The sequence below is a fragment of the Desmodus rotundus genome, chromosome 3 (assembly GCF_022682495.2).
Source record: "Desmodus rotundus isolate HL8 chromosome 3, HLdesRot8A.1, whole genome shotgun sequence".
NCBI lineage: Eukaryota > Metazoa > Chordata > Mammalia > Chiroptera > Phyllostomidae > Desmodus > Desmodus rotundus.
The window spans coordinates 166612506-166677116 of NC_071389.1; the positions used below are offsets into that span (position 1 = coordinate 166612506).

Genomic DNA, 64611 nt, shown 5'->3' on the forward strand with positions numbered 1-64611 from the left:
CAGCAGGTGAGAAGCAGAGCAATAGTCTCAAACCTTAGCGTGTATCCAAATCGCCTGCGGGACTTGGTAAAACACCGGCTGCTGGGCCCATTCCCAGAGTTGCTGAATCAGTGGACCCTGGATGAGGATTTGTTTCTGACAAGCTCCTAGGCGATGCTGATGTAACATCACACATTGAGAACCACTGTGGGTTTTCATATTTATTTTGATGACTTCTGTTTCCATGTTGGGTTATATTTAAGAAATCAGCTCTGGATGCCTCAGTACTATGTGGTATGTTAGTCTGTTAGAGAAAAGCTAGATTTAGTCCTTCTAACGAGGTATTCCTGTGAACACACATCTTGGAGGGGAAAGCTTTGAGCCTTACACTATTTTGCAAACTTGCATATTCCCAACAACTGTTGCTATGATTTTTAATGACTTATTTTCTATGATATCTTGAATAGGACCTGTTTAATAAATGCTCACTCAAATTGTATCTATGTAAACGCATAAAAATCTGGAGTTAAAGTAAGAGTCAAGCCCTAGGTTGTGGGCCCGAGTGGCCACATTCCTCGTGTGTATGAAAGACTATTAAATACCCCATCAATAATGACATCCCTTTTGTTTTGTTATTCTTTTTAGTCATTTTGCTTACAATAATCACGAAACTAGGACAGTGTTTTAGAATGTCCTTTCTCATGCTCTTGAAATTTTTATTTCTAGTTTGAAGATGTGGTGATATTCTTGAAATGTCCTTGTTTTTTAATCATTAAAAACTTAGTTTGTGGGGACCAAACCCTACAAAATAAGATGTAAAATAAAGCTGAAAAACATTTTTTTCAGAGAACTGACAGCAAGGTAATATTTGGCCCTATATTTTTATGGGACCCATCAGACACCAGCTTCAATATTTCAAATGCCTACTGGGCTGGCCGAGAGTCTTGTGTGTTTTTTTCCTGCAAAATAAGACACATTTTTCATTTTCACCAATAACTTTATTTAGATAATTTTTGAGGATGTCGGCTACCTCCCACATAGTATAATGTTGATTGTTCTCAGTTAATGTCTGGATTTGATCACTATCAACTTCAACTGGTCTATCCAACCGTGGAGCATCATCCAGCAAGGAATCTCCAGCACGAAACTCCGCAAACCACTTTGACACGTTTGATCAGCCACAGCACCTTCTCCACACACTGCACACATCTTTTCTTTCATTTCAGTTGCATTTTTACCTTTCTTAAGAAAGCACAATCTATTTAAAAAGTTGCATATTTTCTTCCATCTTCAATATTAAAATGGCTGCACAAAAATTCACCAATTTTGGTAAGTTTTTTTTAATGCACATTGATAATGACATCTGCCACAATACAATCTAACAAAATTGCTTCGCATGAAGTTAAAGACAACTAAGCGCTACTAGAGCCACGTTATGGAAAAAAACAAACGAACCTCTTGGCCAACCCAATAGTTTGTAAAAATCTTATTTCATACTATTTTAATAGGATAATGTGACAAGTGTTCTGTTGTCAAACCAATTTAAGAAAGGATGATGGAGTAATCAGTTAAATAATTTATGTCTAGGAGGACTTCTCAGGGAGTTTAATATGCTTGCAATCATCATGAATCTGCAGCTATGACTCTTTCAATATGCTATTTAAGGAATTCAGCTTATTTTTAAGTACAGTTGGTATACAACACTATATTAGTTATATTGGTTTCAAGTGTACAATATGGTGATTTGACATTTTTATACCTTACAATGTTATCACCCCACCAATTCTTGTAATCATGAGTCACCATGCCGATTTATCACAAAACATTGTTGACTATATTGCCCTTCACCTTTTTTGCACATCCCCCACCCCCTTCTCCTCGGACAACTGTCCCTTTGGTCTCTGTTTCTAAGAGCCTGGTTTGGCTTTGTTTGTTCATTTGTTTTGGTTTTTTAGATTTCACATATAAGTGAAACCATATGTTATTTGTCTTTGTCTGACTTACTTCACTTAGTATAATACCTTCTAGGTCCATCTATATTGTTGCAAATATCAAGATTTTATTCTTTATTGCAGCATAATATTCCATTGTGTGTGTGTATTGCCTCTTCTTTATCCATTCATCTATTGCTGGACTCCTAGGTTGCTTCCTTATCTTGGCTATTGTAAATAATGTTGCAATGAACATAGAGATGCAAATATCTTTTGCAATTAGTGTTTTCATTTTCTTCAGATAAATACCCAAGAGGGGAATTTCTGGGACATATGGTAGATCTGTTTTTAGTCTTTTAAGGGATTTCCATACTGTTTTCCATAGTGCTTATACCAATTTACAATCTCACCAACAGTGCAGGAGGGCTCCCTTTTCTGCACACCCTCACCAGCACTTGTTGTTTGTAGACTTTTTGATAATATCCGTTCTGACTGGTGTAAGGTGTATCTCATTGTGGTTTTCATTTGCATTTCCCTGTAGTGGAAATGCAAATTAGTGACTTTGGGCACCTTTTCATATGTCTATTGGCCACCTGTATGTCCTCTTTGAAGAAATGTCATTTCATGTCCTCTGCCCATTTTTTTGGTTGGATTGTTTATTGTTTTATTATTGAGTTGTGTGAATTCTTTGTGTATTTTGAATATAAACTCCTTATTGAGTATATCATTTGTGAATATATTCTCCCATTCAGCAGGTTGTCTTTTTTATTTTGATGGTGTCTTTTGCTGTGCAGAAGCATTTTAGTTTGAAGTCCCATGTGCTTATTTTTGCTGGTTTCCTTTGCTCGAGGGGATATATCCAAAAACGTATTACTCAGACCGATGCCAAACAGTTTACTACCTATGTTTTCTTAGGAGTTGTATGGTTTCAGGCCTTATATTAAGTCTTGAATTTACTTAGGTTTAGTGTTATATATGGTTTAAGAGGGTGATCCACTTTCATTTTTGGCATGTATCTGTCCAATTTTTCCAGCACCTCTTGTGGAAGAGACTGTTTCTCCAGTGTATATTTTTGCCTCCCTTGTCATAGATTAGGTGACCGTATAAACAAGGATTTACTTGGGGGCTCTCTACTCTGCTCCACTGATGTATGTGTCAGCGCCATGCTGCTTTGATCACGATAGTTGTGAAGCACAGTTTGGAATCAGCAAGCGTGATACTTACAAAACTCTGTTCTTCCTCAAGGTTGTTTTGACTATCTGTGGTTCCATATAAATTTTAGGATTATTTGTTCTAGCTCAATGAATATAGAATTTCAGTCATGCAAGTTGAAAAAATTCAAGAGCTCTATCACAACAATGTAAATATGGTTAACCCTGCTGAAATGTATTATTGAAATGGTTAAAATAGTAGATTTTGTTCATTTCACAATTTAAAAATATTTTAAAAGAGAATTGGTTTGCATTGAGTTGAGGGGGATTGGAGGGCAGGTATAAAGACTCTGAAAGTAAATCAAAGGGTTTCCCAAAATATGGGGAGAAGAGCACTAGCCTTGGCTGCTCTGGTCTCGATTCTGACCCCCGTTTCTGAGCTGGGAAACAGTCAAGCCATTTAACTGTCCGAATCTCAGTTCTCTTGTGTGTAGAATGGATTAAGACCAGCATTTATCTTCAGGGCTATTAGGAAGCTTAAATTAATACATGCAAACAACTTAGGAAATGTGCCTGCCATAGTAGGACTTTAATACCGGCTATATTTTATTCTTACTCCTCAGAAACTGTCAGCCACTCGAGAGAACACAGATTGGAGCGTTGGATAGATTGTTCCAAGAATAAGTGTATTCTATATACAACAAAAGCATAGAATACTAAACACACCAACACGGTTCCTGAGAGGCTGAGTTGCAACGTAATTGTAATTAATTGACTTAAGTGATCTGTTTGTAGCCTGACATCAAAAAGTTGAAACATTGAAAATCAGAAAAATCCACTACTCATACTATTTTATAGATTTATAAAGAAATATGCATTCTATATTTTAAAAAACTTTTCAGAAAATAAGACAGAAGAAGTATAGGGGAGAAAAGACTTGCTTCTACCCTCAGGTTTTGTGACTGGCCTAAGAATTAAATTGACATACCACAGATCAACAGGTAAAAAGCATACAAACTTACTTTTACGAGTGTGTACACTGGAGTCATCGGAAGGAAAGTGAGGACGTCAAGAAGCCCATAGGCCCCAAAGCTTACATACCTTTTTGCAGAAAGAATGAAAAATGGCGGGGTTGTGGCAAGACACAGGGGCTTGGCTAGGGGCCGTGTAAACTGTTGGACAGTAACTAGGAAATACACGGAAGATCAGCGTTATTTCATAGGTCTGTTTGCACAGGTCCATTTCAGCACCAACTCCTAGTCCCTGTTGATAAGGTTGTTCTTCTCCTCCTGGTACAGGGGTGCACCTCTCTCAGGGGAAATTTCAATCCCTGCTTTTAGGTAAGAAAGGAGAGGGCCAGAGAGCCCTCCCTGCATCTGCTGGTTTTCGAGTGCCTTCGGTTCAAAATAATCAATATGCTAAAGCAGCGTATTTTGGGAAGGCATATTCTGAAGCCTTTAGAAGAAACGGTGATACACTACCACATAATAGAAAGGTCAGTATCAAATATGACATTTAATTGAACAGTTGATCCTGGTAAAAGACTAGACAGCCTTCAATATATTAGAAGTCCCTCCTCAACTACCACCACCACTTTTTTTCCAAACAGGCCCCAGAATAATATAAGAACTAAATAGATGGTAAAGATAACATTTCAACACAGTGGGAAAAGAAAGAACTAGTCACTATATGGCATGGAGTAAGTGGCTAATACTTTGGAAAGAGAAAGCAGACTTCTGTGTCATCATGGACTAACAAAAACTTCCCCCAGATGAAAGCCTTTAGCATAAAATATGAAGCCATGGCACCTAGAAGGAAACACAGGTGTGTATTCATTTGATCGTGGGGTGGGGAATTTTTTCTTCGGAGCATAAAAGATAACAAAATTAAGAAAGGCAGACATATGTAACCCCAGAAAAATTAACTCTGGAAAGAACACTATATGGCAAACTTTCTATATGGCAACTGGACACTTTTGATCTATAACTACACTTCAAGAACTTCATCCTAAACAAAATAGCAAACATATTTGTGGAGAAGGATGTTAACTGACATATTAGCATAATAGTAAAACTTTCCAAACACCCTAAATCTTCCATAAAAGGTGAATATTTAAATAAATCACTGGCTTCCTGTTTTGTACCCATTCTGGGCAAATCAAACAGTGGCAATAGAAACACATTTAGATATATTAGCAGTAACTTGGACTTTTGGGGGGTAATTTTACATCTTTAAATACTATCTGATGCTTAACCAATATGATATGTTACTTTTATCTTTAAATATAGGAACAATAAACTTGTATAAACTTCTTACCTTAAAAAAATACAACAGAATATAAACACCTAGAAAAAAGTAAAGAAATAACCAAATGTTAATTGTGGTTTTTCACTAGGTGGTGAAGTTATAGGTGATTTTTATTTTCTTCTTAGCACTTGCCTATATTCCTGAATTTTCAATGAGAAATATAAAGTTATTATAATCAGAAAACTTAAAATATGCTACAATTAAAAAAATAAAAAGCTTCTTTCTACCATAAATATTGGATTTTATTTTATATATACTCTAACATATCCATTTTTTTCCTCCAAAAATGGAATATTTCAGGCACTATGTGTTTCTTGATCTTTGTTAAATCAGACAGAACACTATGGGCTCCTAAATAATGAACCAATCAGCTAATTTTGTGCTGTTGGTCTAGATGTCAGCTCTGGTAGATGGAAAGCCTTTTGGGATATTGCTCACTCAACTAAGTATTATATGAGATTTCCATGAGTTCTAATAAATGGTAAGTTTATATAATCTAGGCTTCTCATCTTAGTGTCACCCTTTAAAAATGTATTTTATTACAAATTATTTTAATGTATTTACCCCCAAGGTAAAAATGCAACAGATTTCCCCCTGGAGACGAGTACACGTGGGAAATACTGCCTAATGATCAGCCAAGAACTAGGACCACCTAAGAAACTATATATCGAATCCCAGAAACACATAGCTATGCAAGGGTTTAAGGCAACTTTTTTTCTTTTATTGTTGTTCAAGTACAGTTTTTTGCCTTTTCCCACCACCCCAGCCCTCCCACCTCCTTCCCCTGTTTCCACCCTCTCCCCTTGTTATTGTCTATCTGTCCTTTATTATTGTTCCTATAAACCCTTCACCCTTTTCCCCCATTATCCCCTCCCCTCTCCCCTCTGGTCCCTGTCAGCCTGTTCTCAATTTGAATGTCTTTGTCTATACTTTGCTTGCTTGTTCGTTTTGTTGATTAGGTTCCTGTAAAGGGTGACACTTTACTGACTCTTTTACCACACACTTACCTTAAGCGATGGACAGGGTTTTTCAAAGCAACTAGGAGCTGGGTATTACGTAGTAAAGGCGGCCAAGGTTAAACATGTGGGATATATGTTTGCTACTCCTCCCCACCTCCTCCCCAAATAAAACAATCAAAAACAAATAGAGGTTCACATACCTAAGCCCACAGTCCTAGGAAATCATCAGCTCTGATGAGTTACAAGTTTTCCGTTGTCCCTTCTGCATTCGTCCCCATTCCTTCCCCTGGCCCTGGGCTGTAGGGCAGTTGGCCGTCTTTGACACAATTTCCCTTCCTAGGAGGTCTTTAAATCCAGGTTTTGGCATGTGACCAAAGCCTGGCCAGTCTGTTTTCTAGTCTGTTGACCACAGGAAAGTCCATGTGAGCCAAGTTAACCCAGAGGCCCACTCAATGAACATATTCGTGCGAATTACTAGGAAATAAAGCTCTCTTTTCACTGAGATTGCCAGGTACAAGAACAGTTACGTACCAGGAGCTTCTGTGTGTCACTATGGGGAAGAAGGTCCACCAGAGGATTAAACCAGTTTAGGGGAAAGCAAAGCTGAGAGATGGGAAGAGGAAGAGGCAGGGAGGGAGGAGAGATAGACAGACAGCGTTGATTACATTGGACGGTGATGTGAGCAGAAAGGAACCTTTACTGAGTTGAGCCACTGATATGTAGAGTTGTTACAGCAGTAAGCATACCCTGATGAACACAGCCCAAACTGTCTGCAGTGAGGTAGTTCGATGTGCCTCTCTGCCCAGGGTTTGAGGACACTGGGTCTTCTGCCTCGTCTGTTTCCACTTTATACTTTTTTGTAGGGTTGTTTTTTTTAAAGATCTTATTTATTTATTTTAGAGAGAGGAGAAGGGAAGGAGAAAGACAGGGAGGAAAATACAATATGTGGTTGCCTCTTGCATGTCCCCCACCAGGGACCTGGCCCACAACCCAGGCATGTGCCCTGACTGGGAATTGAACCAGCGACCCTTTGGTTCACAGCCTGGTGCTCAATCCACTGAGCCACACCAGCCAGGGCAGGAGGAATTTTAATATATTAAACAAAACTCCAAGCTAGTAATTTTTATAAAACATAGTTTAATTTCACTTTTTTCTTTATTTACCACAAAATTTTAAAAAATACCAATATACAGAAGCATGAGTAAACTGGTAAAAAGCTAAAAATTGTATAAAAGACAAACCTAAGCTCGAACACATGAGCAGTGACGCACATACCATGCACTCTCAAATGAGTCCAGAAGGCATGTTCCAGGTCGGACGGGTTTCTTACTAAGGTCAGCTCTTTACTAGCGCCACATCTGGAAAGCTTCCCAAACCAAAGTTCTCAAGTTATGTGTGCTCTTAAAAAGCATTTCGCATGAAATAACTCATACCAGAAAGGCAGAAGATGAATTGTAGACACAAAAGACATAAATGCCTCTCCTAGGCCCCATGGAACTTGGAAAAAAGTCACCTAATGAAAACAAAGCACTAAAGAAATGGACAAGTGACACCTAGTGGCCACTTGGCAGTTTTTCTTTATGGCTTCTGATGATTCTAGATGTCAGCCTTGCTCTGCCCGCAATACCCTGCTTGGCCAGTCTGTATCTCCAATTCCAGCGCCCAACAATGGCCCACTTGAGTGGTTTATGCCTCATAAGAGCGGGCTCTGAAACTGGACACCACCGAACTTGGTCCGGCAACTAGGTAGTGGCTGTTTTATTTCCCTGTGCCCCTGACTCGACAGACTCCTCAAGGAACGTAACTCCTAAATACAGCCTCTCCCCAAGGAACACTGTAATTAAATACTGGAACACCATTCTGTACTTTCCTGGTTTTTTTTTTACTCAATGGATTTCCAATTAGTTACTTCCGTAGGGTATCAACATATAGCTCAAGATTTATTTGATGTCAACCTATCATCCTATAATAAAATATATGATCAAATTTCAAGTTTACCAGTTCTTTAAAAAAGTTTTAAATTTGATACATGGAAATGGGTTATTTGTACTAAATCAAGAATAAATACACACTGCTTTTTAAACCACAGCATTTGGAGGTAAATGTCATATTCAAGGTATATAACCTTTGGTCTATTTCAATAATAGTCACTTCCTAAAATGTTCTGGAGCAGAGATGCCCAACAGCAATATAATGTCTGCCACGCCTGCAATTCCAAATTTCCTAGTAGCCACATTAGGAAAGTACAAAGCAAAAATTTAATGTTTTGTTTTATTCAGTATATCCAATATTATTTGAACATGGAATTAATAAAAGTGCTAATATATATTATTCTTTTTTTATACTCTTTGAAATATGGTATGAAATTTATATTTACAGCACTTCTCATTTGAATTGGCTGCATTTAAAGTGCCCAACAGCTGTGGGCAGCCAGTGGCCATCACACTGGACAGCATGGCCATATAGCTTGACCCCGAAGCAACAGTCCTACGGATTAGAGTCACAGAATCAGAATAGAAGTAAACTCAGAGACCGAACCTCTTGTTGCAAATGAGGAAACTGAGGTCCAGAGAGCTTTAAGTGACACGCTCGTCATCACACAGCTAAGTTTAGGCTGAGCGGGCTTTTCTGATTCCAGGCACTCCCCCCACCCTGCTACATGACTGTGGGTAATTCTTTGGGTGACAAAAAAAGGGAAGAACACTAGAGTATTCTTTTTACGCTGCTTTCATTCAATGTATGGATATTTTTAACCAAGATGCAAGAAGTTAATTGGTAGGAGAAAAAATAATATTGAGTAAGCCATAAAAATACCTGCCACTCCTAAAAGCAATCCAATGCAAACAGAACACATTTTGAAGAACACACTAAACCTGAGAGAGCTACAGTACCATACAGAGTGGGGGGTGGGTTCTGGGTCCAGGGCAGGAAGCTCTACAAAAAAGTACTAGAGTGGGTTACGAAGGGATCGGAGCATCAGACAGGCTGTCAACCAGTCTGCGGAACAGTTCCTCTGGCAAAGGGAGGAAACTGCTGCTGTGCAGGGCAGCAGTAGCTCGCCTCTAGAAGCTCTGCCTCTCACATCCTTGCATCATGAAGGTTTGTCCCCTCTGGTTTTGAGGCCATCTAGGCGCAATGACCTGTATCATGGGGCCACTGGCATAGGTCAACTCTGCGGGCCAAGCACAACCTGCAGTGGTTCACACCCCGAAAGTGTTAGGCTTGTAAGCAGGCCCCTCTACTGCACTTAGAGAACAGATGTGATTGTGCATGTTTCCTTAGGCTTTACGACCATGCTTGGGCTGCGGCACGCCTGCCTCCCCACATCTTGTAGGGTTTCTTTGGTCTATCCTAAACCTGAATGTCTCAAGTCGTCCAGTGTCAGAACCAGGAGTGGTGCCAACCCTCTGACATTGCTGGAACTTCATGTCGGCTTCAGAGGACAGTGTACCAATACATCCTTGCCCACAGAGCCACCGCAAACATCACACTAGATGGGAACTTCTGCTTTGGTTATTACCTGCTGGCCTGTTTGCCATTAATGCACCTGATGAAAATGCAATCTAGTACTTACAGCCTAAAGTAATATGCAAGATCAAACACGCTTTGTCGTGGTGAGAGGCTCCGAGGACCATCAGCTGGAAAGGTATAGAACCTTCCAGAGAAAGAACTGGATTCGAACCCCACATCTGAGCCTCAGGGTTCCCCCACCAGTTTCCCAGCCGAACTTACTTTCGTTTGGGGGGCACAAAAGAGAATATATGGGAACGTACTTGGTAAACTAGAAAGAGCTATTAACATAAGGTGTGATGGAAATGTGATCTTCGAAATGGTAGATATACACATGGCACTTTAAATGCTCTTAATTCCTGCACTCAGTTTGAGACACCTCTGGATTAATTACTGGTTAAATGCTCTCCAAATTTTTTAATTGTAGTTAGAAAATGGTTTAAAATTTTTTCTCATCGCCTCATGTTTCTAATGTACTTCCCATGAGTATAACAGCCTTTGGTTATAGGCAATAGTAACTGTAGCTGCCTAATGATTTATAAATATAAGGCCAAGATATAAATATAAGGCCGTGCTAGTTCTTGGGCCAGTTGGTTCATCATTTAACCAATGAGACCACTGCTTTCCCAAATGTGTGGAGACAAAGTGGTTAAACCCTAAAAAATCTGAATTTAACTGTGTCTTTACACAAAACATTTAATCTGTCTGGGCCTGTTTCTTCCTCTAAGATAATTGGTTACTACATACTATTTCAGCATCAAAAGCCTGTTCTATCTGTAAGGAAAGCCTTGAGTGGTTATATTACGAGTAAATCTTATATATGCAACAGTTAATCACTAATATCCAGGGCCCCCAATCTCTCCTCTTCTGTAAGCAAAGTTGAAAGTCTCTCAACTTTTCTTTTTCTGAGTTAAATAAAAACCATCTCATTTAAAATCCATCTCAAAGTGCTCAGCTGGGCATAAACGTCCTGGCTCTGTGCTTGCCCAAGCCTACAAAGACCGAATACAGGATTCACTGGGATCGTGACTATAAATTTCACCGTCACTTTAAGAAAATATACAAGAAATGGAAATGATTCAAATTACACAAATCTATTATAAGTCAATTATAAATGAACCTTAGGCACAAGGAAAATGTCAACATATTAAGTTCCCCAAACTCAAAAAAAAACCCTGCATCAAAGAATAAAACAAAACAAGATTATGTGATGCTGTCGGTTAGAAAGACTAGCAAAAATAGCGACTAGTGGGTTTAAAGCCAGTTCACTGAACTAAGGGGTCGTCAGGCAACTCCCAGCAGTTCTGTGTGAAGGAAAATGTCACATTTCCCCAGGCCCCTGTGAGAGTAGGTGCAAGTCTGTAAAAATTGGTGGACCCTTAATAAGAATAAAGGGTAAAAACAGTATCAATAGAGTACGAACGGTTTTTGTTTTTGTTTGTTTTTTGTAAAGGAAATGCTATAAAACTGTTCTCGTTTTTGGAGTTAAAAATCAAATGCTAAAGTGTCCAGCGGATGTCACTGAAGTCCTCGGGGTCCCCCAGGCCCCCTTCTGCTTCTAAGTAATTCATGAAGGCAGCTATGGCTGTGTCATCATTGTCACACAAGGCATCAAAATCCAGCTGGGCACCATCACCTACAGAATTAGAATACAGGCCCATGTAAGTACATTTGAAGGTTCAAAATGATCACCCTCAAAAAGGCAACGCACGGCTAGAATAGCGTACAATGCATTTTTGAGGGCAAACTATTATCTTAAAATGCAAAAACCAGATATAGTTGTAACAATCTGCTGTCAGATAAATTGCGTTTAGCTCACTTGATACACATACATGAGCTAGTCTGAGTTTTCTAATAGCAAAGAACAGCCTGAGAAGGTACAGACTCCCAGACAGTTGGAAAACTGAGGCTGGGGTTTGGTGTGTGAGTGTGTGTGTGTGTGTGTGTGTGTGTGTGTGTGTGTGTTTGTGCGCACGCACGTGTGTGTAGAGCCTGGAGGGAGACATTTAACTTTAATCTGCATTGTAAACAAACAACAAAAAACTCTATTTGTTTAACCCAAAAATGAGAAGGCTGTGACAAAGATTTCTAAAACCTTAGTATTCTTATCAAAGGGAAGTAACCAGATTGTTACTGAAAAAAGGATCTAAGGTGGGACTATGGAAATGAGATTTTAGTTAGAGATAAAGGAGTTCTAGAAATTAAGGGTTAAAAATATAGCTACAGATGAACTAAAGTTTTCTAGATATCTTTCAAAGTACAATAGAAGTTGAGGTGAGTAATAAGTGGTTTTGTGTACAGCTAATACCCAGATTCCTTCAAGTTCTTTGATTTCTTTTTAACATAAATTTCAGTAAATAAATGTTAGTTACAAGAGGTATAAAACTGTCATTTCAATTTACTGATGTGCACTTTGTATAAACATAGTTAAAATGAATGATTACATCTTAAACTTTTTACCATTGGTACCCTTTAAAAATTCTTGAATTCCTGAGAATGGACACTTTTTCCCAGGCAGAAATACCTTAGTTCGATTTAAATTGTACGTACAAACAATACTCATAACTGATTCAGCTGATAACTGAATTTTCAATGACAGGCCCATTAAGTAACACAAGACTATGATCATTGTATTTAGGATTTTGAATGGAAAAGTCTTAGTTTTAAACTTGTTTGCTTCTCTAGAAATCAATGTCTGAAAACACATTAAGAAGTGATTAAGAAGGAGGTTTTGGAAAAATGAAATGGCAGGCAGTTGCCAATGAAAACTTACCTAGGAGTGGTTCCTGACTGTGGGGAGCAACAGTGCTGTGGTCTTGCTGTGTGGCTTCCAGCTTCCCTGTTTCAGGAGGACTTAGTGGAATCAACTCCTTACCTGACGCCTGAAAAGACAATAACAAGTAGTAGGGTTCCTACCTGAATGAAATACTTCTTAGCAGTCACCAGACCTGGGCCTGCTGGCAGCGCCACCCCTCCCATCACCAACATGGCAGCTTGCATGTACTGCATGCTCTGCGTGAGCACTCCACACGCATTATCTCACTTCATCTTAAAACTGTTGTGAGGCCCAGGCTGGTATAGCTCAGTGGATTGAGCGCCAGGCTGTGAACCAAAGAGTTGCTGGTTCGATTCCCAGTCAGGGCATATGCCTGGGTTGTGGGCCAGGTCCTCAATGGGAGGCTCGTGAGAGGCAACCACACATTGATTTTTCTCTCCCTCTTTCTCCTTCCTTTCCCCTCTAGAAATAAATAAATAAAATCTTTAAAAAAACCCAAACTGCTGTGAGCTAGCTGTATTACAGGTCAGGAACCTGAGGTCTCAAGAGGCTAATATCTTGCCCAAAGTGTTAGAGCCATAATTTTAACCCATCTAGTGACTCCAAAGCCCACATTCTTCATAACCATGACTGAGTGTGTATACTCTGAGGAAAAGTTTTGGACGATGAAGGGAAAGTTCTTGACCATAATGCTCTGAGTCAGTTATTTCAGTTTTTAAATAAAGATGGCAAAACTATACCCCATATGAAAGTACAATGGGAAATATGGCTTCGGAGTGGAGAGTGGATAAACCAGAGGCTTTTCCCAAAAAGTTACCATACTGTTACACAGTTACAAGCCAAACAATCTAACATTCAATGTAGTGCATCAAAACAGGAAGTCATTTACCTACCCTAAATTGAGGTACTTTATCTATAGAATCCCTATATAACATACACTACTTGGAGATTTTTGTTACAATGATTTAACCACTGTTTCTAACATAAAGCCTGGTACAAAATGGGTATCCAACAAACATTTGCTATATGTGTGAGTAAGATTTAAATATACTAGCCCAAAAGACAAAATATTTTATGTAAAAATACATTTGCAAGTTCCCTTTTGTGTCTGGTCAGATTTAATTTCTCTTTTCTATTATATTATTCTCTTATACCACTTTGTTTATAGACCTATTTTAGAGCTTTTTGTTGTCTGGGCTACGTTAGAATTATATTGTATGTGAGTCTTCCAGATATTAGCACTACATTTAGTCATTTTTGTATATGAACCAATGCATTTCAATAACCAGTAGTTGTTCCATTGAATTGAATAGCGTGTGATACTTATCTTGTAGCTTACGTTAAACTTTTTTACTGGCCACCAGTACAGTGTACATTCAATCCACTGAATTGGAATAACAACAGTGGTAACAGCTACCCTTTAGCAAGGACATACTGTGCATCAGACACTGTTAAGTTTTTGTTTGTTTTCATATTGAATCACTTAATTCATATACCATTCCAAGAGATTGGTGTTTATGCCTTTATGATTATTCCTGTTTTACAGAAGAGGAAACCGAGGCACCAAGAGTTTAAATAACAAGGCCGGGGTTCAGGACTAGTAAGTGTCAGCCACAACTTGGACCCAGGTGGCATGGTCCCAGCACCTTCACTCTTAACCACTATTCTCCACGGCCTGTTAAAGACCACAGACAGCTGGAAAACTGTTCATGTATTTGTTTATAGGATGGCTTCTTTTCTCAGGGGAAATAATCTACAAGGAGCAAATTTTATTGTTCATTTATTTCATGAATGTTATCACTTACAATCGTACTTACATTCCTGCAGTTGACAGTGTGAATATCTTTCACTGAATCTGTTGGACTGGAACCACCAAGGAATGAAGAAGGCTGTAACCTTTAAAAAGTGATACATAAGACATTTTCTCTACTTATATTGTTAGGAGGAAATGTTCTCCTCTGCATACATCATGACCTGGTAAAACTGCAGTGACGTAACATGAGACTGAGAATCAGGACGGTTCACACAACAGGCCAGCTCGTTAGGTGCAGACTCGCTTCTGACTATGGAGAGCTGAAAAGCACTCAGCAGTACATTGGAACATAAAACTCTGAGGCGTAAGCACATCATGTTACTTATCTTAGTACAGCACCTGCTGACGTATTACAATCATATGTAACACACTTAGTTTAAAACAAGCATTCACATCAAGATCAGTTCCTTATCAAGATAGCAAATAGCAGAACTGAAAGTAAAGAAAGATTTCCTAACCTTCTGCACACTTTAAGTAGAAAATGTCCTATTTTAACTGTGATAGGTCATGCTCAGGGACAAAACCAATGAGACACATAATGACAAACATACCCTTCGATCACTAATTGTTTCTTAAGATTTAAATATGTAAAACTGACAGTACCACATAATATATTATTAAATGCTCAATTATGTGACACGCATAGTGGCATAAACATAAACTTGTCTTTATGTATTTGCAAGATGACAGTTGACAAGAAATAGAGGGAGAAATTAATAATAAATGGAATGAGTTAGGTCAGAAAACAGAAGAAAAGATAAGCAGACAGTCTTGGGGATTTTTTTTATAGGAAAGTCAATGTAAATGTAAATATGGAATCTGCTCCTTAAGCTCTCCACTACTCGACTTCACCTTAAACTCCCCGCTGCTCTCGGCAACCTGACTCCTCTCTCAATCAAGCCTCCTGATTGTTCTCTGAAACCATCATGCTCTCTCCCATCCACCCCCACACCCTGGCTGAAGTGCCTCCACTTACAAATGCCTTTGCCACTGCATCCTGGCCATTCTGAGGGTACCCAGGTGTCAACGTTTGGCTCACTTTCCACTCCTGCTCTTCCAGCATATATGGTCAAATGATTTTCAACAAGGTACCAAGAACGGACAGTCTTTTCAACAAATTGTGCTGGGAAAACTGGATATTCACATGCAGAGGAAGGAAGTTTGGCTATTACCTTATGCCATATACAAAAATTAACTCAAAATGGATCAAAGAGCTAAATGTAAGACCTAAAACTATAAACTCTCAGCAGAAAACATGGAGGAAAGGCTTCATGACATTGTATTTGGCAGAGATTTCTTGGGTGTGATACTAAAAGTGCATGTAACAAAAGAAGAGATACAGTCAAATTTATCGAAATTGAAACCTTCTGTGCATCAAGGGCACTATCACCAAATTGTACAGGTAAGGGGTTAATTTCTAGAATAAAGAACTCCTACAACTCAATAATGACAAAAAAAAAACAAACCCAACTGAAAAATGGGCAAAGGACCTAAATAGACATTTCTCCAAAAAAGACATACAAATGGCCAATAAGCACATGAAAAGATTCAGAACATCACTAATCATGAGGTCAATGCAAACCAAAACTACAACGAGATGCCACTTCAAACCCATTCGGATGACTATTATAAAAATAAAAAATAAAAAAAAAAAACAAGCAATGGTGAGAAACTGGAACCCTCGTGCACTGTTGGTAGAGAATGTGAAACGGAGATATGGGAAACATAATAGCAGTTCCTAAAAATATTACATAGAATAACCATATAATCTAGCAATTCCACTTCTGGGTATATACCGAAAAGAACTGAGAGCAGGGACAAAACTTACATTCATATACCCACGATCACAGCATCATCATTCACAGAAGCCTCAAGGTGGAAGCAACCCAGGTATCCATCAAGACATCACAAATGTCTTATACTGATTTTTGCACATTAAACTATTTTTAATTTAAAAACTTAAAAATTCAAACTGTACAAAAAGAAAGTAAAACAAAAATTTCTTCTCTTTTTACATCTCCCATTCCCCAATCCCTAGTCCTAAACATGGGAGGTAACAAATACTGAAATGTCTGAACAAAATACCTGTATTGTTGTGTATTACATTATGTAGGTATTGTATAAGTTCCTTCCCTGCAATTCCAAAATCCAAAAACACCTTGAAAACTGAAAGATTCTCCATATTTCATTTAACAGCAAAATCTGAATCAATCTGAACTCAGCAAAACCTAACTGGTATGAGGCTAACTTATCTTTTTTATCCTACTCTGTCCTACTCACTATAAGCATTTACTCCAAAATCTCATTCCAAAAATATATTTTTAAGCTTTATTATGGAAAACATCCTTCAAACAGATATCATTAAAAGTATCATTATATACTTTTATAATATAATGAAATCTCATAACACCCACCAAACAGCTTCAATAGTTATTCTTTCCCAATCTTGTTTGAGGCACGTACCCTAAACTCTCTCACCTCCCCTCTCCCCCCAGACACTTTACCATCTCATCTGTAAATGCTTCATTGGGGAAATAATGATTAAATTGCTTATGGAACGCTGCTGGGGGGATTACACATAACTCTCTAAAAAACTGAATTCCAAAATACTCTTTCTAAAATCTAAAGAACTTCTATCTTGTTCAAAACCCATCTTGTTTCAAGAGTTTCATATGGGCAATTATGGGCCTGCACACACACACACACACTCACATATCCACACACCTTTCTTTTTTCTTACACAAGAGGGTTATACACATACTATTTTTTTGTTCTGTTCCTGGTCTTTCTTTCTATTAACTTTAAACATCTTTCCATATTAGCATAAATAGAGCTACCTAATTTTTAACAGTGGTGGACCACTCCATTGTATGGATATGCCATAACAAGTTATGGCTAGGATAAATATTTAAATATTAAAAGCACTGCTATAAAAAAATGCATCAGTGAATAGTCTCATTCACAGATCTTTGCACATCTGTATAAGACTCTCTGCTCCTGGGGTAGAATTGGGAAGTCTGAAGTTATATAAACTTACATTTTTGATAGATATAGTCAAATTGCTTTCTATGGCAGCTGAACTAATTTATATTCCAACAAACAATTTAAGAGTGACTGTTTTCTCACAGTCTCACCAATATTGATTATCAATCGTTTAAATCTCTTGACAACCTCTAAATGAAAATAGGTATCTCATTTAGTTCGTACACATGTTTTTAACTGTGAGTGGGGTTGAGCAATTTTTAGTTTCTTGGCCATTCATATTTTTTCCTGCTCTTTTCCACTGTCAAGCTTCATTATTAAACTATTTTTAAAAATTGGCTAATAACTTTATTGTTTATACTACACAGAGCTTAGTACAGATTAAGATTATAAAGCTATATAGTTTATTATAAATAGTTTAATAACTTTATTCCTTATACTATAAAACTTCACGTATTAAGATAATTAGTCCATTTTATCACATGAAATCATGTTTTTCTGGAGTTTATAATTTATCTTTTAACTTTGTTATAATGGTTATAGTTGTGCTTAAATTTTGAGTTTTTATATAATTTATCAATTTTTTCTTAATGAATTCTGGGTGTTACATGATGATTCTTTTTTAATATATATATTTTAATTGTTTACTGATTGTGCGAGAGAGGAATGGAGGGAGAGACAGAGACAGACAGACAGACAGACACATTAATTTGTTGTTCCATTTATTGATACATTCATTGGTTGCTTCTTCTTGCATGTGCCCTGACTGGAGATCGAACCCACAACCTTGGTGTATCGGGACGACACTCTAGCCTAGCAGTCCCCACCCTTTTTGGCACCAGGGACCGGTTTTGTGGAAGACAATTTTTCCACTGACCAGGGAGGGGAGGACGGGTTCAGGATACACTCATGCCCACCTCCTGCTACATGGCCCGCTTCCCAGCAGGCCTTTACTGGCCAGAAGCCCAAAGGCTGGGGACCCCTGCTCTAACCAACTGAGCTAACCGGCCAGGCCATGGGATGATTCGTGTGTGACTTCCAAACTAAGATTATAAAAATTCGTACCTGTGTTCTTGAAGTAGTTTTATAGGTTTATTTTGAATTATTTGATTTATTTGGAATTTATTTTAGAATAAAGAATAAAGATGGGGTCTAGCTTTATTTTTTTTCCAATTGGTTTTAGAGATACTATAATGCTCTTAACAATTTAATCCATTTTACTGACTTAAAATGCCACTTTCTCCATATAATAAATTTCCACATGTTGAAAATGTTACCTCTCCCAGACAGAAAAAGATGGTAGCAATAATAATAGTCTTAGTAGTAAGTTATTAGTTTGAGTCTTATTCTGAAATCTATTCTTCTTCATTAATCTATGTGTTCATTGTACCAAAATGTTTTAGTGACTGTAGCTTTATAACATAATATCTGAGAGTTTTATTCTCAATCTAATAATTTTGTTTTTTAGAATTTTCCTGGATATCCTTTAATGGTTACTGTGATCACTGGTTGGATTCTAAAACACAAATGCATGATGATATTTTGACCAGATCCACACTGAATTCATAGGTTAGTTCAAGGAACACCGACACCCTCACAATACTGAGACTTGCCATTAAAACACAACTTCTATCTGGAAAGTTACTCACTCATCTTTCACTACCTTTGTAGCATTTTAAAGTTTTTTTCATACAGTTCTGGATACTCCGTGTAAAATTTATATTTAACTACCTTTTTATCTTTTTTGTCCCTACCATAAAGGTGATCTTCCCTTCCATTATATCGTTGAAGTGGTTACTGTTTGCATATAGGAAACTTACTGATTTTTGAATATTGGTTTTTGAAATGTAATAATTTTACTTGTAATTTTGCAAAAATGAAACACTACCTTTGTAAGTCCAGAACTTCATTTGCAATATCTGTTCCGATACTGCCGGCACCAAGTACTGTTCCAGTACCCATTCCAGGCACACTGATACAAGACTTTCTAGAGGATTCTAAATAACAACAAAAAGAAAAATTCAATTGAGGACTTTAAAAAAGTATGTAGCTTTGGTTGATATATTTCTTTCAAATATGTCTATCTTTAAAAGAAACAGGTTAGCCGTATCCTAAAATGTTAGAAACACTCACGCTTGTATTACAAACGTAACCCATGATGGTTTAAGATGTTTGTTCCAGAGTGTATATGAATCAAATGTGTAGAATGTCACTGAGGGTACGACCATGACCCGTAACCCTTGAATACAGACAGCTCCCTCCCACTTTAATATCAATACTAAAGACAGAGCAATACTACTTTATTTTTAATATTTCCTAACATTTTTATTTATGCAAGTGATACATTATGTAAGTCCTGTGGTGGAAAACTGACACATACAAGCAAGGTGCTAGGCACAAAAGGAGCTAAGGGGGAGTTTTTTAATGCGTGCAACAGATACATTTTTGCATGCCACAAAGTACAAGAACTACGCTAGCTGCTAGAGGCAGCGGATGGATAAAACACTGTTCCTGCTCTTAAAGAACTCAGTCTGTGGTGAGCCAGCTGAGTGCACAACTAATGGCAACACAATGTAAGATTATAACAGAAGTGTGACCACAGTTCCGTGGGTAACCCACACAAGTCTTTTCAATTTCACCTTGGAAATGTTACCTCTCCCAGACAGAAAAAGATGGTAGCAATAATAATAGTCTTAGTAAGTTTCTGTCATCTAAAACTAAGCTTACCTTCAAATGAGCGAGCGCTGCAAGAAAGTGATGCTGCTGCTTCTCCAGTCTCACCATGTCCCCTAGAATTTAGAAACACCAGAAGGGACTTTTTTTTAAAAAAAAAGAAGGAAATTGTTAAAGGAACTATATTAAGCTCTGTATATTTCATTTGTCAATTCTTGACCCATTTGTTTTGGGTCAAGAATATATTGTTAATATCACCACCAGAGATCGAGGTATTAATGTGCTAAGTACCAAATGCTCTATTACCCTATAAAGTACATGTTGTCATAGTTACAAACTCTCAGTTCATATACTAATGATAAGAAGGGAAGGGTTATTGGAACAGGTAACCAGATACTGCTGGAGGTACTAAGCTTTGGGGCTTTTTGAAAAAGCTAAATATTGTAGATAAGGAAATAGGTTTGAGGTAACATTGTAGCAATTTCAAAAAAACTTAAAGACTAATATTGGGTTGGCCAAAAAGTTCATTTAGTTTTTTCTGTAAGATGGCTCTAGTAGTGCTTAGTTGTCTTTAACTTCATTCAAAACAATTCTGTCAGATTGTGTTGCGACAGCTGTCATATCAGTGTACATTTAAAAAAACTCAAAATTGGTGAATTTTTGTGTAGCCATTTTAATATTGAAGATGGAAGAAGATAAGCAGTATTTTTGACATATTATGCCTCATTATTTCAAGAAAGGTACAAACGCAACTGAAATGCAATAAAAAGATTTGTGCGGTGCATGGAGAAGGTGCTGTGGCTGATTGAACACGTCAAAATGGTTTGTGAAGTTTCTTGTACTACTGACATTTTGGCCAAATAATTCTTTGCTGTGGGGCTGTCTTACACATTGGAAGATGTTTAGCAGCACCCGTGGCCTTTACCCACTAGAAGCCAACAGCAGGAGATAGCTGACATAGTCAAAATATCCAAAGCAATAAAGTTATTGCTAAAAATTAAAGAGGTGTCTTTTATTTTACAGAAAAAACTAAACAGGCTCTTTGGCCAACCCAATATTTATAACAGAGCTAAGCTATATGTTGAACATATGAGGAAGAGTTGGCTCTTCCTTCAGGCTGACAGCCACAAACCAGGACTTGGCAAGCAGGGCTTGGGCTATACTCTGCTCATCCCTCAGCCAAGTTCTCCTGCACATCACACGTGGTACCCGAGGCCTTGGAAATGTACGTGCAAAACTGATGTGGAAGACAAAACAATTTCTTACAATGACATACAGTTTGAAGCCACATCCCCATCACTTACTGTTGGGACAAGACAAAGCCTAGGAAGGAAATGCTTGAATAAAACCTGTACTATCACATTTTATACTAAGCAAAAGGAATAGACTTTAAAAGAGCAAACTTTTAGCTTAATTCTGAGAACTAAAGCCAAGAGACAGTGAATGAATTGCTCAATATATATCTCAGGTTGTAACATAAAGACAGAGGACCACATAGTTCAAGGGTTCAGCAAGATGAGAAGAGGGAAGCAGGGATATTCATTTGAAATTAATGAAAGGTCTTACCACATAATGAATTACTTACAAAACTAAAGTGTTGACAGACACAATATACTCCAGCTCTTTGGTCCAAGGATTTGTGAAACTAAACCATTGGCTTTTTAAGGTTACAAAAGAGCCATCTTTCACTCTGAATTTGTACGAGTCTGTAAATATTTTCTCTTTACTCTGTAGAACTTAACAAGGGAAAAAAATATCAGTGTCATGGTCTACCACTAGATAAATCAAACTTCTGAAGATTAGTTCAAGTTTTGGATTTCACGGAAATGAGAATTTGAGTTGCAGTCCCAAAACCCTACCCCACTCAGTGCATACCTGCTTTGTGCTTGTCACTCAAGTTACTATGGTCATCTTGATGAAAATATTCATAACACGACGTTCCCAAAAGCTCCTGAGGCAAATATCCTAAAATTGCTGTTGCCCTAGTTATAAAATTAAAAATAAACTTCAGAATTGGTGAACAAATTCCCTTCGAGAATACTCCAGGTCCATACGTGGTCAGGTAGTAGGGAAGTGGACCAAGGGATGAGTCACCCAGGTGCCTCACGGGGCTCCCTTTGGCTGCCCTAGACCGGCTAGAGCTGCAGATCAGAATGGACACCCGCCCAATCCACAGTATGCTTGTTCCACCATTCACCAATAAAACTGTGGCCAGAGACCATGCCCAGTTTCTGCGCCGTTGGCTAAGCAATATTCCAAGTTTACACTTTGGCTTGAACGAATTTACTGATATATCCAGAATGTTATTTCACTTAGATTTTATTTCCTGTTCTAAAGCCTTAAAAGAATAAGTCCAGCAGTGCTAAGCCACATTTTAATAGCCTTAAACATCCCATTGCGTTCTGACCATTAAGGCATATAACTGTTACCTTTGGTCCACGTAGACAAATTTTCCATTCACTGCAAAACGGGTTATAAATTCAGTGGGTTTCACTTTAATCTCCCCACGGTTCTGTGGGACAATACGTGGATACAATCTCCCGATGGCAACAAGGCAGGTGAAATTACTGTCTTTCTTATGGTCCCTTTCTTCTTCCATTCCAACAACACCGGGGGGCCAGTCTCTCAAGTAACCCGTGCAGTGGATAGTACAGAATTTTCGGTGATCTATTTCAAAAGTTTTTAAAAAACAGCATTTGTCAATTTTATCTCAGTAAAACGAGAAATAAAGATAAAACAGCATTTGAGTCACTATGAATAAATTCCTAAATTTCTTACATTGACATTCATAAGTTATATAACAACTGTGCTAGGAAATATTCTCTCCATATGTGAAAATATGAAAGGAGAATAGTATTCCATTGAAAAAAATCATCAATTATGTTTAACAACTTTATTCTTAACGGGTTATATTTCTCAGGAAGTAAACTATATTAAAAAATAAGGAGATTGCTTCAATTTAATTTTAAATTACTCTGTTACTAAGTCAATTTTTAAAAACAGTAATTTATATGTTAGAAAAAGTCAAACTTCATGCCCTCTTGCTCTTAGACACAGATACTGTTTCCACATCATTAAAATTTTGATACATTATATTCAAAAGTTTAAGGATAATTATTCATTTATTTTTAATTCCTTTTTTTATTATCATCAACCCTTAAATTTCTTATGTTAGTACTTATAATGGTTAAAATAGATTATAAAATCATTTTAGAGAACATTTGGAGAAATTTATAATAAAAGGCATAAAAATACATTTGACTCAAATTTCCCTTTCTAGAAAAAAATTCCAAGCAATTAACTCATAGCGAAAAGGTTGTCGAACAGGTCCAACCAGGAAAATAAAAAGCTGGAAAAATCCATATGCTCAAATATCAGGAAATGCTTAAGAAAACAATGAAATGCAACACAAGCATAAAAGACAGGCGGTATATAGATTATGGCCAACCAAAAAAAAAAGTGACTTAAAGGTTAAATAGAAGAAAAAAAGGGCTGGTAAAAATTACTTAAACAGTTTGTGAAGACATTTAGAAAAGGCCAGAACAGTCACCGTTTTAAATCGGCACTAGTTGGTAAGACTAATTACAGCAATTCTTTTAAAAACATTTTTAAAATACATGATATGGACTGTCTTATAAAACAGCAACTAATAGTAATAGCAAAGATTTATAGAACACTTTCTGTGCTATCCTCTGTTTTAAGTGCCTTAACTGTATAATGCATTTAATCTTTTTAATAGTCCTGTGGGGTATTCTGATATTATCCTCATTGGGGTAGGAACCTGCCAGTTAATGCCAAGGTCACGGCAGGGAGGGGTGGGGCCAAGGTTCACTTCCAGATGGGCTGGCTCCAGGGCTCCCTTTCTGGGCCACGAATGCCCTGCTATTTGATGACAGTGAGTGCTCTGTCACAGGTGTTCAAACAGGAGTTGCCTGGATAATGGAGGGGGCGGGGTACAAAAAACTATTCCAGTTACAGGGAATAGCCACTGCAAATCAAGAGTCAAGAGACAGCAGTCAGATGTGGCTGAAGCATAGTCTGCGATGGGGAAGTGGAGAACAAAGCAGGCAAGAGAATTTGACCTCTATAAGCCATGCACAGGACTTCGTATTCAGTGCATAACCCAAAGCGCCCCCTCCGTGATCCACAGATACCTTAAATTACTAGTCATTATCCTTCCAACCCCAAACCAAGTGTACCACTTATTCCCTATTCTGTTTAATGTCACCATAAGCAACCTGGGTAAGCAGAGCTGTATCCAGAGACAAGAGGTCAAGCAGAGAGTCACAGGTGTCAGACTTTGGAAACCAGACGGCGTGTCCTTGAAGTAGCACATGCTGAGAGGCTATGTCATGTGGTACTACAGCATCTGCCACAGTCGCACCAGAAACCAATGGATTCTGGGTGCATTACTGAGTTACTGATTATCTTACCAAGATAAACTTAAGAAATACCTGAGATGTTTGGAAGTAGTCATCCATCCTTCCTCAGCCTTTGATTTCACAAGTTGAGATATGGGAGTAATTTTATCCTATCTTAGAAGCTTTTTTAAAGTCTGAATCTATGGCATTACTGTTTTCTAACAGGGTAGAAAAAATGTTTTTAATGTCAATCTTATTTTTTTTTTAAAACTTATTATGGAAAATATCAAACATATACAAAATCAGAGAGAATAGTAGTACAGTTGACCCCGGAACAATGCGGAAGCAGGGAGTTAGGGTCACTAATCCCTCAGCAGTCGAAAATTGGTGTGTAACTTCTGATGCCCCCCAAACTTTACTAATAGCCTATTGTTGACCAGAAGCCTTACCAATGACAAGTCAATTAACACATATTTTGTACATTATATGCATTAAAGCTAGAGAAAAAATGTTAAGAAAATCATAAGAGGGAATATATTTACAGTATTTACCAAAAATAATCAACATGTCCATGTAGTTCAAACCCACATTGTTGTGGGTGACTCATGGCTGATTTTGGAAAAAGCCTTTCCATAAATCTCAAATGCAGTTTCAATTGGTATTGAAAGGACTGCTTTCTACTCTCTTCTGTTATATTTAATGGAACTAAGGCAAAACTGTGGAGACACAAGATTAGTGTCTGCAGGGGTGGTGGAGGGGAGAGATGAATAAGCAGAGCATAGAATTTTTATGAAGATAAATGAAGATAATTTGGATAATGATGGAGCTATGTCATCATATGTTGGTATTTGTCCAAACCCACAAAATGTACACCACCAGGAGAGAGCCCTAAGGTACACGAACTATGGACTCTGGGTGGTTAGGATGTGTCAACGTAGGTTCATTCCATCCTTGGCAAAAAATACACCCTTCTGGCAGAAGACGTTGACAATGGGGAGGCTATACATGCGTGGGGGTCAAGAATATATGGGAAATCTCTCTACCTCCTTCCCAATTTTGTTGTAAACCTAAAACTTCTCTAAAAATAGTCTTAAAAATAACAAAAATTTCATGTAACATGTCATGGTTAAAAGGGAAGAAAAACACCTTTATTAAATTTCATCATTAATAGGGAGTGGTCTTAAAACAGTCAATTGCATTGGTTTATAGCTACTGGAAAGGACAACTTAACAGCAACTCCATGGAAAATACAATATCTCACTGACAGGCATTCCGCTTGGTTAAAGTACAACAAAATGATCTCACGCACATCATCCATGTGGCATCTCAGCGTTCCTTTCTGCAGTGACCTTATCCTGGTCCTGGCCTCTGTCTACGTGTCTGTCTGCAGGCAGTTCTCAAACACCAGGCTTTGCACGGAAAGGCCTTACTGATTGTTAACACACGCCCTCACCATTCCTTAGGCCGAGTCGGCCTCGTGCCTTTGGCACTCAGCTCTGGAGTGTCATGTGAATGCTTGGGTCAAGTGCTTTGAGCAGATTAAAAAGTCCTTTTTTGAGAAGACATTTGGCTCTCATCACAGGCATGTATGTAGCCCAGCCTGATGTGGAAGCAAACCTCTGTGTGTGGGCAGGAATACAGTCCTCCAAGAGAAGCCAACCCACTGGTGTGTGTCTTCTGCAGAAACCACCTACAGTGGATCTCTTTCACTAACAACTTGGGCATCTAGGAAGCTACTGAAGTGCGTGACGTGGCATAGTGGAAAGAACAGCTGTTAATGCTAGGTTCTGATTCTGCCACTTCCTATGTGACTTTAGACACATCCCATAATCTTTTTAGGCTTCAGTTTCTTCATCTGCAAGATGGGGGTGGTTTGCATGGTGTTGTTATGCAGATTAAATTAAGACTGATGCAAAGTGCTTGGCATATGGATTTTAAATAATTACTAATTTTCTTCCTGCTTTTTTTATTTTCCTTCTTTTTTTTTCTTCTGAGTCACAAATAATGCCTTTCATTCCTGGAGTGCTTACGAGGAGCCAAGCACTGCCTCGGCCGCATGTAACACTGACGGTACTCCTACGTATTGTACCCGCTTTACCAGTCGGCTAGGACTGCCGTCACAGCATACCACCGACTGGGTCACTGAACCTACAGGAATGTAATTTGCTTATAGTTCTGGAGGCAAGAGGTCCAAGTTCAAGGTGTTCGCAGTTGGGTTCCTCCTGAGGCCTCTCTCTTTGACTTGTACACAGGAGACTTCTCACTGGGCCCTCACATGGCTCCTTCTCTGTGCCTGTGTGTCCCAGGGGTCTCACCCTCCTCTTCTGAGACATCAGTCACGCTGGATTAGGGCCCCGCTCTTATAACCTCATTCAACCTTAATCACCTCTTTAAAGGCCCCACCTCCAGGTACCATCGCACTGGGAACAAGGGCCCAGCGTGTGAATTTGGGGGCAACAACTGAGTCCAGAACCCCACGTTTCCATGTGTTGAAAGGAGCTTGCCTGAAGTTGCACAGCTGTTAAGCAGGAGCCCTGCCATTAAAACCCTAATGAAGTCGGGGCCCAGGCCCTTTCTACCCTGTCCCAGCACCTGACCACTCACGTGGCTGTCCCAAGGCAGAGCTTGATGAGGACCTGGAACACTTAAAAATGCCAGTTCCTTTGGTTCATCACTGAATTCAACTATAAATCAGTCTTAATTGACCATTTGCCAGATATTCTTAAGATATCTACATTTTTCCAGTGAGATTATCGATATTTATTTCAAAGGAATTTTCCCTGCCTCCCCTATAAATCTCTGAAATTTATAATAAAAAAATCCTTTTAGAAATCACATGGATAAACAAGTTTGATTATTACATTCTTCAAGAATGATGTTTAGACTTTTTTAACCTATGACTATATACATCTGTTTCTGCTTAAGATTTAATATTCACGAGACTGCTTCCAAATACTGTCATAGAACCATGCAGTTGCCTAAAGCACATGTCACTTTTCTTTTTGTATCTTTGCAAAGGGTTAGAAGACCACACATAGAAAGTATTCTACTTCCAAGATTATCATCAGTGACTGACCTGGGCTCCCATATTTAATAAAAATCCTCCAAGATGCATGTATGCAGTCCTGTGCTCTGCTAGAATTTCACAAAAATGGAAATGAGAGACCTAAGATGACAGAGAGAAGGAGCCCAGACAAGGTCCTACCACCAGTTTGTGACTTGTAGCTCCACATTTCAAGCCCAACTGTAAAATGCCCATTTAATAAACATGTTTGATTTCAGTAAGGCCCAGATGGCTTTGGTTCCCACTACAGAGCCTCTCCAGATTTACTTCTGAGAATTATGGTAGAGAAAATGATCCCAGCTGTTTGCTGCCTTAGCCACGAGTCCTGTAACAAAGTACCACAGACTGGGGCGGCTTAACCAACAGGTATTTATTTCTTCACAGTTGTGGAGGCTGGAATTCTGAGATCAGGCTGGCAGTGTAGCTGAGTTCTGGCGACAGCTCTTGTCCTGGTTGGAGGCAGTTACCATCTAGCTCTGGGCTCCTGGGTAGCAAGCTCTCTGTGTCCCTTCTCCCAAGGGCACTGATCACCTCAGGGGGGCCCCACTCCCATGCCTTCACCTAAACCTCATTATCTTCCAAAGACCCCCATCTCTCATTTCTCTCATTTCTCAAGCAATGGCCTTCAAATATTTTTTTTTGCATGCCAGAAAAAAAAATGTTAAGCCTTTACATGTATAAATTACATGTATCTACTTTTGTACTATATGTCTATACTAAAACAAAACTAAAATTAAAAATATGAAGAGATAAAAAATGTTTTAAGAACAAATTTTATTAAAATTTGAAAATTAAAAAAATTAAACTTTAAAAATTATAATACACATTATTTAATAAGGCAATAAAATTATGCTTTAAATTTTTTTATTACAGCTGTCATACAATATTATATTAGTTTCAGGTATACAACATAGTGACCACCATAATAAGTCTGGTCACTATCTGTCACTGTATGAAGTTATTACGATATTATTGACTGTGGTCCCTGTTCCGTACATTACACCTCCATGGCTGATTTTATAAGTGGAAGTGTATACCTCTCATTTCCCATCACCTTTTAAACCTATCCCCCTCCTATCTCACAACTACCAGCGTGTTCTCTGTGTCCTGATAAATTTGAAAGACATCTCCTTAGGTGCTTTTGACCTCAATTATTTGCCTTAACCATATACCTTGTTTTTTTCTGTCCATAAAATACTTAGGACATTAATTTTATATCCATGCCTTCAAAATGACACTACCTTTCCTCGTCGCGTCAGGCAAGCACTCACGCTCTCCCCTGACGGAGACCTTACAGCTCCTCATCCGACAGAAGAAGGACCGCCTGGAGCCAGAGCATGCGTGCATCCTTCCCGCACGGAAGCCGCTGTGAACTTGCAAACCAGCTTTCACAGGAGGCGGCGGCAAGAGAATAGGCAGAAAAGAGTATTTTCAAATAATTTTGAAATGTGTCTCCTAACATTTTTTCTAATCATCTATCACATTTTTATAAATGAAAAAAGAGAAATGGTTATTTAAAACGGTACCATTGTACAGCCAGCCAGGAAGTGAAACACACCAAAAATCGTATTTGTCAAGCAATTGTATTTTTGACAACTTATAAACTTGCAACTTACCTTTATTTTTTCCCCAAGGGGTGGAGCATAAAGGTTATTCAAATGAAATGAAATAAAAATTAAATAAAAAGAAACCCCCTCAATTGTAGTACTAATCAATGGCATAAAGCATCATTATTTTTTATATTATAAATGATCACTTGGTACTAACCATTTTCAGAGAAGGTAAGTATTTTTAGAGAAAATAAAGAATACTTACAGCTCTCAAGCAAAATTATACAAGGTGTTTCACCCATATAAGAGAATAATTATCTCAGCATATAGCTGAATAATAAAAATTTCACCAATTTTTTATCCTGAAAGATACTTTCTTGTAAAGATTTTGTTAGCATATGAAAAATAGCAAATATGAAGCAATCACATTTTCCTCAAAGCAACTTCACATAAATATATTTTTATATGCGTGTGTGAATACAGGAATTCCTATATAGTTATGTTGTTTTGTTAAACTTTTAGGCTGATGATTGTAAAGTTTACTACATAATTCTCTAATTAGCTAACTTTTCAGAAACACTGTCTAGCTGGACTTTTAAGTAATAATTACATTTACATTAAATGGTAAGCACACTGACATGAACACTTACTTTTGGCATCTATTAGCTTCTCTCTTGGTGAAATATCAGAAGAAGACAGTTGTTCCTTTACTTTGGCAACATCTTTTGGATGTAAGAAGTCAAATAAGCTTTGTCCAGTCAAATTAGCCTATTTATAAAGTAGACGTTCATTTAAAGTCAGTACTTTTTCTACATTTCCTCATACAGACATAGGATGAATACTTTCTTTTGTTAATCTCAGAAATACATCTGTGTGACATTAACCAAGTGTTAAAAGCAGGGTCATACCTGTAGATAGAGAAATCATGCATACAGATGGAAGCATAACTGGGTACACACACACTACACAGAAGCACCTAACCGCTAATATTCTACTTACTCTTATTCCTCTTGTTAACACTCCCCAATTCCCATACGTTACTTCTAAATCATATTATGATTTACTTTAAACTTTATCTTTGGTAAAAGTAAAGCAATTATAGTATCATATGGAAGTCACGGAACAGCTGTGATTATATGGTATAACAGAGGTTTATCATACTGTTTTAAAAAATCACCATGCTGTTGAAAAACAGAATCCAACCTGGGTCCCCTCGCACTTCCCATTCCACTTCTCCCAACAGGCAGAGCATTCCTAGGTCTGTGCCTTGGATGCTCTGTGGTCTCATCACCTGGAATTCATTATTCCTTCTCTGCAAACTCAGCTCCCTGGCCAATCCAGCCAATTGCCCTAGATTCCCTCTCTCAACCAAAAATCTCTTCCTCACTTCTCTGCACATCTTAATGCTTCACAGACAACTCCACTTTGCATGAGAGGCCCTCCGTGAGCCACAGTGACTGCCCTCCTCCTGACCTCCTTTATTACCCAAGCAGACATTCCTACGGAAGATAGAGCAAATGGACCAGAGGGTACAAGTAGCCTGGATTGCTTGGCAGTTAGATACCTCATTTAATAAAGCTAGCAATCTGATTTATGCATCAGTCTATTGTGTGATTGGGTACTATAAGTCTACACCCAGAACTCTGCTTTAGCAAATCAGTTTTCTGAGTCTGAAAAGCTGGACTAGACCTTGCTCTCTGGGGATCCCAAAGTCCTCGTCAGTGGTCAGTGAGTCTCTGGATCAGTCTGTGAAATGCAGAGGCAGTGCCCAGTGGGACTGGACGCCATGTCCCTCTTTGGAACTTCAATACGACCTTGAACTGTCAATTAACTTAGTGTGTGTGATATGCTCTATTTCCAAGTAGAAGGCAGTATAATCAGGTATTGCCACTTTTGTGCCCCCAGCTGTCTCTCGCTGCATGGTCCCCTTGGTTCTCACTCCTTCTGAATGTAGGCTCATAATATCTCTCCTTGTTATTTAGTTTATTATCTGTGAATGCCATGAATGCCTTCTCTCCCCAAATTTCCAAATTTGAGGGGGAAGATGGGCTGAAATTAATAAGAGTTATTTCAGAGGAAATCTTTCAGCTACGTGGTTTCTAAAAGGAGACCCAGGTGCTAGTTGCCTCGCTCTGCTGCGTTATTTTCAGTGCTATAGCTTTGGATAACTGGTTTAAATTAAATGGTTTTCAGTGATGAGGACGTAAAGCAATTACACAGCTATTTAAATAAAATATGCATTTCAGAGTTTGTTGCCAGAGCTTAGATCAAAAGCTGTTATGCAATGCATACAACTTAGTAATAAATAATAATGCTCTCTCTTGAAGAAAACAGAGAAGGGTGACTAATCATTTTCAGACACTCTAACACATGACAGCTTATTTAGTCTTTACATCCCGAGAGACAGGTATAGTCATCATGTCTACTCTTTACATTAAGTGGAGCTGAGGTTCAGGAAAGTGAAGTAAGTCGCTGAAGGTCAGAAGTTAACACTGTTGTCCGTAAGGGCAATGCACACTCACAGCACTACCCTCCTGTCTCTCCTGGACTGCTGACTCAGCAAACCTAATGCCACAGCCCAAGGGAAGCAAAGGTTCAGAAAGAGAGCTCTGAAATCTGCTCAAAAAAACTAGACACAGTGCAGAAAATATCCTATTTTGGATACCTGATCATAATTAAGTATTTTGGAGACTGACTTAGAAACGAAGAGAATTTTTCCCCTTTCACATCCAACCACAAACAGGAAGCCTTCTGCAGCCTAGGATATAAAAATATGAAAGTAAATTTTAAAAATATTATTTGCCTTTCTCACACACACATTCAGTTTCTGGGGAAATTACGGTAGCAATAAAACTAGCAAGGTTGTCACATTATCTAGTAAAATTGATTTTAAGAAATTTTCTTTTTTTTTTTTGGAAGGTTTTTTTTTTTAATTTTTATTGTTATTCAATTACAGTTGTATGCCTTTCCTCCCCATCCCTCCACCCCACCCCAGCCGAAGAAATTTTCTTAAGATGTACATAAATAGATTTATAAAGAACATCAAACTGAACCCCTGTTTAATGTTTTCTCACATGGGTAGTTGCATACAGACGCTCGGCGAGGTTACTAAAACACAATGATAACAACAATCGCCTGTGGGGTGTTGAGGTGGAGAGATGTGGGGGCTGGGGATGGGGAGGCAATGAAAATACTTTACTGTACACCTTTGTACACCTTTTGAATAATGATAAGCTACCAAACAAAACTAAGTTAAAGAATTCTAATATTACATATCAGCGACGCCCCTGAGATACACCCAGTGAGTCCCCTATGAAGCAGCCTGTACGGAGATGGACGTGGGGACCCGGAGGACGTGTCTCACGCTCCCACATGACATTTCTTAAACTAAATGTTTAATTTAACTGTCAGCCTTGCTCCATATTTTAGAAAGTGCCTAGCTTCCCTCTCTACTTTCTTTAGCCCAAGCTAATAAGACATGGTTACTTGTATAAATTAAATTTCACATCAAAGGGAATTTGGTGTAATAGTGAGTCCTGTATGATTATAACAGAAGGCAAAATGAAGAAAATGTACCTCCTATTCAAATAAAAATGAAAGGCAAATACGATTTAGACAAATAGATTTCTTCACTTACCTTAAGGATTAAGTGTCTGAGTTCATTATCCTGAATAAATGAAGGTCGATAAGTATCTCCTGTGTAAGAATTTGTAACACCTGAAAATAAGCGAAACGTTACTGAAAACACAGTAGGGTAGGAAATGTAGTCAGTGCTCAGCGAACACGGGCAATGCTGCTGCTGGTGAGGACGGGGAGGTATCACCTCTTTCGGCACATTCGAAGACCTCCTCTGTAAATGTTCTCTCTCTTTGTTATAACTAGATTAAAAATTCCTGCTTTTAGATTGTAAATTTGTGGAACTACTTATTCCTTTATATACTCAAATGTGCAGATGGTAAGAGCTGTATATAGTCATTTAAAAATCAACTAATACAATATATCATCTGTAACTGTATAATAGTACATAACGGTATTCAAAAATCTAGTTATTTTTATATCTTAGCATATTAAAACTGACCATATGAATTACCCTGAACGGATTCCACATGTGACCCTTTAAAGATCACACAGGCACTTCTGATATACAGAAATATACGGAACATAATTCATGTTACATCCTTAGCAAGAGCTTATTGTATTTTTTCAAAAAACGAAAATCACTAAAGCCACTGAAGAACTGATGAGGAATTATCAAGTCAAAACAAGGATGCCTTGAGGGCATCCACGAACCTTGACACAGGAAAGCCCTTTGTGGCCACAAAGGGGCGCAGGAGACAGTCCACCAAGCCTAGGTGCCTTGTCCCCAGATACCTCTGGGCAAGGGTGACTCTGAGGTCAATCAATTTTCCCTCCATTATGCTTCTCAACCACCCTAACTCCAGTCCCCTCCTCCTGAGGACTGCAAGGAAAGTTGCTTTTGCAAGAGAAATTTTAACCACAAATTGACTCTTGGATGGATTTACAGCCCAAACTCACCAATTACCTAAGCAGTGGGGGAAAACACCAAGCCAGAAAATGAAAAACACTTCATGGTGTGATTTGGTCAAGTTTTCTCAGACCAGTAGCACCCCTAAGAGTCTGGCATAAGCAAAAGAAAAATCTTCCCTTTCGGAATCTATTTTCTAGGTAGGCTTCAAAGAATTCCCTAAATGATTTCTTGTTGTCGCTACTACCCAGCAGCCTGGTAGGAGAGTTGAAGGGGCTGAAAGATTCAGGCTCAGACTGGTGCACCAGGGTACAGCAATCCGTCAGCCTGAGCGAGGCAGTGACATTTCCAGGCCTGGCCCGAGGCAAGGTTGGCAGGAGGACACCAGGGAAGCCCTGGTAGCGGAAACCAGTCTGACGGGCGAGCCCTGACTAGGTGAGCGAGCGAGCGAGGACGTGTGAAGGAGGGAAGGAGGCAGGAAGAGCAGAGCTGGAGCCAGGGTGAGACACTTGCTGTGATGTGCTGGGCACCTGCCAAAGACAAGCAGGTACCAAATTTGACTCTCAGATTTCTGACGGCAAAACAACAACGACAACAACAAGGAAACATAATCACTTTCCTTATGATGCTCATCAGGTTAAAAAAAAGTCAGTATGATAATAATCATTATAATGATAATGATGATAATGATCAGAATGACAACTATTGCTCCTCCTCCGCTTACCATCACCCCCATTACTGATAGACAGTGTACTCATGTTCTATATGCGCTACTCTTCACTCTCAACAACAACCCTGTAAGGCAGCTGCATTATCCCTACTTTACAGATAGGAAGTTAAGGATTAGAATAGTAAATATCAGTAAGTCACACAGCTATTAAGTCAGGGAGCCGGGGTTTGAACCCAGAGGTTTGCCCCAGGCCCCACAGGCTGGCGCTGCTGTCCCCAGTCCTGAGACCTCACACAGAATGCCCACAGGTTCCTGGAAAGCACATGCTGCACAGCAGGGCTAGTCCAGAGGTGGTCAGCAGACCACTGTCATCAGTCAACCATGGTGGCATAAGTACAGAAATTGAGAAGGAGCACTTAGACACTTTTACAGAAATGCAACACTGTGGCATCGCAGCCCATGAACATTTTTCCAGTAACCAACTGTATTATATTTTACAAGGGGTGGGGGTGGGGACTTGCTCTTCACCCAGATAGTTTGAGAAGCACCGCTGTGAAGTGTAGTAAAAAAGTCATCTCACCACCCTTCTCTCTTTAAAGTAATTATGTATAGAGCAAAATCACACGATCCGCCTGCAGCCCTCTGATGATCCAGTGTCCCTGATGGGTAGTGAGTAGGGGGTGCACTCTGACGGTTGCCCTGCAACGCAGACACCACTCCAGGTCATCTCACTTGTGGCGACACTCATCATACCAGGGTCTGGTCAGGACCGGTGATGAGTAACTGACAGCCTCTCTTTGGCTTGGAAGGGCCAGTGATGAAATCTACGCTCTGTTCCAAGAAATCCTCTCTGGATGTAAACAGGATGTCGACTCATACCTCCACTGTAACATTTATCCCACTAGGTTTTGCTGATCTCTCCATGGGTCCATCTCCCTCAAGCAGCAGTGAACCCCTAGAACACAGAGATCTTGCCCCATTCAATTTTATATGCCCCGCGCAGAACGGGGACCTCGTGCACATTTGTTGAATTAGTTGATTGATTCATGGCTTCTCCCTTAGGTCCTCCTCCCTGAGGACATTACAAATGTGAAAAGTATTGGGTAATCTTAGGTTTGCAATCAAATGGCCTCAGTTGAGCCTGCAAATGTTCATTGCTAAAAGATTTTAATGGAAATATTGCATGCAACTTATGCAAGACCTAGCAGTAGGTAAAAGAGAATCTTATATTTTATCTCATTTCACAATAGACATATGAAAATAGGACTGCCAATCACAGTCCCAACAGGAAGCCTGCCAGGCAGTATTCCAACACTGGAGCTGCTCCCCGTGGCACTGAAGGGACCGAGGGCTGCCCTTTCCTTCCCCACCGCCTCCTCCCCACATCTGCACGGAGTCAGCGGGTTGGAGTGCACGCGCCATTTTTCTACCATATGTGGAGATCTAAGAAAGATGATTTAAAGTGTCTATTTTTACAGCTCCCACAAGTTCCTATTAAACAGGCCTTTAATAGCTGTCTGTAGCTTTACTTCCTAATTTGTAGATGCTTCCCCTGTCCCCTACCTCTTTCAAACTGAACAGATTTGCCAGGATTTTTTGTTCATTATGAAATAAGATGTTCTTTGTCTGGGCTCCAATTTGCACTGGACATCCAGGTTAACCCTGCTCTCCCCTACCCACTTTCACTCGACTTGGCCAAGTCCCTTTCCCTGAAATAGATTTCCCTTTTCCTGGCATGTGGTATGGGGGAGAGATCTAAATAAGACCCTTGGTCATCCTTTGCTTATTCCTTTTTAATTCTTTTTTAACTCAAAAAAAAAAAGCCAAATTTCACCATAATCTTTTAGATCTTCACAAATCTGAAATTTCAGAGTCTCCTCTGTGGCCTGCAGCTCTCTCCTCTGACAGTTCTTCTCAATATCAATTTACATTAGCATTCCCATGTCTAAAATTCAATTCTATCTCCATCATACTCCCCTCCCCCAAATTGGACTGATGTTACTCCAAAACCAGATGTGATTTTGACTAACCCCCCCCCCCCACAGACTTCAATTTAAAATTCAAGCTCAAGCTGGGGGACTGTTCAGGTCAGAAATGACCATGCATCCCCAAGAAGCAATAGCTAAGAACCCCCTTTATCCAATGTCTAATATCTGTGAGAATCCCTTAGAAGAGTAAGGTGCGCTGCATTTTAAGGTCCTACTACTTATAAATCTGAATGAAGTTTTAAGGAAAATTGGCTGAATTTAAGGAGATTTTCTTTTCTAAGAATGGAAATCTGCTAATAACTTAAAGCTATAATGAATATTACATTTTCAGAACTTCTAAAAATACTGATGTATATGCCTGACATATACATATACATATATAATTATATTATAAACATATATATTATTATATATGGCAGGCATAATTATCTTCATATTACACATGGGAAAACAAGCAGAAATGTGAAGACTTTTCAAATTCATAATAATAAGCTTAAGATAAACCTTTTGGCAGAACCGAGTTTTCTGACACCCACATTGGTATTCTCTCCACATACAGAATATGGACAAGTATCAAATGAATGCCTCTAAAGCTGCAAGACAACTTTGTATAGCGTCTCAATAGCCAATAACAATAAGCCAACCTCAATTACAGGGAAGACCTCCCAAAGCCAAGCGTGGAGGCCATTTTCAAACTCTTTTATTTCTGTTTTAGGGGTGATCATTTTTTTACTGTATTTTTTTCTCATTACCATTTAGTTAAACCCACCTTTTAAAGTCTTGAAGTGTTGAACGGCCATCCTTAAAACTGTGAGTTTGTCCAGTTTTCGTGCCATGGGCTTGCACTGTGGGACCATTGCAGACAGCTCTTCAATCAGGTTATTCATTCTGTCTCTCCTCCGCTTTTCAGTCTGGCTGTGAGCTTCTCTAAGAAGCAAGAAGAACCTCCTTAACATTTCCCATTCAGCAGACCCACGTGGCCCCAGAGGCACAAGCCGGAGCCCGTGGGGAGGCCATCAAGCACACCTGTTCGTCCCACCTTCGGCCCTGCAGTTGCTACCCAGGGAGAGGAGGGAGCTTTTCAGAACAGGAAGAGCACTTATAAGGTTCACAGCGTTTTCACTCCCACCCACATCCTTGCTCCTTCCTTACCCTACCTATTTCCTGAAACCTTCAAGAACTAAGACATTTGTCAGAGAGCCACAGAAGGTGGTATTTTTACATCCCTCCCGTCTTAGAGAAAGAGATGGGTGGCCTTCTATTCAATGCTTACTCCTCTGTGGCATTTGCTTAAACAATTATCTGCATCTTAACCTCATTCTCTTTTATAGCTCCTTCTCATGGGTCTACACATGTGCTCAAGTCTCTCTCCTCCAAAAAAGATCCTTTCCCTTGTTGTCGGGTTTTTTCCTTGCTACCCTCTTCCTATCAGCCAGCTTCCTAAAGGTACAGTCTCCACTCCGTCTTTCACTTCCCAGGCACTTCTCCATCTATTAAAAGTGAGCCTTTCACAATCCCCTCTCCACTAAGGATGAGGGAGGCTCATCCTTATCTTACGAAATCCCTCGAATTTGATGCTGTTTACATTCCTCATTCTTCACCTGGCTTCAGTGACCTCTCCTGCTCCTCCATCCTCCTTGCTTAGCTCAGTCCCCTCAGTCCCTTTACTGAGCTCTTCTGTCCTTAAACACCAGTGTCTCCCACGATTTTCTACTTGGCACAGCTCTTCCCTCACCCTATAGCTTCACGCTAAGAGAGCTCATTTCCTCAGACAGCCTCACAACTATTCATAAGCTACTTACTGTGAAATCCCTGTATTGAACCCAGCTCCTGACCTTTGGAACTAGAATATGCACCTTACTGATTCCCAAATACACTAAAACCTAAGAAATACCAAACTGAATGCATTCTCTGCATTTTGCCCCATTTTAATTCTCCTTCTTCCACTAGCTCTGATTCACTCTTCTTCCCATAGGATTTATCTTGGTTGGTGCACTAGACTCATTCTAGACTTTTCTTCTTCATCCTGAAATGCCCAATAAACACAAACTGCCATAGATTCTGGTTTTTAAAATATTTCTCAAATATGCTTTCTGCCCACTGTCTCTGTCACTTACAACAGCTCATTGCACTAACCCAAAAAGCCTTTTAAGTTCATGTTCCTTCTTCTGGTGTCCTCCTCTCCTAGTCTTTCTAACTACCACTTCCAGAATTATTGCTCTAAAACAAATCAGATCATCTAATCTCATCGCATAAAACTGCCAAAATGCACTTCCATTGCCCAAGAGGAATGGACAAACTCCCTAATGACACCCCAAATTTCTCCATCCGCTGGCTCATCCCCTCATCTCCAGGTTCACCTTTCCCTGTCCCCTCCCTACAGCCCCAAATGTCATACAGCAGCAGCGCCAAACAGCTGGCTGGTCCTCAAACACACCAGGTCGTCCCATACCTCCTCTATGTCTTGCTCTTTTCTAGGTCTAGGACGAGGAAAAATCCTGCTCCTTCTTCAAACTCCCGCTCGGGTATTCTTCTGGGAAGCTTCCATTGACTGCTGCGTGATTAATCACTTCCCTCTCTCAGCCACCTCAGCACCTTTTAGGCCACTACTATATTTCCTCAAAGCTAAGCCACCATCAGTTGTAAGATGCACTATTATTTCATGCATTACAAGGAGCAAAAAACGCTGCCAATTACCAGGAAAATGCCTCGGATGGCGGAGACGTTTTTCACGGGTGATAAAATGTAAGGCAAATGTATACCTTAGATTTCAAGAATTAGCTGTTTCACTCTTCACACTCGACTGGAAGCATATGTCTCCTACAACATGCAGGCCATGATAACTCCCTAACTTCTGGGTAAGAAGAGTTTAGGGGAGACAATCTGATGGGGAAGAAGGTAAGGAAGAGAACTACCTTGATATGTTTTTATAGTAACTTCTACATTTTCTTTCATGGAATCTATTTTTCTACACAGAAGTGGGGAGAGGCGCTGATGGGGACAGATGGAGCAAAACACCCCCCCATCCCAGCCACACACTCTTGGGCAATGCAACTCCTGGAACAAAATACATTGTACTTTTGGGTAAATTGGATGGAATTCACTTTACACATGTGTTTCCATACAATTTAGCTATCTACTCATACTTTGGCCTATTCATGACAAATTTTTAGATTATAACATTCTTCTAATCATAGAGTTTTAATTATCTCCTGGCTAGAATGATCACCTCCTCTTTCTACCAGTATCACCCATTTGAACAGACAGACACCTGGTCCCAGGAACGCGGGCAGAAGTATGGGCGCGCTCTCTGAGCCAGGGCATGGAGGGAGTTGGGAACAAGATGAGGGCGAGGCCACTGTACAGACCAATGAATGACAGAGGCTGGAAGCCGGGAGACTCAGAAGAAGGCGAGATAACCAGTTTTTGAATAAGGTACTTTACCTGGAGGTGCAACTGAAAAAAGATTTCCGGAGGATTTTATTAAGGAAAGGCATATTTGTCCAGAAGCTAGTTCTCTGCCTAGTTACCCGGGCTCTGCCTCCTCATTCTGTGCAGTGTTACTGCCACTTTGACTCACGTCAGCGTGTGGTAGAATCACATCAGTAAAATAGAGCTGGCCATGTTACCATGGAATTAAACATAATGTGTGATTTAAAAAGTAACCTTTTTCTTTTTTTCCCTAGAGTTAACGATTTAGGAGTTAACCCCAGGAACTATTCACTTACTGGGAAGGATCTGAATCACTTCCTTTTCGTTTTCGTGGGAACTCTGTCACGTGTGGGCTGAAGGAGCCAGTAGCTGTCGGTTTTGTCCATGGGCTCCTGTGATTGGTAACCATGGGAACAATGAACTGGTTGTCCTCTATCAACACTTTACCTAAGAGAGAACGAAGATAAAGCACAATAAGATATCTGATGTTAAACGTGAACCGTTACTTCATACAAATCCACAATACACATCTCACATGGCTTTTCCTATCTTAAAAATATAAACTAAATAACAGCATAACACAGAAAGAATAATTATGTACATTCAAGTATTAGTTAGAAATGTATTTGTTAGTTCATATTTTTAAGTGTATTTTACCAACCTAAATGTTAAAAAATGAACATTATAGAAAATATGGAAAATACAAAAAAAGTAGAAAGGGGAATATGAAATTTCACAAACCAATGTTACTGTTTAGAGATATTTCCTTTTAGAATCTTCCTCTACTTGTCACCATCGTGTATATTCTGCTTATTTATGCATCACTGTGATAACTTACAGTGTTTCTGCACATTCTTTGTAAATTCTTCTAATGGCTGCACAATGGACCATCATGTAGATGTGTCAGAGCTTCTCACCACTGATCTGTGGTTGGAATGTGAAGCTTTTAATCTACTGGTTATTTCTTTTGAACAGCATCCCAGAACTGACTTAAGGTCAAGGGACAAGAATATTTCAAATCTTGAATTAATAAATATGACAGTAAAATCCTTTTTGTCTAAAGTGGGGTTTATTACATGTTGTGTGGAATATAAAAATCAGAATCACTAAACTAAAAACCTATAGTCCAGATGTGAGCCTCTTTCTCCTATTAAAATGCATATAACAAGTTTAAACTCTTTTGTGCCTTGTAACTTGGATTGGAAACAGACAAGCAGTATTTACAAAGACAGTGCAATACATCTACAGTAGGGGAAGAGGTCTAACATATCTCTATCAGTAACCGAGAGACTGAGTATTCAGAAATAATGATACAGAAGATCTAATCCACACAATGAACAAGCCTGATGTAATAGAGACCACTATGCCCAGTAACTGCAAAAACACAGGGTTGTTTTAGAGTACCCATGAGGCATTTACAAATACTGACGACAGCCTACAGCCAAACCGCCTGGTACACGCCTGATCTTGTCTGGTCTCCAAAGATAAAAATTGACAGCATACTGGACCAAAAACTGAGTAAATCTCAACAATTTCAAAAGATTGATATCAGACGTAAAACATTTTCTGACTACAGTGTAATTATTAGATACCAGTTATAAAATGATAACCAGAAAAAACACCCTATATCTTAGGAAATCAAGGAATACACAAACAACTCATGGAACAAGAAAGAATTCAATGTAAAATTATGAAATATTTGGAATAAATAATAAAAATATCATACATGAAAATGTGTAGAGACCGTGAAAGCATTACTCAGAGAAAAATTTTAACCCTAAACTTTTTTTTAAAAAAGGTTGAAGTGTAATGAGCTAATTATTTAGAAATTAGAAGCAGATGAGTAAAATAAACCCAAAGAATTAGAAGGAAGTCATTAAAATAATACTAAAAATAAAAAGAACACAAACGAGTACAGATCAAAAACACTTAACATGTTCTTCCAAAGATAGGAAAATCTAATAACCCAATGGCAAGATTTTTCAAGGTAAAAAGTGGGCATAAACAAATAAAGATAGGACTAACTGTGGAGTCATAATTTTAGACACTCTAGACACTCAAAAGATAATAAAATCTCATGAACAACATCATTCTAAAGACTGGAAAGTAATGAAAAAATTCCCAGAGAATATTAACCAACAAAACAGAAGCAAAAAGAAATAAAACCCCAAATATTCCTATATTCTTTCTTACACAAACTATTTCAATGTATAGAAAAAGTAGGGAATACCTTGGCCCCAACTCTTTTTTTATGAGGCTTATGTAATTTTGATATTACAACCTGATGATAGTAGTAAAGAAAACCTATAGCCTACCTCATTCATAAAAAGAGACACAAAAAATGGCAAATATCACCAAAAAAAATCATAAATTATAAAAAGAATAAACCCATCATAACCAAGATAGTTTTATTCTAGAAGTGCAAGTCTGGTTTAATATTAGTAAATCAATGCATATAATTTACCACAGTAACAGACTGATGGAAAAATGACTATATCAACACAAAAATACTAATGAATAAATAATGAAAGCACTCTCTTTGCAATCAAAAATAAGAACACCTTTTATCACTACCCCCTTTGAATACTTTTTTAGAAGACCTGCCAGTGGAGTAAGGGATGGGGGGAAAAATAAGTGGTATAAGAACTAGAAAGAAAGAAAATATTTTATTTTTCTATTATTGAGAAATGATGATTGAGTATATAGGAAACCCAAATTACCAACAGATAAATTATTAAAATCAGAGAGTAGAGCAATTTGGCTGTATGTAAAATCAACATATATAAATCAATTGCCTTTCTATTCACCAGTAACAAACAGTAAAAAATGACATTTAAAAATACACAATTTATAAAAACCTCAAAAAACACCAAGTACCTAAAGAATAAATCTAATAAAAATGTATAAGATCTATAAGATCTTTATTGAGAAAGTTATAGAAATATTATTTTTTAAGTTTTATTTATTTTTAAATAGAGGGGGAGGAAGGAAGAAAAAGGAAGGAAGGAAGGAAAGGAAATAAATAAATAAATAATAAATAGGGAGAGAAACATTGATGTGCCAGGGAAACACTGACCAGTTGTCTCTTGCATGCCCCTAATGGGGGACCTGGCCTGAAACCCAGGCACGCGCCCAGACCAGGAATCAAACTGGCCACCTTTCAGTTTGTGAGATGACACCCCACCCACTGAGCCATACCAGTCAGAGCAAAAGTTATAAAAATTCATTTAAAACACTGACAAAGATCCAAATAAATGGAAAGATATGCCGTGCTTGTGGATTGGAGGCCTCAATATCCTACGGATGTCAATTCTCCTAAAATTCACATGCAATTCCTGTCAACACGAGCATTTCTTTTCTGGCGCAACTTCACGAACTGAATATAAAATGCTCATGGAAGTACAGTGGGTCAGGGAAAACATCGGGGGACTTGCCTAATCAGATATCGAGGCACTATAACACTACAGTAATTAGTATGGTGTGTGCCATACCCCGTGGGGATAAAGAGACAAGAAATGAGAGCCCAGACGTGTACATATGGACAGCTCCTAAATGCAAAAGGTGAAATTTCAGATCAATGTGAAGAAGCCAGTTTTTTAATAATGTTCTTGGGCCAACTGGTTTCTCTATGGACAAGAATAAAACCAGCTCCCCTACCTTATACTTAATATGAAGAACAACTCCTGTTGGATCGAAGACCTAAATGTAAAGGGTGAAAATACAACAGAGAAGATTCTAAAGGACAGAGAATATGTTTGTTATTGGTGTAGAGAGAACTTCCCAAAACATAAAAAGTTAAAGCAATAAAGGAAAATACTGATCAACTTTACCCCCTTAAAATTAAGCTAATATTGATCAAAAGGTACCATAAAAGAAGGAACTACAAGCCGTGTATTTGTTAAACACATGTACACAACGAAGGGCTAATATCTAGATCACATAAAGAATGCCTTTGCACTAGTGAGAACAACAACCCAACAGAAAACTGAACAAAAGATTTTAATGGGCACTTCTCAAAAGAAATTCCAAGCATCAGTACGCAAATGAAAATACAGTCAAACCTCTGTTCTCAAAAGTCTCGGTTCTTGAACATCTTGGTTCTCAAACAATCCAGTTCTCGACCAAGTTGTTCACAGGAAAAATGTCTCGGTTGTCTAACAAAACTTCAGGTCTCAATTCTCTACCCGACAATCCTTTCACGCTGATACCTGTATGATCAGTCATGCATCTCCAAGGTGACAAAAGATTTGGTTTTTGAACAAATCGCTTCTCAAATAGTTTTTCAAAATGAATTATGAATTAAGTTCGAGAACTGAGGTTCTACTGTATACCCAATCTCATTACCAATTCAGGAAAATCCAAACTAGAGTGCCACTATTATATGCCTATCTGATGGCCACAACTGAAGAGTGATGATACCCAACGTGAGGATGTGGAGGAATGGGAACGCACATGCTTTGCTGGTGGGATGTAAACTGCTACAACCACTATGGAAACCATTTTTACGTTACCTAAGAAAGCTAAACACGTACCAACAACATTTGTCAGCATTCCATTCCTAGGTACACAGAGAAACTCTTAATGTATATTAGGAGACACACATAAGAAATGCATTAATAACACTGCTTATAATTGAACAACAAAAATTAAAACCTGAGAACACTGGAAATTTCCATCAACAGATGAATAAATTGTTTATTCACTGAAAGGAACACTATTAGCAATAAAAGTGAATGAAGTACTAACATACTCACTCACATGGATGAATCTCAACATAATGCTGGACAATAAAAGTGACAGCCAAAGGCAAAGTGTGTTTTAAAAAATTTTTTAAGTTCAATTGGTAAAATTAATCAATATGTTTTTTTTTTACCAATATCTACAGAAATTGCCACACTATACAGAAAAGCAAGGGAACAGTGAACACAAAAGTCAAAATTCTTTTTGGGAAAAGAAAGGAGATGTGAGCAGTGAGGAACAAACAGAGAATTATAAGGAATTCTTGTTCTATTTCTTAGTCTAGCTGTGAGTTGACAGATAATTGTTTTGTTTTTATTCCTTAAACTACACACAAATTTTTTACAATCCTCTGTAAGAATAATAGGTCTCATAATAATAATTTTGCCAATGATTGTTGGCCACTTGGGAATTAAGTTTCTATTTATGGTATTCTAAAACTTCTAAATGGGACCTATTTATTATCACCAAATTCCACATGAGATGAATTATAGCAGAAGCTCCTAGACTTCATTCTATCTAATAGACTTTGAATGGTAGAACTCCACATACACACGCAAAAGGGAATTTCTTATCAATAGCAAATCAATAGGAAGAATTCACTAACACGGAGCCACAGCATACACTGGTATATGTAATACCTTACCCCTCCCACACCTCCAACACCCATTCATGCAAGGATGCTCTCAGCTACAGAAGTTCAAAACAAAAATGAAGATTTTTTTTGCCTCTCATTTTAAGGGGCATGATCTCCACATGTTTAATGCTACTTCCTTATTAACCTTTAAAATAAGAAATGGACTATCCATTTCTTATGCAGGGAGAATAATAATCTTCTTGTCACAAAATCAAAACCTGAAGCTCCAAGGGTCTTTCTGTTCCCTAACGGGTGGAGTACTGCCCGTAATTAGCTTTGTTCCGTCAATTCTGGCTCTGTCAGCACGAGTGTATTCAAAACAGAGGGCTTTCTGTAAACAAAAGGGAAATATGGGTTAGTGGGGCTAATTAGTTCTGGATGAAAGGATCTGTTCTTTGGAAACAATCCAACCTTCATGGAGTGGATTTTTATTTGTTAGAAGGTGACTCAATTTAAAGAGTAGATTTCTCTTTTTTTGAGGTTTAATTGGTACGTTATATTAGTTAAAGGTGTGTAAAGATTTAATTTTTTTTTTTAATTTTCCAATTTACTTTCAGCCTCCATATATACTTATTGAGAAGATAAGACCCTGTGTTAGAAATTGAAATTTAGCTCTGCTTTTATATAAGTCATTTTGGAGGTTATAGTTTCATATTTTTATATTGTCTTTCCTCACCAAATTGGATCACTTTCCCAATGACAATGCAATACATTGTTATTTAACCCCCAGTAAAATAATGCAGAATTTAGATTGTACAAGGATACTGTGACTGTCTTTTTACAAAGTCTGTGGTTTTATTTAAAATGAGATTGGCATCAAATCTCGCTCCACTGGGTGTGCATCTCCCTGGTGATGGTAATCAACCTAACGATATTTTAAAGATCTACCATTTGGTATCGAGTCCTCAAGGATGGAAATAAAATGTGGGAAATAGCAGCTGCTTGGCGGCCACCCAGAGGGGAAACCAAGGAGCCACTTGCTTTAGGTTTGTAATTACAAAGGGGTTCAAATTTAGAATTTGACATTATGTCTCAAAGAGAATATACAGAGACATACGCATGCGCACACACTTGCATAGACATGCAAGTGCAGGATGGAAAGTACATATTTTTCAAACAACTTAAAAACTTTTTCTCCCATTACCTACTTTCATTGCCAGTATGGAGATATATCTTAAAATTTATATAAAATTTAAATTAGCCTTCAAGCAACTTTTTGTTAAACACAATTTGTTCAACATAAACATTTAAGTTACTTCCTTAAAATATGAAAGTGGCCTTTGCTTCTTAACTCCTGACAGCCCATGCCCAGAAAACCCTTTAGTCTGGTCTCCCCCATAAACCGTTGTGGTTTTTTGGACAAGTTATTTAACATATCCAAGACTGTTTCTTCACGATGGAAGTAATTCCCTGCAAACCCCATTTGTTTGTGTTGGGAATCAAATAATGTATTTGAAATTTGTTTGAAAAGTTTAGTAATGCGGAGTAACCAGTCCAGCAAAAAACAGTCCATTGTGATGAGCCATTGTAGCCGCTTAAGACACTGAGTTAAATGCCATTGCGTTTTTTGAATTGAAAAGAGTTAAACTTTTGAATTTTGAAATAATTTCAGACCTGTGAAAGTAATGCAAAGAATTCCCATATACCCTTCAATCAGATTTCCCAAATGCTAACATCTTACTTAACCCCAATTATGATTATCAAGCCCAGGAAATTAATGCTCATGTACAGGGTGGGCAAAGCCGGGTTTACAGTTGTAAGTACACGAAACCCAGAGTTTATTCTTGTATCATTATTTATTAATTATTGTATTATTTTTCATACAAACAACTGTAAACCTACCTTTGCCCCACCCTGTACTATCAGTACCTAACTTAGAGACCTTGTTCAAATTTTTCCAACTGTTCCCTAATGTGCTTTTGCTGGTCCAGGATCCTATCCAGGATCACACGATACATTTAGTGTCTGTTATGTGCCTGCAGCTTCCATTAAACTGTAACAATTTCTCAGCTTTCCTTTGTCTTTGGGATTTTCGAAGGGTGCTGGGCAGTTGTTGTATAGAACGGCCCCCGTCTAAGTCTGTCAGACTTGATTAAGTCCCTCATGATTAAATTCAGGTTAAGTATGTTTGTCAAGAATGCCGCAGAAGTGATGCTGTGTCCTTCTTGCCTTCATTTGTATTGTCCCCGGTACGTTTTATCGCCTCATTAAGATCCTGCTCTTCAGAACTCCAAACGGTGCTCAGCTCATGGAATCCACAGGAGAGGCAGCGGGAAGATTCATGAGCTCCTCGGTAAGGCTGTGACCTCAAATGTCAGAAAGCTTTGAGGGCCATGGTATCTCTTCAGCCCCAAATCCTGGCCCAGTGCCGGACACACGGTATGTGTTTAGGGTAATTGAAAGAAGAGTTACACTTCATTTCATTGCCCTGGAGATTCAAAAGAGAATCTGAAAAAGGTGTGAAATTGAAACTTGCAGATTCGCCTCCCTGGGCTGCTGGGAGGGTGAAGTTCCCACAGGAAAGAACACGCAATTCCCTTCTGTACCTATTTCACAACCAGTAGACCTACTTCCCACCATCACTGCTGCGGAAAACAGGCACCGCGCGTGCGGGAGCTGGCAGTCTGAATTAGCTTTCCAGAGTGACGAGCAGTAACTGGTCACAGGTTTGTGCTAACGCCTTACAGTGGAAACCAAATACGTTTCTTACCACTCACGCATTACTGTAACATGTTGTGTCACATAACAGATGGAAATGAAGGACTACTTGGCACTTTCAAGAAAAATACCTTCTATAGATAGTATTATACACAAAGTATAAAAAGGATTTGCTCAGCAGAGATGAAAAATGTTGTTATTTCACAGTATTTATTAAGATCCTAATCTAGGTAGAGGACATATTTTAAAAGGTTACAATTTAGTACTTGTTCTCAAGAAGCTTATACTCCTGTATTGTTTATGCACAGGTAGGCGCATAGACATATAAACCAAACTCAGAATGAACTTAAACCTAAATGGAGGTAACGAGTTTATGCTGTAAGAGCACAGAGGAAAGGGCACTTAATGCTGTTTTGGGAGAGAGAATAACACTTATGAGCTTTTTTTTTTTTTTGGATGAGAATTTCAGACTAAGAGACTGCTGCGAACAGGAGTTAAAACAAATGCACTCAGTAAAATCCTATGCCAACATTAAAAAATGAGGTCTAGTTGTAAAATCAATGAATACATATCAGTCAGGTGTTAGAAAATGCATCTTCTGCTAAAGAATCTGATCTGTGAAAACAGACTTTTTCCAAAAAACTTTTACCCTCTCATATATATGTAATACACAACTCCTCAAACTTCGTTTGATAACCATAATATCCCACACTTTTCTCCTAAATACTTCTCTCTCCCAAACCAAACCATTCGATTCTTCCAAACTTTACCCATCCAATGCCTTGTCACTACCTGGTCACTCTATTTGGCTCCACTGATAAGTGAAAAATTCCTTTGCTGTGCAGTGTGATTGGAATACAACACCCAGGAGTTGTCTAGTCCACAGAGAGGAGAGCAGAACTTCTACTGATAATGTTTTGATTATAATTTCATTATCTATAAGACTATATTAGCTTTTGTTTCATACATTGGGCCTTTACACTGTTGATTCATTCATTTATGTAATTTTAGAACAGTAACTGACGTTAGAGATGGTCTCATATAACTCCCTCTTTTTCCAAGACAGAAACAGAGTTCAACAGTTAATTATGTTTTTACCCTTTATCATAAAGCCTGACATTGATGGAGGAGGGATGACTGTTCCGGCCTCCGGCCTCCCAAATATGGCCCTTCTCAAGTAACCCAAGCCCGTCTTGTCTATAGGCTGTTGTTGTTAAGCTATATCTTCACCATTTGATATATCTGCATTATTTTTATACTTAGCTGCTGGCCCTTTTTTGCTGTTAAGTTGAATCTTCTTCCATATCATCCTATCAGCATTTTCTTGCATTCACATTATACCTAACAGACTGACTAAGCCTCCTCGAAATATGCCATCTGCAGAAATGACCAGCGCAACATTTACATTTTCAAACCAAATGGCTGGCTGGCATGTTGAACAAAAAAAGCCAAAGTGAGAACAGCAGGGAGTTTACTCATTGTGACCAAATAATGTGTAGGCAAAGTGAGAGCCCAAGTAAGAGTTACAGAGGAAAGCAAAAAGTGGACAGAAGGGGTGAGACAGGAATGGTTAGAATGGACTCAAACAGCACACAGGAAATCTGAACCGGTTTGGGCTGGAGAAGGTAGTAAGACTGTGGACAAGGCAATGGTGTCAGAGAGCCTCAGGGATTAAATTGTTCTTGCTGCAGCCTGACTATGGGGCATCATGGTTTAAAACCAGCCAGAAGGGATCTGGTTACCTGTATGACACATTCTTCCTGCAAAGTAAGGAGGGGCCAGGTATTTCCCAGGCCTGCTCAGTGCAAAGCCATATATATCTCAGAATATGTACGAGGTGAGATGAGGATTTGCTTGCATAGTTCCAACCGGACTACATACTAACGATGGCCTTAAAATGAGGAGGTGCCCAGATCTCTTGTACAGTCTCTGTTAAGGCTCTCCACATCTGCTCGTGGGGGCATAGTGTTCGGGGTGGGACACAACCCAATGGTATGGGTGTCAATGGGAGAAGCTAGGCACAGAGAGACAGGAAGTTTATGACCTCAGAACCTTAGAGTGAACACAAACACCAGTTCTCCAGTTCTCCCAGCACAGCTAGGTAGAAAGGACGTGGTAGGAAAAGAACCAGTCTATTCCCTCAGTGGGATAGTCGCCTGGTGAGTGAAACTTGTCGGCTGTGGTCCTGTAATGCCCCGCACCTCATTGCAGAGGTACATACTCTTCAAGCTACTACGAAGCGGACGCTGTGCCACAGGGGCTGGGAATTCGATGGTGACAAAGAGACTGCTCCTTCATGGAACTTAACATCGAATAGATCCCCCTGTGGATCCTGGAGTTCTACCAGGGATGGACCAAAGGCCCGTGTGCTGCTGGCAGCGCTGTGAAATGGAGGGGAAATGGTTTCATTCACACATATCCGTGAATAAAACCTAGTACATGATACTGAGGTGTTAAACTGTGGCCCACTCACTGCCTGGGTGACCGTCAGTGCTAAAGACGATATTCCTGTAGACTACAGCAGTTCCTCAGTTCATCCATGTGTTCTCACGTTACTTCTCATCTGATGAAGCAGGAGAGGGGGAGATTTGCTTGGTTGATTTCTTATTTCTTATTGATTCAAATATAATTAAGTATTGCCTTTTAAGGATAATATCTGTTTGGATCTGGGGAAAAATAGTTTTGCTCTTTAAAATAAAAATTCCTATAATATACTTGGAGAAAATTCTAAAAAGAGATCTGGTTTTTATCGATGCCCCTGGAGAAGGTAACCCTTCCACTAGAAATTAAGAAGCAAGGGGGTGGGGGCAACTCTTGGGGGAGAGAGTTTTAGAATTGCTCTGATTCAATGAGGAAAGCCATAAACATAATGTGTCTAAATTTTAGTAAGACATGTTTTCAAAGTTGGAGAGTAGTGAGTCATTTTAAGCTTCTATTATAGCCTTGAGGAAAAAATGAAGAAGGAAGAGAAGAGATTTTAGGCAGGGATACCAGTTAGGAAGCCAACTGCCACAGCAAACCAGAATGATCAGGATGGACAGGGACGACAATGGGGGCTAAGTCACTACTGTGGATGAGACCGAGCCACGGCTGCTGGGGCCCAGCCCCCACTGCCACCACCTCCACCAATAAAATAATCTTTTACCGCATCCTTACATGCCATGCAGTGTACCCTTTGCACACCTCACTTTAGACAGTCCTCACAACAATCCAAAGGCGGTGCTTTAGCATATGAGGAAACGGGCTCAGAGAAATGCAGTAACTTGCCATGATGGTCTTTTTGCTGAGCTCAGCTACAGTCCTCAGTTCCTCAATCAAATGCTAATCTGAGTATTTTGTAGATGTGATTAAAGTCCACAATCAGTTGACCTTAATGAGGTAGCCTGGGTGGGCCTGAGTTAATCAGTTAAAAGGCCTTAAGAGCAGGGCAGAGGCTTCCCTGAAGAACAAACTCTGACCTGGCTGGTGTGGCTCAGTGGATTGAGCACCAGTCTGAGACCTGAAAGGTCACTGGTTCAATACCCAGTCAGGGTACATGCCTGGGTTGTGGGCCAGGTCCCCAGTTGAGGGGTGTATGAGGCAACTAGTGGATGTTTCTCTCCCTCCTTTTCTCCCTCCCTTCCCGTCTCTCTAAAAATAAATAAATAAATAAAATGTAAAACTCCATCAATGCACGGCTGAAGACTGAAAGCATAAAATCTCTGGAGGCCAGTCTGCCTGGGTTCAAACCCTGGTTCTGCTACTTACTATGCAACCTTTACCTTGGGCGTCCTTAAATTCTCTGTCTCACTTTCCTCACCTGAAATGTGAAATAATGTAGTACCTACCTGATAGAGTCGCTGAGGATTAAACACCTAGCTCACAGTAAATACTCAGGGAAGGTTAGGATTAGAAACTAGTTAGCAGAACCAAAGGGTGAGAACGGTCCACGCTGAGCTTGTGCAATGGGGCAGAGGGGAGACGGAAACACCCATGATGACTACAAGGAAGTCAGAGTCATGGGAAGGTAGTGGTGACGCAGAACGCGATCAGGGTGACGGAAGAACTGAAGAATGCCTCCCTGGCCACAGCTATTCCACTGGAAGGCCAACCACCTAATCCAGGCATTGCAACCTAATCCAGGGATGGGCAGGAGCAAGACACAGCAGTTCATCCAAATTTCAGTTCCACAATGAAACAGAAAAGTCCCTAACTTGTTTTGGGCCTGATTGATCCTCATTCACAAAAAGAATGCAGGGTTTAGCATTTTCAACATCAGCAGGTTTTTCCAAAAGGCACAAAAATGCATTTAGATTTGGATGGTCTCCACCCACATCTTGTTACACAAGGGACAATACAATTCTTGCCGGTTATGAGTAAATGAGTACATGGAAGCCACGATGTAGGCAAATACCATGATTAACATTAGTCAGGCATGACTGGATATGACAAATTTGACACAGAACCTATAAAGATACAATGGTTTCTAACACCTAAGGTACCAGCAAAATGAGACACCTCTTTTTAACTTTGAGGAAAAAAATTCATCAGCAATCAGAAAAATGTGTGTATCTTTTCACTGAACAGCAATTATGCTGGATAGAAGACCCTTTAAAAAGTGGGGGAGGGCGGGGACACGCGGACACTGCACAGGCAAAGGTCAAAGTTCTAGAAATAGAAACACAATACGAGTTTTGAAAGTAATCAAACCCAAAGTGACTTTAATACTATCCAGGCATAACATGCTATAGTTAACAATAATGATCAGAATCTAAAGCTGCTTTTAGACTCTTCCTGACAAATAGCTAATAAAAAATTATTTCTAAACCTCTTGATAAGTAATTTGGTGTCGAGGCCTTTTCAAATGTGAGGTGTGAATTTTACCGTCCCTCTAAGGTCAAGCTGCTTTCCTTATAACCACATGTCCTGAACTAGGTAGCTATAACTATTATTTAAAAAAAAAAACCCTGATAAGCCACAAGTGCTTTGCTGAACTCAAGTTCGAAGCTGAAGAAAAGGAGAACTGTCCTCAAGAAGCCACTAGCACCAGGATGCATGGAAAACTGGGTTTGGTCTCTCTTTTCTAGGTCAGTGTTGTTGCCTGGGTGACTCATTGCAGAAGAGATGGCCTAGCTAGAAATCAATAGTATCTGTCTCCATGGTAGTGTAAGCACAGCCTGCCTCTGGGTACCACGTAACCTGAAGAAGAAATCCAATTCTCCAACTGGGCAGCCGATAAGAGAAGTAAAAGTAGAGCTGGAGATTGTGTTCAATATTCCAGTCAACCTTGTCTCTAATCTTTGGCAAAACAATCATTAATCTTCACAATCTTATACTCATTAAACAGCTGTTGATATCTACTCTATAAAGTATTCAATTTCAATTCTATTGTATACAGATCTATCCTTTAAAAATCTGTATTTCTGTAAACTACACATGGCTTTCGGCCTATCTAGGCTTAACTATCATTTTATATTCTCCTCTTCCAAGAAAAAAAAAAAAGATGAAGAGGTGTCTTGATGGGTATGAAGCTTCTGCTTCTAAGTAACTTCTAAGCCGGAGATTCTCTGTATTGGAATCCAAATAAGAAGGGCACCTTCTGATGTTGCCACACACAGGTGTATCCATGGTGTTCTTTTCACGTTAGGGCACTGGATGCCTTTTGGTTAATGCACCATCACTAGGCGTTGGTACTGGAAGTCAAGGCTGAAAGTGTTTTTCAGCTTTGTCCCACAGAGCTGCAGGTGAGGGTCTGGGAGCACACCCGGGGCGCATGTCCACCTGGAGGTTGTTACACCAGTGACAAGGAGAGAGGAACAACATAGGTCATTATGTTGAATAGGTGTTGGAAGTCCAGGTACTCACTCCCCAACAGGCTGGAATGGGAAGAAATGACATAGTACTTGTGGTGCTTGTCAGAAGGAAGAGAGTGAAATGGATTTAAAGATAGATATAAGCAGCGACTTTTTCAGGGAAGAAAAGAGGATGAAAGAGAGAAGGCATTGGCCCACACTGACTTGAAGGGTAGGCTAAGATTTAATAGCCAATCACCTGGCAGGAACCAGGACCTCTGCTTTTTTTTCTTTCTGATCAGAAATAAACCACAACTAGCCTTTGAAGCTAAAGCAAAAGCTTTGTTGGTGACCAAAGACCAAAAAAGAAGATGCCTGTATCTTTCCTCTCAGAGGCAGACGAACCCCCTGCCTGTAACTCAGGCTGCCGCTCGGCTGCCGCATCACAGAGGTAGGTCCAGTCGAACCTCCTCAACGCTGACAGTGCAGCTCCGGCGGCTGATTCTTCCTTTTCCACTCTTGCGGTCCAGAGTCAAAACAAGGCTTACGTCAGTTCTCCCGGGCACAACACTGATGATTTTCCATGTCCATGCCCAATCTCTGCCCTGAAAGACCCCCTCTTCGCTGCCTCCCCAAGCAGATTGGCTATCCATCCACCAATGCTGAAGTCGGCACCTTCTCTGAAAGCCTTCCCTGAGTCGCTCTCTCGCTGGGAAGGCTCTGAGCAGATCACTCCCATAAGTTAAACTAAGTCTAGTTTTGAGACTAGACTAAACTAGAACTACGTTCTATCTTGTAATACAAACACTTTGGCTGCTTTTCACCTAGCCTAATGCATTTTATAAGCTCTTTAACCCTTTTGTTGCTTTATCCATTTCTCCATCTCTGTTTGCCTAGTACAGTAATAAGGAGGCATTTAATGGATAATGTATGAATGAACCAGCCCCGCCCACACCTCAAACCAACCATCAGTCATTTAAAATCAACAAACCTTTTTTAGGCACTTAATAGATGCAAGGAGTTGGGAGATTGTAAAGATGCATGAGAACACAGGGAAATGTACAACGCAAGGAAATGTGCAAGGCAAGGGTGGAGGCTACCCTTGCCTCCACCCTTAGAGAAACCTACCTAAATAACTGGTGGCAAGCAAGCACAGGTGTTATATATAATTCACACACACACACACACACACACACACACGCACGAGTGTGAAAATGGGTGGGGAGAACCATTTCCACGGTGGAGAGAAATTCTGGGAAACTTTCACAGATGGGGGGAAAAATCATTCGCTGAAGATCAGATTTCACTAAATGCTTTGTAATCATCTCATTTAATTCCCACTTAACCCTCCAAGTTAGGTATTTTTTATCCCCATTTTGTAGATAAGGAAATTGGGGCTCAGAGAAGATAAATAATTTGACCAAGGTCATATACCTAGTGAATAATCAAACTGGCAATCACTCTCCCAGTGGTCTGCTCCCAAAGCTCAGGCCGATGTTCCCACACCAGATCTCCTCCTCCCCCTCCCTGGGCAGATAAAAACAGTGAGGACACCTGAGCTCAGCCCTCCCAACTACAGCAGATTCTGTGGGCCTGTCTGGAGGGAGAGCAGGAGCATTCCAGGTGTAGCCAACAGCCTGGAGTTGGGAAAGTTTAAACCAAGTGGGGAAGGGCAAGTGGCCATATTTTACACAACTGAGTACTGGCCACATGAAGTGGAGAGGTTTTGGAAGAGAGAGCCAGTGAGTGATTTTCCACTTTCCCTGTGATATGCTTGGGACATATGGTAAAGTGCATTTCTTACCTACTTAAAAAATGACTATAAGTAAAACATTTTGAAGGTATTTGAAATTATTGTTTTATGACAATAATTTTGACCCTCAATTACAAATATCCAATAATGCAAACTATGTTGGTGGAAGGCTGTCTCTCTCTACATTTCCCATTCCTCCAGCCTCCTTCAATTTTCTCTCTGTGTAAACATGCTTTCTGGAGATTTAAACCATAAGATTAAAGACCAGAGAAAACTAAATACCATTGACTCAGATCAATGACAAATGTCCTATCATGCCAACTGACACTTAAGTATTTTTAAATGAGAATTTCAATATTATATAACTGGACTGATTTAAATATTTTAAGAAGTTTAATAATATTTCAAGTTTAAAAATTGGGGGTGAGGCGTGGTGCCAGGTGAGCACTGGTGATATCGGGGGACACTTTGTAAAGTGTGTGATTATCTAACCACTGTGCTGCACACCTGCAAGTAATACAAAATACTGAATGTAAGCTGTAATTGAGAAAAAAGTCGAGGGAGGGATAACCAAAATATTATAACCTAAAGTGAGATAAATAGGAATGTGTCGGGGACCAGTAAATGTGACCTGACCCAAATAAGAGAAGACAAAAGGGTGGGTGGGGCATGCATAGCTAAGTGCTTCATAAATTATCAATAAATACCCAGAAATGCTAGTTGCTACTACAGAAAAAACCTTTCACCTGTGGTCCCGGCTGCACTAAGAGTTTTTGTTTTGTTTTGTTTTGTTTTTATTTATTTATTCATTTTTAGAAAGAAGGGAAGGAAGGGAGAAAGAGGGAGAGAAACATGAATGTGCGGTTGCCTCTTGCACACCCCTCGCCAGGGACCTGGCCCACAACCCAGGCATGTGCCCTGACTGGGAATCAAACCCTTTGGTTCACAGGCTGGCACTCAGTCCACTGAGCCACACCAGCTGGGCTGTAATAACAATTTAAATTGTACATTCTTCTAAGTTCTCAAAGCCTCCAACCACTGGGAAGGAGGGCTGCTCTGGCCAAGGCAAGGGGTACAGAAGGGCTGGGATTTTTAGGGGAGCCACACCAGCTGTCAGACTTACAAGCACCGGGACATGAAATCACTGCCTCCCAGATGTCTCATGTACCCTTGTCTCCTGCAGGGCACCTACCTGGCTCACTGAGTCCCTGATAATGCTGATGACAGAGCAGATGCTGACTAATGACCCAGATCCTGGAGGTCTTCAACTAAATGGAACAGCTGAAATGAGGGCTACTGAAACTAAATGTTATTACCTGATTTATGATTTCCTGCACATGACGTAAACAAGGGAGCAATTGCGAAAGGACGCTATAATCACTGTTCACAGCACAGAAAGGGATCTTGCTTTTTAGAACCAGGGAGTCTTTGCACAAGGGAAAAAGTAAAGTGCAATCACTGTACTAACTATACTAATATTCCAGCTCACCCTGCATGTATTTAAACATTCAATTTGAATTTTTTCATGGGGTCAAACTTTGATGGGGGGAGGGCAGTCCCTCCTTCTCTCACCTCTGCCCCCTCAACTCCCCCCCCAACCCCTCCCTTTCCCCCAGTGCTCCTTGTCTTCTGCTCTCACTTTCCGACCCCTCCCTTCTACCCTCTCCCTCTCCCTTATCTCTTCCCTCTCCATTCTCTCTGACTCTTCACTCCTTTCTCCTCATCTACTACCCCCACTCTCTCCTCCTCTCTCTTTACTCCACACTTTTCTCCTCAACCCTTCTTCTCCCCTTCTCTCTTTTCCTCTCTCTTTCTGCGCCCTGAAACATGTGAAAAGCAATTTTAATCCACCCTGGTTTATCTTGAGTAATACAGTCCTGGCCTCAACTTTGCCTAAGGATCCAGGCCAGGAACAGTAGCTTATGCAAAGCTGACTGGAACACGACTTTTAATTCCTGAGTCACATAAGTGAATTTAAGCCACAATAATGCCAGAATGACACCTCAAAAGGGCTGAGTCTGAAAACATCCCAAGTGAGAACATGGGATGGGAAGGGAAGGATAGAAAGATGCCCCACAGGTGCGTCAACCCAAGACCATCTCAGTCTGGAAAATGTGCTGCTCCGCCAAGACTGCCCTCGCCAGAACTCCAAGGGTTCTGGAGTCATTTACCAGGAGGATGCCCAGTCAGCTGACTTAATCTTGGAGTTTACCATAAGCCTGTCAGAAAAGGTGAGCAGGCAATTGTTAGGCACCAGCTGATTTTGGATGGCCAACCTTAAAAGCCAGCAGAGTGACCATCCTACGGAAGTGGTTTTTTTCCCCCAATGCCAGTTGTTGTTGTTTTTTTTTATTTTGATGAGAGCCTTAATGTCAAATTGCCTAGGGAAAAAGGAATCTGCAAGGACTTTGTGTAAGAACATGATCCTGGATTCTGATAACAGAGACCTGTTCTTTTTTGTTTTGTTTTTTTCTTCCTCTCCAGGGATGGGGGAATTTGCAACATTTGCTCACCCTCTTTCGACAAAGGGTGTGTGGGAGTGAGCACTGGCACTACTCCCTGAGACAGGACAGAAAGGAAGGCAGCATAGGCAGAAGCCATAGACTGGGACTCTAGGTTTGGGCCAGCCCCGGCTGTCTCATCTCATCTGGGAAAGGGAGATACTGTCACCTACATCGCGGGGCTGTTAAGAGACTAAGGAAGGTATCCCTTATGGCATGCCTGGTACGTTATAGGACCCCCAATAAATGCTGGCCCTCCCAGCCCACATTGAAACTTTGCTACTTTTACCTAAGAAGAATTAATTTTGATCACTCCCAAGCTCATATTTGGTATTCAGATAAACAGCAACCAATTACTTGTCCAAAAACTTCTCTAAGTCCATAAACTTACCTGGTGAAAGCCACTTTTTGAATTAGTGGGTGCATTTTCACATTTCTTATTTTCAATAAAGCCCAAATAGTTTTTCAATTTAGTTAAACTTGTGTGGGACACTTTTGTAATGGACTAGATAAGATTCATTAATTTCAAAAAGCACATGGGAGCTGTAAATATATGTTAAGCTATATTAAGCTAATGTCTATGGAGCACTATTTTCCAAATATTGGGCTATTTTACATATAAGCATTGTATTTGTATTTGAATGCATTTATATCTAATTTAAACCTAACAATTCTGTAAGACAGATACTATAATTATCCCCATGTTACAGATGAAGAAACTAAGGTGAAGGGTAAATACCCCTGGTGACTGTAAAGGGCCAAGAACAGAGAGGGAGCCCCAGCTAACACCACACAAACTGCGTTCTCCTTTCAAAACAGTGCTGACTCACACCTTTATATCATTCAGAAAGACTTCAAATACTCAAATGAAAGCATTTGGGCAATCTCTCCATGTTCCAAATTCCCAACTGAATTAGATTTTCAAAAACACCTCTTCTCCTTGCTGTATTTTAGAGAAGAATCTAAACTCATTAGCATAGTCCACAAGGAAAATGGAGATTTAACCAACTGCTTCCCTGAAGTTTTCTGTGCCAGTTCTCCCTAGTTATTCCTGTGTTTTTCTCCTGCCTCCCGTTTGTCTCAGTAACAGATACTTTATGATCACCCCCTATTTGTGAATAGTCCCGCGAAAGAGACTGGACAACGCTGCCAGTAAATAACTAGGGAGAGGAAAAACACATAGCAACGCTTCCAACTCGGTTCATGAAAACCCCACAAAAGTACCTATAAAACAAAACAAACTAATTCCACTGAAGGCTTTCCTAAAGCTGTAATGGTAACAGACAAGAGCCTCCGCTCCCTGACGTGGGGCCATGTGGGAAACCTGCTGAACCTGCTCGCACGCGCTCATCTGCCCACTTGCGCGCCCCCAAAAGGAGCAGTTTTGTAAGCGGGAGAATGGAAGTGAGTATTTCCAGTTCAGTGTGAATGGGCTCGCAGAATCCAAGCTCCTTCGATGGCTAATGACAACTGGTTTATAGAAAAGACGAAATGTAACAAGTCCACGCAACAGCCCCTGCTGACAGGAGGTGGGCACCCCCGCAGTCTGCGGGTAGCAGCTGCTCACGGTCCCAGGGCAGACGGTCCCTCGCTAACTCACCCTCGCGGAAATGTCCAACCGGGTTGGGGACCAACCAAAAGCCCGCGACGATCGCTGGCGTCACTCCCCAGGTCCCGCTCCTGGGAGGACACACGGGGCACCGAGCCGCACCTGTGCCCCAGGGGACGACCTTGGCACCAGAGTAGACAGGAGGCAGTGCGTGGCCAGAGGAGAGCTCCCTGCCGCGCGTGCCCACCTGGTGGCGCCCGTCTGGCTGCTCAGCCCCCAACCGGGCTGGGACGCCCCCTGCGCCTCCGACACCGCGCCCCTACCTAGGGACGCCGGTGTGCAACCTCACCTCTCGCCGCATCCTCCTCTCCCGCCGCCATCGCAGGAGCCGCTGGGCTGGCCCAACAGCCCCAGTGTTGGCAGCATGGAGCGCCGCAGCCCACCCTGCGCCGGAGCAGGTGGCGACCTGGAGCGCGGGCTCCGGCACTCGCGGTGTTCCTCCAAGTGCCGCGGCAGCCGCCACCGCAGCCCTGGGCACCAGGCAAGCCCTGACTCACCGCCTCGCTCTGGTGGGGGCTACAGAGCCTGCGGACTGACACTCGCCCGCTTGCGGGTCTGGGCGCACGGGGCTCTAGCTGGAGAAAGAGACCGGCGCGGGGCGGAGTCACCGCGGGCACCGCCCTGCCGACCCCGGGGCTGGAGGCAAAGTGCGGCAGGGCGGGTGAGGTAGCACCTTGAGTCATTCTGGAAACCGGCCTATTTAAAACAGGTCTCCACGATCACTTTAAGATTCATCCTCTGAGTGTCCCCAAGGTTCGGAGTTGCTTCCCTTGGGGAAAATGGCACAGGATGAATGGAGATCGTTGCGTGAGGAGGAGGGGATAGCGGAGTGGGGGGGGTGGGGGGGCAGGGGGTGAGCTGTCTCTGGCTCTTTGCTGCCTAGGGAAGAAGGGCTTAACTGCAGAGATGAGGCTGTAATGACCGAGGAAGCTGTTTGTGATTCCGAAACGGTTGGGTAGATTCAGAAGCAAGGTCCTCTGGGGATCCCTCTGACAGCCCTTCATCCTATGCGGAAAATGCTGGTTCGCTTCTTGCCCACTGGTGCCTAAACGGGTTCCTTGGTTACAGTTTGCCTAGTAGAAGTAATGGAGAAAAGAAAGGAACAGCAGAGAAAACATAAAGCTTTGCTTCAACCAGCCTAAGTCTACTAATTATCTTACCCGTACACTTTTTTATAGCATCTTAACTGGATGCTTTTGTGTCCTGAGGGCTACTCAGAGGCTCAGCCTGGGCGAGCGGGTTGGAAGCATGTTCCCGGGCAGAAGTAGGCAGTACGGGAGAGAACTGTTGCAGTCTTAACCGGGGACTGGGATCACATGCTGCTGGGGGTGGAAGAAGTGCTAAAACTGTGCCGCCTTTAATGAAACACACTGACACACCCTAATGAAAACCACTCTTGAAACATCTCCATCCTAGCTCTGATTTTGAGCTCTGCCTGAAATCCACCTATACCGACTTCTGCTGGCAGCTTAGAAAGAAAAACTGCAAAGAGCCTGGCAAATAGTCTTAACATCTGGTCTAGGGTTCCTTGCACATATTCAAACCTTGGCTTTTCAGACAAGTGTACCCTGTTTTGAGATGCTTCTTCCAAGAAGGGGAGGTTACTCTTAGACCTGGGCATAGAGTAAATGACACCTTAATGGTGAAGCAGAATTGCTAGGACCCTGGTTGAAATGAACAGTACAGACTATGTATACCTCATTAGCTTACAAATCACCTTTGTGAGGTGGGTGAACACCTGTAATTCTTGTCTTACTATTAGGCAGAGATTCAGAGATTTTGAGTATTTTGGCCAGGATCACTCAGTAGCTGGTAGAAGCCAGGCGGTAAAAATCAGATCTCCTTCTTAGGAGTTTACCCCAATAAGTTTGCCATGAATCGTTGCAGTCCTTATTACTAAGAAACAATGATTCACTTCCACCCAAAAGCCTGGAAACCAAAGAGAAGGAATCCAGAACTTAAATATCATAGGAAGAAATGTAACACGCAAGAAGAGACCGACCAGGTTCAGCAGGGCCACTCTCCTAGGGCTCTCCTTATGTTCAAAATCCTACTTACTACTTTTTCCTTATGCTCTGGAGCTTTTTTTCTTGAGTGGTTTTATGATATTGAACTTCAGTAATTATATAGTCTAAGACAGAGAACCACACAGTTATCTTTACAGATGGATCTCTCATTTCCAACCAGCGGTCTTCTCATATTTTCTCCTTGGGCAAAATATAACAAAAGTGATTTGAAACATAAGCAGAATGCATACACAGATCTCCTGGTCTATGTGGTTTCCTTGCCAGAAGCCCAGGAACGGCTTTGCTGTTCAGGAGTCATCACCAATCCTAGAGTGAACTTAGTTTGTTCATTAATTTTGCTTCCCACCAAGTACTCAGGCAAGAACAATACTGGAATTAGAATGCACTGCCTTGCAAACTATAAATTCCTATGCTTGTCAACTTCCTGCTGGGATTGCAGTTTAGGGTTCCTTTAAGGCCACTTAGGTATTTTAGTTGGTCCAGGACACACAAAAAATTCACCTGCCTCAGAGTGTAGGGAGATAACTATGTATTTCCAATGATGCATAAAAATAAAAATAAATAACAACTGCCCATTAATGAGCTTGTAAGTGATTGGGGAAAGTAGCTAAATTATTAATATTTAAACTACTCTTTCTTTCCCACTTCCCCCAACCCACCCCCAGCATTCTCCAAAGGGTGAACACTGGGGAGGATTCGCGGATTTGCTGAGTAGGTCGATGATTGGATGTGCGATAGGGAGGCCAAATGTGTTTAAAGGGATCAGTGTGAGCTTGGCCCCTGACGGGGGGGGGGGGGGGGGAAGCAGAGACGGTAATTGCAGAAGAGTTTACTTATGAGGGAGGGGAAAGGTTACAGTGGCAGCTGCCATAGGATAGGTGTTTAGGGAGCTTCACTGTGTAGTGCAAACTCTTGTACATTCTTTTTCTAGAAAATAACAACTTTAGCAAACGCTACATTCCTTTTCAATGCTTTTAGACTTGATATATATATTTTTGTTAAAAAACAAAAACAGCCCTAGCTGATGTGGCTCAGTGGATTGTGGCCTACAAACCAAAGGGTTGCCGGTTCAATTCCCAGTCAGTGCATATGGCTGGGTTGCAGGCTGGGTCTCTGGTTGGGGGCATGCAAGAGGCAACTGATGTTTCTCTTGCACATTGATGTTTCTCTCCCTCTTTTTCTCCCTTCCTTTCCCCTCTTTCTAAAACTAAGTGAAATGTTTTAAAAAGTGACATTTTGAGATTGGCCTTAGATGGAAAGTAGAGCCACACATACGACATACAGCAATTTAATTCATTTGTTCACACATCTTTGTAGAGCGCCTACAACGCTCTACAGGCACTGCTCGACGTGCTGACTGTTGTACTTCAACTACTGTGCACCCCTTACTCCATACAGATGTTCTCACAACAACTGGTGAGGCAGTAGTATTTTGTTTCGGGAAAGTCCCGCTGGTGCCCTTTCCCCTTAGCTCAGTGGCCCCCGAGTTGCACATGCACGAGGACGTGCGGGGTTTCAGACTCACCCCCCCGAGGTTCCGACCGAGTGGGTTTGGGGTAAGACACATTGAATCCTTATCTCAAATAAGCCCCCTAGCTGGTTTGGAAACAGTTGCTCTGAGTATTCCACTTTAGGAAACAGTTCTTCAACTTGTCAAAGGTGAATTTTCTTAAGCTTAGGCTGAGATAGTGGGTAAATCATGTATGTGTGTTTTTTACCAGCCAGAGGACAGGAGTAGATAAACTAAAATTCTGAGGAAAATCCAGAGAGGTATAAAATTTAGGACAAGGATGCGGGAATGGTTGTACTAACACACATCTCGTTGCACATGACGTCATTGCTTCAGGTTACTTTTCCCATTAGATTGTGTTTCTGTGTGTTTATGTGTCAGAAGCTGAACTAATTTTTACCTTTGCAAATTTGGACACTCTTAAAGCAAGTATGGTGCCTCAGGTCCTTCTCAGTCCTCCCTGAATTGTACAGGATTCTACAGGAGAATCCTTTTTAATATATATATATATATATATACATCTTATTATGCTATTACAGTTGTCCCATTCCCCCCCCCCTTTATTCCCCTCCACCTTGCACACCCACTCCCACCCACATTCCCCCCCTTTAGCTCATGTCCATGGGTTGTATAAATTCTTTTGCTTCTCCATTCCCTATACTATTCTTAACCTTCCCCTATTTTCTACCTACCATTTATGCTACTTATCCTCTGTACCTTTCCCCCTTCTCTCCCCCTCCCACTCCCACACCGATAACCCTCTATGTGATTTCCATTTCTGTGATTCTGTTCCTGTTTTAGTTGTTTGCTTAGTTTTTGTTTTTTTTTAGGTTCAGTTGTTAATAGCTGTTTGTTGTCATTTTAGTGTTCATATTTTTTATCTTTTTCTTAGATAAGTCCCTTTAACATTTCATATAATAAGGGTTGGGTGATGAACTGCTTAAACTTGACCTTATTTGGGAAGCACTTTATCTGCCCTTCCATTCTAAATGGTAGCTTTGCTGGATAGAGTAATCTTGGATGTAGGTCCTTGCCTTTCATGACTTTGAATACCTTTTTCCACCCCCTTCTTGCCTGCAAGGTCTCTTTTGAGAAATCAGCTGATAAGTCTTATGGGAACTCCTATGTAGGTAACTGTGTTCTTTTCTCTTGCTGCTTTTAAGATTTTCTCCTTATCTTTAATCTTGGCTAATGTGATTATGATGTACCTTGGTGTGTTCCTCCTTGGGTCCAACTTCTTTGGGACTCTCTGAGCATCCTGGACTTCCTGGAAGTCTATTTCCTTTGCCAGATTAGGGAAGTTCTCCTTCATTATTTCTTCAAATAAGTTTTCAATTTCTTGCTCTTCCTCTTCTCCTTCTGGCACCCCTATGATTCAGATATTGGAACATTTAAAGATGTCCTGGAGGTTCCTAAGCCTCTCCTCATTTTTAAAAATTATTCCTTCATTCTGTTCTGGTTGAATGTTTCTTTCTTCCTTCTGCTCCAAACTGTTGACTTGAGTCCTGGTTTCTTTTCCATCACTTTGGTTCCCTGTAGACTTTTATATCACATAATGCAACCTTCATTGCTGCCTGGGTCTTTTTTATGCTGTTGAAGTACCCAGTGAGTTCCTGGAGCATCCTGATAACCAGTGTTTTTAACTGTGCATCCGAAAGACTGGCTATCTCTGTCACTTAGTGGTATTTTTTCTGGAGCTTTGAACTATTTCATTTGGGGCATTTTTTGTTGTTTCGTTGCACCTGTTATGTAGTAAGGGGCTGAGCCTTAGGTGTT

General features: G+C 40.1%; 1 protein-coding gene across 1 annotated transcript; it reads right to left on the reverse strand.

The window, feature by feature from the left end:
- Positions 1-7492: 7492 nt before the first annotated feature.
- BMAL2 (basic helix-loop-helix ARNT like 2) lies at positions 7493-59854 on the reverse strand. The gene is made up of 15 exons (XM_045184190.2): positions 59588-59854; positions 39929-40079; positions 36970-37127; positions 32694-32773; positions 31722-31814; positions 29707-29824; positions 28748-28891; positions 22511-22748; positions 21957-22063; positions 21667-21817; positions 20136-20197; positions 19297-19405; positions 14431-14509; positions 12611-12719; positions 7493-11473 (listed from the first exon to the last, which is right to left on the reverse strand). The coding sequence occupies exons 1-15, from the start codon at positions 59616-59618 to the stop codon at positions 11337-11339; spliced, it is 1767 nt and encodes a 588-aa protein (XP_045040125.2). The 5' UTR covers positions 59619-59854; the 3' UTR covers positions 7493-11336.
- Between the last annotated feature and the right edge of the window lie 4757 nt (positions 59855-64611).

What these genes read in the sequence shown, in the direction of transcription:
- BMAL2 (XM_045184190.2), bottom strand. Translation starts at nt 59,618, where the DNA reads ATGGCGGCGGGAGAGGAGGATGCGGCGAGAG. An exon ending in CAGCGCTCGCTCATTTGAAG is followed by an intron (nt 19,406 to 20,135) that starts GTAAGCTTAGTT and finishes GTTGTTATTTAG; the next exon opens with AATCCTCTAGAAAGTCTTGT. An exon ending in CAGTCAGGAACCACTCCTAG is followed by an intron (nt 11,474 to 12,610) that starts GTAAGTTTTCAT and finishes CTAATTCTGTAG; the next exon opens with GTGATGGTGCCCAGCTGGAT.